General features: G+C 36.8%; 5 protein-coding genes across 6 annotated transcripts in view; 3 read left to right on the top strand and 2 right to left on the bottom strand.

The window, feature by feature from the left end:
* Positions 1-5063: 5063 nt before the first annotated feature.
* LOC137393159 (ras-related protein Ral-a-like) lies at positions 5064-15014 on the bottom strand. Its single transcript, XM_068079586.1, has 6 exons — positions 14954-15014; positions 14121-14202; positions 13168-13283; positions 11166-11374; positions 9730-9904; positions 5064-5744 (listed from the first exon to the last, which is right to left on the bottom strand). Exons 2-6 carry the CDS (start codon positions 14170-14172, stop codon positions 5628-5630), a joined length of 669 nt encoding a protein of 222 aa, XP_067935687.1. The 5' UTR covers positions 14173-14202; positions 14954-15014; the 3' UTR covers positions 5064-5627.
* Positions 15015-15391: 377 nt separating this feature from the next.
* Positions 15392-18689, top strand: LOC137395278 (ATP synthase subunit beta, mitochondrial-like). Its single transcript, XM_068082151.1, has 8 exons — positions 15392-15537; positions 15792-15968; positions 16065-16239; positions 16728-16849; positions 16952-17136; positions 17294-17575; positions 17827-18039; positions 18190-18689. Exons 1-8 carry the CDS (start codon positions 15420-15422, stop codon positions 18487-18489), a joined length of 1572 nt encoding a protein of 523 aa, XP_067938252.1. The 5' UTR covers positions 15392-15419; the 3' UTR covers positions 18490-18689.
* A 2715-nt stretch (positions 18690-21404) lies between these two features.
* Positions 21405-38871, top strand: LOC137393689 (peptidylprolyl isomerase domain and WD repeat-containing protein 1-like). Its single transcript, XM_068080332.1, has 17 exons — positions 21405-21523; positions 22800-22908; positions 23026-23128; positions 24235-24338; positions 24443-24538; positions 25494-25581; positions 25693-25798; positions 26409-26552; positions 26840-26914; positions 27021-27101; positions 27906-28053; positions 28425-28508; positions 32716-32869; positions 34166-34318; positions 34998-35110; positions 35202-35353; positions 38301-38871. The coding sequence occupies exons 2-17, from the start codon at positions 22803-22805 to the stop codon at positions 38442-38444; spliced, it is 1851 nt and encodes a 616-aa protein (XP_067936433.1). The 5' UTR covers positions 21405-21523; positions 22800-22802; the 3' UTR covers positions 38445-38871.
* An 8217-nt stretch (positions 38872-47088) lies between these two features.
* On the top strand, positions 47089-48282 carry LOC137393903 (FMRFamide receptor-like). Its single transcript, XM_068080617.1, has one exon. It carries the CDS (start codon positions 47089-47091, stop codon positions 48280-48282), a length of 1194 nt encoding a protein of 397 aa, XP_067936718.1.
* Positions 48283-48984: 702 nt separating this feature from the next.
* The window catches only part of LOC137392916 (protein unc-45 homolog B-like), a 22280-nt gene continuing 16893 nt past the window's right edge, over positions 48985-54371 (bottom strand). For both annotated transcript variants that reach the window (XM_068079280.1, XM_068079279.1), the window contains exons 14-18: positions 54037-54225; positions 51631-51860; positions 51060-51177; positions 50487-50639; positions 48985-49729 (exon numbers count right to left, since the gene is read on the bottom strand). In XM_068079280.1, the coding sequence (XP_067935381.1) occupies positions 49463-49729; positions 50487-50639; positions 51060-51177; positions 51631-51860; positions 54037-54225 (957 nt within the window). In that variant the 3' untranslated portion in view covers positions 48985-49462. The remainder of the gene's footprint in view (positions 49730-50486; positions 50640-51059; positions 51178-51630; positions 51861-54036; positions 54226-54371) is intronic.

Genomic DNA, 54371 nt, shown 5'->3' with positions numbered 1-54371 from the left:
TTGTTACTCAACATTATATAAAGTTGTCTGCTCTGGCCTACCATGTAAGCACATGCCACGGTGTACTGTATATTTTGGACGATGGTGTACCAAGTGTCATCTACCCAGTGTATTAGGCTTTGTGCACTGATCGGAAATAAAGTTCATATTCATTCATCTATTAACTTGCAGGGTATCACTCAGTTCACTTCAGGAGTTACGAATTCTAGGATTGGTTTCAAATTAATAGACTTTTTGCTCAACTCAAGAAAAGAGCTAGAATAAAACGAGGCATAGAGTGACTAGAATTTAATTGTGCTACAATATTGTTTCAAATGGTTTACAATAAAATTTAAAAGTACAGCTTTAAAACTTGTGAACTTTACATTCTTATTGTAAACCATATGAAACAATATTGTAGTGCAATTATGTTTTAATCACTCTACATTTTGTTTTGTTCTCGCTCTTTTCCTAAGTTGAGTGTGTTATATGTGAAGTCATCACAATAATACCGGTTTTATTGTTTTTTCTATTTACTATATAATTATAGTTTTGGTATAGAAGTATATCGGTAGTGTTTAAGGTCTTTAATGGTAAAACTTCCACAAAGTTAGAACCTCCTTAACTGGCAGTCAGAGCGCAAGTTTGAATGAAAACAAAAGAGCCATGAACGATCGCTGACGATCGCAGAATATGTTATGAATATAATTGAGTAAGATATCTGTATAAATAAATCCCATGTTGCCCATGTGCCTATGTGTGCATCTGTTATTATATGCAATTCTACATTGTTTGGCTGATTTGATTTAAGACCTCAGATGCACAGGCTCCGTACCTTCCACCTGGTCGGGTCATTAAAAATATTTAGTTTCAAACTTTGTCTGCCCCTTAAACATCCCCTACTTACTTACCTACCTACCTACCTACCTACCTACCTACCTACCTGATGGAGCAAAAAAGAAGCTAGTTAACCGAGAGCTAGGACATCAGCAAATATCAGACTATTCAAAACTTTTTCTTGGGGTCAGCAAAAAACAGTGAAGGTGTCAAGCAGTGAAACACCCCTAAAACTAGTTTATTTCAAAAAGAATTTTAACTAAATTCTTCCTGTTGTTGAAAAGTAGTTTGAGATCTTGCACAATGTCACAGCCTTTGACATTCATGACATTCGAGTTTCACAATGCTGCCTCCAGATAGTAAAAACATCGTCGGCTAATCATGCTCTATGATGAAAGAGACTGGAACACGAATGACATTTTGGGCGCAACTAAAAGAGCTGTTTTAGTTAGCCTTAGCACCCTAGTTTTGTAAAGACTTATTAGTGCAGATTATATGGCAACAAGCAGAAAGAAACAAACTCGCTCTCAATGTCATTTATCATCTTCAATCAAGTCAAACATGTCTCAATATTTATTTTGGGTGGGACACTGCTATAGTTAATTTATCTTCTGCTTGAGGAAGTTTAAGGGATGTTCACGGGAAATCACTTGAACCTTTAGGCAGTAAACAATATATTTTTGTACTGAGTGACATTGATTTACATATCCAGAGAAGCTTTAGCCTGAATTAAAGTGTTCCTCAGACTGAATGAGAGTGTTATTAAGGAAAGCGTGCTACTGTATGTGACAAGACATACCTGATTCCTGACAACGTCCAGTCTCCTCATATGGAGACCTCACTTAGCTATATTACGACTTCCGGTCTCCTCAGATGGAGACCTTACTTAGCTATATTACAACTTCCGGTTTACTCAGATGGAGACCTCACTTAGCTATATTACAAGTTCCAGTCTACTCAGATGGAGACCTCACTTAGCTATATTACAAGTTCCAGTCTACTCAGATGGAGACCTCACTTAGCTATATTACAGCTTCCAGTCTACTCAGATGGAGACCTCACTTAGCTATATTACAAGTTCCAGTCTACTCAAATGGAGACCTCACTTAGCTATATTACAAGTTCCAGTCTACTCAGATGGAGACCTCACTTAGCTATATTACAGCTTCCAGTCTACTCAGATGGAGACCTCACTTAGCTATATTGGCCATTATTGTTGTCTGATTTGCGCCTAAAACATTTTGAAAATTTCTTATAACTCAATTCTGTTTATTAGTGAACGTCCATCTTGCACTTAATCAAGCTTCATATTTGTTAGCCATTTTTAAATTATTTGTTTTGTTGTATAATAATTGGAATGTTATCAAGGTCGAGGGAATTTCTGGCTGTGACATTGAACAAGCTTGATCACTGTGACTGGTGGTGGCGCAAGTCTGAAGTATTCAATGAATAAAGCCCAGGATTCATAGCCAGAGCTAGTTATCAATGTTCCTCGTGTGTCAACTGCTCTGACTACGATTATTAGGGAGGAAACAAAGTCAATATACAGCTGGAGCCACTAAAAGGCTCTATTGGGTTCATGTACACATGTGGCATTGCAGTACAAGTGCGACGGGTGTCATTGAACATTGATATGGGTGTGAATAAGTTTATTATAAATGAATTATAGTCATGAAGTATGATATAATTATGATAGTTACAAATACAGAAGAAAGACCGATTTAAGAATAACACACACAGAATAAAAATCTGTAACAATATAATAAAACAAAAAACAATATAATAAAAATTGGTATGAACAAAAGTCATTAGGTGTTGCTCCAAGTAAGATCTAATGGCATTGAGTAAGTATGACACGGAACTCTCTCTCTTTAAGTACAGGCAGAGTAGAATATAATATATGTAAATGCATTTTAGTCTTTCAAGGCATGCAGTTATTAGAGTGCTCTGAATCGTGCTTGGAATGAGGAAATTGCAAAACATCTCTTTTGTCGCTGTTAAACACGATCACCAGCCAAGGTTTAAAATCACTAACTAATCTTACTATGCCTCGATGTAGGGTTAATCAACATAGTAGGCCAGATTTGGACTTCATCTTGACAAATCCATCATTTCTATATCTTTCTGTTTTGACCGAATATGGTCAAGCTAGCCATAGGAAGCATTTAGGTGAAGCATCCATTTCTCACAATCTTTCTGTCCAATCAGCAAGCTGCAAAGTTGAAATATAAACTGCAGGTTCCACTTTTGTAAACTTTCCCACAGTGTCGGCCAATAAAATTTCTCAGGTTTTAATCGCTTTTTTTGTATCAAGCTTGGTGTCTTTTTAATCTTGGTCAGTTCATTTCGTATACAATGTTCTTCTCTGTACATATGTCTATTCATTATTCACTATTCTCACTGACCAGGATGTTTTTCGCCTGTTTATAAATGTTTCTTCTTCACTACACGTATATGATAGGCTTGAGTGACCTACGACCCTCGCTGACTTAAGTGCGGCAGCATTCGCCCAGTCTTTTATTTATCCTGCTATGCTTGGGGGATCTGCACAGCAGTTGAGACATGTGAACTTTGTAGAGAATTGCTAGTCATATGTATCGGTTATTTTCTTTTTTTCAGCTCCAGATCATCAAACGAAAACGGGTTACTGCTCCACTTCATTTCCCAACAACTAAATAACAACTAACACGCAGTGTATTTGAGTTTCATTTAGGGACCGACAACTGACCAGGAAAACAGACAGCACTTAATAAGTGTTGCTTTGACATTTCATATAATATCCTTTACATCAAATATCTCATACCATGACCTAGTATAACTTTTGAGTTATTAAACATGCGACCACTCCAGATAATAACAACTCCATATAGGTAAATCTTTGTATTTACCTATATAGTAGACTTGGTATATGGTAAACTTATGTTGCACATTTGGTGACCCAATATGGTAAACTTTAGTCAATACAATACCCATTGTTGGCTCAGAGGGTTTTTACACGCGAATGCGATTACATGGTTATCCTTAACACAAACATTAACACATCTATCAGTAAGCAGAGAACTGTAACGTTTTCTTAACTTATAAAGCATCATGGTAGATGTGGGTTAATAGCAATTGATCTAGAATTTTAATGAGTAGACAATTCCCTCATGTCAATACACCCGCTGACATAATAACAAAAATTGTTGAGTAGAGAAGCAGACTGGTGACTTTCAAGGGGTGGTCTTTAAGACCACCCGCAATGACTAATTGGTTACACAAAAATTAATTGGTTACAGCAGAGGTGGCCAGACAGGCCATTTTAGGACACCGATGACTGGTAGAAGGCATAGTGCGAATGTATTCAGGCTTTGTAGAACATCACTATTTTTATACTAGCATTAGTTTATATTGATGAACAGCGTTGCTCCTTCAAACCTTTTTTCAATGCTCATTATTTTTTTTATCAGCTATACAAAGATTATCTCAATGGTGGGCTCAGCATTTCCAGCAACTTTCCAAAACAAAAAGGATGCTCGTCGCTACCAGAATTGACCAATCAAACGCAAGCATTACAAAAGCATTCGAACAAGCATCAACATGCCAGATTCGGTGTCGAGGCTACCTCAAACTTATGACAAATACATCAGTACAGAACATGCGCTTATGTATCCATTCCTTAAATTAGACATCTCACAGACAAGAATTTCAAATTTACCAGAACAAGCTCTCTGCTCTTGATGTCATTGAGACCAAAACAAAATATGAACCCTTTCGTAACTTGAACAAAGTATGCCAGAAATCTACAAAAGCGCTACACTGCAATCTAATATAATTGAGTTATGACTATTTGGTGAAAGTGGTAATGACAAACCATTTCAACATCGCCTCTGTAGAGAAACATAACAACACATTTCAGGACAGAAACATACTTTCGTGATGAAAAATCAATCACATGGGACAAGAGTTGAACACAGACCTGCAGTTAGTTTTACTGGTCGTACATAATAGTTAATGACACATGTATTATTATGACTTGCTTTGAACGCAGTTGCTGCATAGAGGCAAAATGAATTTACCAAAAATAGACTCATTCCCCATCAGCCACTGAAATGAATACTGGCATAACCTACGAGACAAACATGTGAACAGGAATAATTCATCAGAACTTTGCTGAAGAAGTCTTTGATTTTAGGATGGTAAATGTTGCAATCAGAAGAATCAACTATGTGTACTTTTGTCAAGCGGAATAAGATTGAATATTTTGTTGATATTACATGTATTGTAATGTTACAGCCATGTGAGAGAGAGGTTTCGGAGTACGGTATAAAAAGAGAAGTACAAGTCTATGGCCACGATATAATTGATGAAACCGAGGCTGGTAAAATAAATAAACAGTAGTCTTATAGCAAATAACTTTCAGAAAACATGCAAAATATTTGCCACACAATTACAAAACGAGAAAGTCCCAGTTCGCACCATTTATTTAAAACGCGTTATGATGTAAAACAATATATAAATGGTTAATGAATCATGCACGTAAATCTCTCACTTGCTCAACTATGTCAGCCAGTAAGCTAAATGGTTGTGCGCTGCCTCTGCAGTCAGCTTCCTTTCCCTCTCAGATAACTGAATATATAAAGAAACACGGTATTCTTCCAGTTAACAATCATTTCTGTTCAAAGTATCAGAGCACCGTGTTGTGACTCACAGACAAAGTGTGCTGTATATGGAAGAGGGCCGCAGGCAAAGGCCTCCAAAAGGCATCAAGAAGGCAGGAGTCCAGATTTTTGGTAAGAATATATAAAGAAAAGTGAGCAAATGTATCTCATCTACAAGATCACACATTTCTTCTTTTTTGTCCTCTTAATTGGCTTGCTCGTTTTGTCGTCCTTCTTGCCATTGGACGATTTCCTATTGCGAATCTCTCTAAGTAAGTCAAAGTACACCTACAACATGAGCAAACGTCATCCGCCTGTAGGTAGAAATCAACAAGCGAAGTGAAACAAGCAAATTCAATTATTGATGAATATGCAAAATTCAAGTGATTGGAAGAATGTTTTTATGACAGAGCGATACATAAACTTTTCCTAAGAAGCAATATTGCGGCTGAACACGATGCCCAAATGCATAATCTTGTTCCAGACTCATGTCTTGCCAACGTTAGCCGAGTAAAAAAAGGACAATTGATGCAAAAGACTATCTGAAACTATAAATACATGTAGTTTGTTTACTCTACACTTGAGCTTATAAAAATTTTAAAAACTGTCTATAAATGCTGGTATACGCTGTATAGCAGTATATCAGCAGCAAACCCACAATGCATCAGTGTTCATATCTGATAACATTGTTCACACTATCATAAACCCATCTGTGTTTACATCAGCGAATAGTCTGTGAGAGTGTTTCCATTACATAATGCAGTGACGAATATCATGAAGGAAAACATGAAGGAAAACCTAAATCAAGCAATCTGCGGCAGGCAATCACCATCATTAAAATGGTGCACATTCCAGACTGTAGCGGATTTATGCTACCATATCGAGAAAGTTTGACAGTTGCAATGTTTCCCAAGCTGTCTGTGTTGTCTCGGTGATGCCATCCATCTACGGTGCAGAGAGGACAACCCCTACATACTGCGATAGTACGTACCGGCCTTTAAATCTGATGTTCACCATCTTTCAAATGACCGGTTACGCTATAGCAATTCATAGCACACTGTGAAAAAAGCACTTTCTAAAACTGGAAAATGTCCGGTGTACGTGACAAAGCGCCAGAAATTCAGACAACCATGAATCGGTAAGGACTTGGCACTAACTAAATGGAGTGACAAAATCTTGACAACCAATCAATGAGCGACGCAAATACAGCCAACCTTTGACATAGTAAGTTAGTCCATTTTGATATTTGCCTGTAGGAACAAATATCAAATATTGTTCCAACACAGTATCATGTGTTGGAACAAATATTCTTATAAGAATGCATTGCGTTCTGTTTAATTCAAACCACAGATAAAAACCTAGATTAATAATTGAGCTGATTATATATAGCATTCAAACAATACATTATATAAAACAATGCAAAATGGCCGTTGTAATAACTAAATTTATAAGAAACTAAATTAATAAAATACCGGTAAATACCAATAACAAAAGGTTTTCCTTGTCCCTTTACCTTAACATTAAAGGCAGGCAAATTCAGACATAGCCTCAGTGATGCGGAAGATGGACAGGTGTGTAGGTAGTCTTAGAACACTTGAATTTTAAACTAACATAACTTATTTATGTACATCCATTTTTTGTTTTCACACTTAACATTCTTTAAATATTTGACTACGTTTGCTCATGTTTTATATTATTGGCAAAAAAACCACTAAATTCTTCCTTTTCCACACCAACTACCACTCGCACTGGTCTTCGTGGGATCCATGATTTAAAAACTGAAAAAGGCAATTGTGGCATGAAGCAATGTTTAATATTGGAACTAAACTAAGTGAAGTAAAACTGCATATGAATGTGCTGATTTACATAACTGCAATTTTCCGAGAGGCTCTAAACATTGTTTGTTGGAAACCATCTCCCATGTCGAGACAAGAGTTTGTTCAAATTGTATGTTACATATAAAAACCTACTACATTAAAGTGATCAAAAGTCAGAGTTTGACTAATAGGGAGCGTACTTGCATTCAGGGAATATAAATGCTTGAAAATCCTAAGGAAACATGCATAATTATTTACCAGCAAATCTGTTTATTGAAAGTTAGAGCCAAAAGTTCAATAGCTGTGAGAGATCATACTCAATTTATCAACCGTGAACAACCTAACCTACACACTTTTTATGTCATCAAACAAGTCATTCAGAATTAGAGAGTTCCTAGCTTAAGGCCAGTAACTCGGTATTTAGTCAGAGGTCAAATAAGTAACTTACTAAGTGCTCCAGTTAGCATATAATGTCTAAAGACACAGCATGCGACGTGTGATGTTGTACAAGTGCTCCAGTTAGCATATAATGTCTAAAGACACAGCATGCGGAGTGTGATGTTGTACAAGTGCTACTGTTAGCATATAATGTCTAAAGACACAGCATGCGGAGTGTGATGTTGTACAAGTGCTCCAGTTAGCATATAATGTCTAAAGACACAGCATGCGGAGTGTGATGTTGTACAAGTGCTCCAGTTAGCATATAATGTCTAAAGACACAGCATGCGACGTGATGTTGTACAAGTGCTCCAGTTAGCATATAATGTCTAAAGACACAGCATGCGACGTGTGATGTTGTACAAGTGCTCCAGTTAGCATATAATGTCTAAAGACACAGCATGCGACGTGTGATGTTGTACAAGTGCTCCAGTTAGCATATAATGTCTAAAGACACAGCATGCGACGTGTGATGTTGTACAAGTGCTCCAGTTAGCATATAATGTCTAAAGACACAGCATGCGACGTGTGATGTTGTACAAGTGCTCCAGTTAGCATATAATGTCTAAAGACACAGCATGCGACGTGTGATGTTGTACAAGTGCTCCAGTTAGCATATAATGTCTAAAGACACAGCATGCGACGTGTGATGTTGATGTTGTACAAGAAAAATTAGAACTTTAAAACTGGAGCGCAATTCTGCTATTTGCTTCGGAAGAGCTACCTCGTGCATACAACTGCTGAGATTTACAAAATTGAATTAGTCTCATAAGATAACTACACCAAAGCACCTGTTAGCCTCGTGATGGCTGAAAATATGTCTAGAAATCAAGCGATACACCAGTTGATTCTGGGTAATTGGTGTGACACAAGTCAGCGTAACAAACACATATAGTCTTAAATATGACACTGTCAGATGTACTAACATTTACTCTGATAATGCATAATCATATTGTAACTGCAGACATTCATTTAGATTCATTTTATTACAATATTTTATCACTAAAAGTTTCTGATTTTACTAATTATAGACGAGAAGATTTCATTCCATAATCTAGGAGAAGGTTGGGGAGCAGCAGTATTTCCAGCTTTGGCTCAAGGGGGCCATACATCATAATTAGCGAATCATTTAGTGTGGACAGCCTTTCTAAAGGCCAAACTATAAACTATTCAGCCCATGGTTAAGACTGCTACATTCATACAAGAGCAAGAAATACTATTATTAGAATGTAATAAAGGGGATGGGAGTTGTTAACTCTACCCGTGGACTGTATCTTATTCCTCCGAGTAAAACGTTCCACAGACCAGTCCCAAGTACTAACTACGATATTAAGCTGCATTCGATCCAGCTAATTAACAAAGTTTTGTGGCCAATCTCTGATCGATTTTATGGGAGTTATCAGCCCGATTTTCCTCATTCACACCAAAACGAGCTTGGACCGAGACTACACGATTTTGCCAATTTTTATTTGCAAGGTCAGATAATTTAAGCTGATATATCTTTTAGTGAGTTTTTAGCTTTACATTTTGTTGACTGTTTCCTACAAAGTTTTCCGCGAATGGTTTTAGCAAGTTCACCGATTATTTTATACTGCCCAGTTCATCACTAATAATGGATAATTATAAGGACTATCTTTTGCTAACAGCATCTGCTTCAATCAATATAAAAACGGCATAATAATTGAAGCAGATGTTTCAACTATAATACCATGTGCTTAGACATGCCATAACAATTGAAAACATGCCATGTTTCAATTGTAAAACCTAAAAAATATCTCTCATACATATGAGTCACTAAACAATCTAATTGAAACTATAACCATATAATTATCTTTTAATTAATAATAATTAATTAATTTAAAAGTTGATTATTAAAGATAATTAATAATTAAAAATGAATTATTAATTAATAATAGTTAAATGCAAGCATTAATTCCGTTCGTTCTCACGCACTCAATTCAATTATCAATAATTCTTATACAACAAAAGTAATACAACTCCATTTGTAAACCACCCACCCTGTCTACATTCTCTCTAGTCTTGGCAGACGTTTCAACATATGGCACACCCCAAGAACTGGCCAGCATCTGAGCATCCTCCTGCGACACCTGTCGCTTCTCCGTCAGGTCACACTTGTTACCAATTAATATGAATGGGATGTCTTCATCATTTTTTACCCGCAAGATCTGCTCCCTGCAGCAAAACATCATCTCAAATAAAAAGAGAATTTTAATGCCAAAAGAATACTCTCCTGGACATCTAACAAAAAACCTAAATAGAAACAACATACTTCGCTTGAAGGAGCTAAACTAACAGTATATAGCCTCTGTATACGAAGTCAGTAAACTCCTCATGACAAACACTCCTCATGACAAACACTCCTCATGACAAACACTCCTCATGACAAACACTCCTCATGACAAACACTCCTCATGACAAACATGCCTCATGACAAACACTCCTCATGACAAACACTCCTCATGACAACTACACAGAACTATACCATTGAGACGAACCTAATGCAGACACCAATATTAATCATACACACCTAATGATTAAAGCAATACACACATTACGAATGTTACTATATACAAATCATATGTAATATTATACACACCCCATGAGTACTATTATACACACCACATGTGTACTATTATACATACCTCATGAATAATATTATTCACACTTCATGAGTACTATTACACACACCTAATGATTAATAGTATACACACCTCATGGGTATTATTGTACACACCCTACGAGTACTATTGAACATACATTATGAGCACTATTATACACACTTATTGTGTAATATTATATACACCTCATGAGTTTTATTGTACACATCTAATGTGTAGTATATTACACACCTAAAGAGTAATATTACACATAGCTCATGAGTAGTATTAAACACACCTCATCAATTGTCTCTCCTCCCTTACTCATTTCACCAAATATAGATTATAAGAAAGCCCTCGTCTTTTACATCTAAGGACACAAGCAGACAGTCCAAACCATACAGTATAACCAGTCCACTCAAAACATTCTTCAAGCTAGATAATACCTGCAACTAAACCTAAAACATTTTATCTATGATTTCCATAATCTAGCGAAGGAATGGCTTAGTCCCAGCAATGGTTACGCTGTATAATGTGTTGGTGTTTGTTTCTAACGCTTTTGTATCATTCGTGCCACAGTGACTAATTCTTTTAGCAACAAAATTTTTTTGTGTGTTGGAAAATCATCAGAAATGATAAGTTGTGATAAGATTGTCTCGACTAATATAGATAGATGAGGAACTGGAAAACAGACCATTGCTCAATACACAACTAGCACTGACATTAAAACATGCAATTTGATGTAAAACATTGCAGATGACACGCTTGTTCTATGTTATTACTAACATATGAACACAATGCCATTGCTAAACATCAGGCTCCTGAAACTTTATTACCTGAATTCGGTTGTCGACTGCAGACTCTCTGATTCAGTAATAGAAAAAACACAAAGGAATCCCTCGCCGCTCCGGAAATAATTGTCCCGAATGGCAACGTAGTCCTCCTGACCGGCCGTGTCGAGGATGTCTATCTGTTCCTCGGCTCCATCTAGCACCACCTTCTTTCGATAGGAGTCAGCCTTTGTCGGCTCATAGTCCTCCACAAACTGTCAACGATTTGTTGTACATGTATGTTATACTAGTTATATGTGTATACACACTCACGCAGTGATGAGGAAGTCTGGACAGGCTGCCTGGTCACGTGACAGCTGCTGCACTTGACTAAGGAAGTAAAGGGTGACTAGCTGCAACCATAGCAATGAGCTTCAGTTTCCTTATAACGCCCAGTCAATTGATTGCCCATGACTAAGGAAACACTAGTATTCTAAAATGCAATCTATAAGATGCTTTGTGAAGTTAGACCAAAACGAGAATTGTATTGGTTTAGTAGCCAACACTAAGAAAACTAGAATTGTATGCTGATTGGCTGCTGCGGGAGAATGAGCGGATAGGCGGAAAGCATGACTCATACCAGCATATCGGAGGCAGGGTTAGTCAAGCCTTTGCAATCTCTTATGTGATATGATCAATGATTTTGTGTAACCGTAGGTCGGATTGGTTCAGTTCCTTGATGGACTTCATCAACTTTTGACTTTATAGTAATCTTTCCAATTAAGTAATTGTCATGCCTCATCAGACCACAAGCTTATCTTTTCTACCCACAGAGCTGTATAGTCATCATACTACTTAGTACAGCGTTCAAGTCAGCTTATGGCCATATGTTGGGAAGCTTGCAGCCTAATAAATGGAAAGCTAAAGATCGTGTTAACGATAATATGGAGCTATATAAAAGGAACCACCTAAAAGTGTATATCTAGTTAAGGCTTTCTTTAAAATCTTCCACTGAGATATGAATATTGCGTGCTAGACTTGCACAAAATATGGATGGTCTGACAAAAAAGTGTTGAAAAAATACTCCACAAATACTCGGCACATCACTAATCCATTCCAAAAAAAATCAACACATTTTTCATGGAAAACAATGGAACACAGAAACATAACCTTGCCAACAAAAGATTTGTTGAGATTATCTGACTTTGGAAACTTTCAGATATCAGCGTGCAAACGCATAACACACCAATTATCTTCAGTTTATTGCAGCTTTGTAAGCTTTCTCTTCTATAATTTTCCCAAATATGATAATTGGATGCACAAGCTGCCATTAGCACTTGTTAGTTTAGCACAAAGTTCTTTTAAAGTGATAAGCTTTCTTTTAAAATGAAAATGTATGAATTAATTATATAACTATTCTTAACAAATGTCCCATTTAAAGCAAATATACACAGTATATTGTATAATGTATACCAATGTATACATTATAAATTTTACGAAATTATGGTAAAAATCATTTGTTTTTTTACACCATTAATGACCTTGTTGAAAGACCACACAACTTATGATGTTCAAATTTTAATCCTTCCTGGTTTTAGAGCCGTAGCTTACTTACCAAAAAACCATTTTACCAAAAAACCCAAAAAACAACTTTATGTAAAACTGCCACAACTTTTGGCAAACCCATTCAAGAACCATGTGTTTTAAAATATATTTCGGAAACCGTTGTAGAATTCACGAAACCGTAGAATCGTTCAGAAAGTGTCAGTAATTGACCAGCTCTCACTTCACTGTAGTGCCAACAAACACTATGGTTCAAAGTAAACAGATAAGAGTAATGCTAAATTGCATAATCAGACCTCTCAACTTGACTTAGTCTTGCTTAATTCTAAAGCTATTCGCTCTTCTACAGACAAAGCTGACTATAATATATGGAGTTGTTGCATAATTAATAGCGACTCTAGTTGTACCAAAAATAAGACAACAAGAGATAATGAATTCGACAGAATGGCAACAGGCATTGAATATGCAACTCCAACCCATGAAGAATGAAAAAAAGAGAACATACCTCATCATACATAAACTGGAGAGTGAGAGCTGACTTCCCAACCCCGCCAGAACCAACCATTATCACCTTATGCACCTGTGCCTTGCCGGCTGCTTTTGCTGACGACATCTCGCCTGCTAATAAAGCCACATATAGCAATAATAAAAAGCACATAATAACAATGTAACACAAGACTAGGTTGAATTTTAAATTTATACTGAGGCAAACAAAACAAAAATTACTGTTTATAGCTTCTACTGGACAAGTTTTTGATTTATTTACATACTAATCTAATAATCTGGAAACTTTTGTTGAACAAGCTCAGTCTTTAAAAGAACTCGAACTCGAGTGTCTATTATAGTGCTATAACCAAATATTCCAAACAAGAACAAACATACTTAACTACTGACAAATACTACTTACTATGATTACCGGAGAATTATTATTACTATTGGATAAGCAATAATACTCGGGTTTTTCTTTAATAATTAAAGATTCACAACACGTTTATATACTGTAGTTGTTTTCATTAAGGCAGGCGCAGTTTTTCTATATCAAACCAACATGAAAGGTTTTATAGGCTATTCCATCATATTTGTTTAATTTTTGCAGTACGTGTACAAGCTTCTCGTGTTAAAAAATTGAATAAACACCAACATTTTAGCTGAACCAGTACACAAATTACAAGGTCCGATGTGAATAAGTGTAAATGAAACATGCGAACATTCCTTCACAGTCTTAGCACAAAGAAACCAACTTAATTTTCATTTGAAATCTAAAAAATCTTTCTTGAAAACTTAACAAAAAACATCTTTCATATAAACAAGTCCCTACACAGACTAGTTGAAACTATAACTATGAGACCTGGGACACATTACGACGCTTTTTAATTATAACGTCAAAAAACAAAAATTAACGCTTATCAATGAATTACGAGATTCTGAGTCTTACTAACAATAAAATCATTCGCTTACCTCCTTTTTGAAACTTTTTCATAATGCGTTTAAGTATTTTAGGTCTGTGCATAATGGCAAAAAACTTGAGCCAAAAACGTCTACATCTGTGGAACCAGTTAGATTTTCACATATATACAACTATTGCGGTACATCTCTTATATCCTCGCAATCCTTTTTATACTTGGGTATACTTGTTTCTAGCACCCTCAATTTTAATGAACACATAAATCGCATCATACGTAAGGCTAACGGCACTCTTTTTATGCTTATGCGGACCCTTAAGAAAACATCTCCTAATGTCAAAAGGACAGCATACTATAGTGTGTGTCGTCCACTGCTAGAGTACGCTTCGGAAATCTGGAGTCCACATTTTGATTATAGTATACAAGATTTAGAATCCATTAACCGAAAAGCTTTTAGGTGGGCCAACAATTTAAGAAAATTTGATAGTATATCATCAGAAATGGTGAAAATGGGATGGCAAACACTTGCAGAGAGAAGACGCATCAAGGACGAAAGCACACTGCAAAAAATTTTAAGCCAAGACCTAATGGTCGATTTTAATAGATTTGTAATTAAGAACTCATCCTATTTTACTCGAGGCTCCAATATCAGACACACAATCAATACAAGTGCAATGAAACACTCTTTTTTTAACCGTGCGATGAAATTTTAACATCTGATTCTCTTATAACTAGACCAAGCGATCTTATACTTTTATCCTTCAGACTTAGATAAATAAGTCTATGCTTATTTGTGATCTTATTTTTATGCCTAATGCACCATTTTATTTCTACAGGCCTAGCGGCCACTTGAGATATTTTACAGAGATAGATAGATAGATAGAGTCTCCTATTTCACACTTAGATTGAATTGGTTCAGAGCTTTATCAACAAACAACGCTTGTTCCCTATATGACACAGCACAGCAAAAAAACTCCCTATATAAACAAACACTATCTGTAGCAAACCAATACCAAGATAACGTAGAAATAACCATTTATTGATACTAAGACTCTATATATAGAATAATATGGTAGAGGAAACGATTGAGGTCATGGAATTGCGCTCGCTGAATGACGAACTTTGAAAGTTTACGATAAATGGTTTCGGGGCGTACAGCATGTTTGGCATACTAATTCAAGGTTACAAAACGGCACTAAACACATTTGCGAACGTAATCCTAGATCTAAATGAAGGCGTGGCCTAGTTTAACGGACCAATAGAATTTTGGCACTAACTTTGGCAATGAAATATTTTAGCGACAGAACTTATTTACGTTGTACGCGATCACGTGATCACTTCTCGCCGGCTCGCCATGATGAATAGCTTGAAAAGTTTTGCTTCTGTTGCTCTGCGATCGGTGAAACCGGTTTGCAATGCTACTAATACAGTTACACAGGGATGCCGAGCTTTGCCAATTGCGCAACAGAAAGGTACAGAATTGTTTGTTTCATCAATTTTTCTTGTAATTAAAAACGAATAATATTTACTTGATTTTGTGACAACCGCAATCGTTGATCGCCGGTTACAAATTACTTGGTGTTGAAAATTTTAAAGACTTGCTGCTGGTTGCAAAAAAATGTTATTGTAAGAGTTTTAATAATTATGATATTCAAGTGTGCTAAATATTATCACAGGTTCTTGCAACCGCAGATCAACCCATGTTCTGCTACTTTGGTTCTTTTAGCTGGTTATGCTGCTGACGCAAAGGCAGCTGCTTCGTCTGCAAACAAAGGGCAAGTGGTCGCTGTAATTGGTGCTGTTGTCGATGTACAGTTTGATGAAGGTTTGCCTTTGATTCTCAATGCCCTTGAAGTGGAAGGTAGAGACACAAAACTAATATTGGAAGTTGCACAGCATTTAGGTAAGCTTGGGGTTACGAATTAATTTGAATTTTTTTGATATTTTTATATTGAGACCTAATATTACTGAGCTCATGTTTTATTTTTGCTGTTGACAGGAGAAAACACAGTAAGGACAATTGCTATGGATGGTACAGAAGGTCTGGTAAGAGGCCAGCCTGTTGTGGACACAGGTTATCCCATCAGGATCCCTGTAGGACAGGAAACTCTTGGTAGAATCATCAACGTCATTGGTGAACCCATTGATGAGAGAGGTCCAATCAAGACCGACAAGTATGCACTTTTTACACCTAAAGCATAGTTGGAACATTATTTTTCAAGATTTTCCATCAACTAAACTTACATACATACTAAAACATACATTCTTATGAAATAGGATCTTTACAAAAAAACTCGCAAAATACGGATACTACAACTGCAAGTTGTATATGTATTAGCAGTTGTTCTTATTTAAATGTTGCTCTGCAAGAAAGTTTCCAGGTGATAACTAAAGGATTTTGGCAATATGAATAATCGTGTGCAAATTTTAACTTACAAGCAAGGTTTTAGGTTATGGTGATTCCCTCAAAAACTCCTTTAAACTTCTAAAAATTATTATTGACATTATTTCTGTAGCCTACCATTATATTATTTAAATACTCGGTGTCATGTTATAAAATAAATTATTGTTTTGCAGCCCTCAGTTACTTAACTTGTCGTCTTCTGTAACTCGTTAACATGTTTGTTTACCTTTCTTTTTACATGCAATGGCTTATTTATAGGTTTCTTCCTATTCACCAAGAAGCTCCAGAGTTTGTTGATATGAGTGTAGAGGCAGAGATTCTGGTGACAGGTATCAAGGTGGTGGACTTGCTGGCGCCATATGCTAAAGGAGGAAAGATTGGTTAGTTGTTCTCATTTGTCACTAATCTCACCAAAACGTAACCAGATAATCCCACTTTTTTTTTCACATTTGTACGCCAAAGTTGGATGTCCTATTTTGTAGGTCTATTTGGTGGTGCCGGAGTGGGTAAAACTGTACTTATCATGGAGCTTATCAACAATGTAGCCAAAGCCCATGGAGGTTTCTCCGTGTTTGCTGGTGTTGGTGAGCGAACTCGAGAGGGTAATGATTTGTACGAAGAGATGAAGGAGTCGAAGGTCATCGATATTGATGGTTCTGGCTCCAAGGTTTGTCATTTCTAAAAATTATCTTGTTTTAGAGTTGCATAAACAGTTTGGATGTTTATTCAACTCGCTAACTGACTGGCATGTGCCGAATGTTTTAGTAGCTGGTAAGATGAGTTAGATGACATATATTTAATAACAACCAGCTCTGCTCTTGCAGGTAGCGCTTGTATATGGACAGATGAATGAGCCTCCAGGCGCCCGTGCTAGAGTTGCCCTCACTGGTCTCACAGTTGCAGAATATTTCCGAGATGGCGAGGGACAGGATGTGCTCCTCTTTATTGACAACATTTTTAGATTCACACAAGCTGGTTCTGAGGTATCAGCTCTGCTCGGTCGTATTCCATCAGCTGTAGGTTACCAGCCAACCCTCGCAACTGACATGGGTACCATGCAGGAGAGGATTACTACCACAAAAACTGGCTCAATCACATCCGTGCAGGTAGGTTGTGCTTCAAAATCTGCATGACGAATATCTAAGGACAGGAGTGGCAATATGAGTTTCCTGTCTCGTTTCAAATGTTTGCCGCAGTAAAAGAGCTTGAAGAGTCAGTTGTTTCTTTGAGAGTTGTAGTTGGCACTTAGGGATTTCTTTTTGTTTGTAGTTTTCTATACATTATTGTTGGTTACAACCTGCATACGGTTGCAGGCCTAAGCTTTGAGGTATATTCTTGTCTTATTGTGTTCTGTTAGGCTATCTATGTGCCAGCCGATGATTTGACAGATCCTGCCCCAGCCACCACATTTGCCCATTTGGACGCCACCACTGTCTTGTCTAGAGGTATTTCAGAACTCGGTATCTACCCAGCTGTGGATCCTCTTGACTCCACCTCTCGTATTCTGGACCCCAGTGTGGTCGGTCAAGAGCACTATGACACTGCCAGATCTGTTCAGAAAATTCTGCAGGTGTGTACAAGGAACCCTTTCTGCAAGATGTGTTAAATTGTATAGCATTGATGGCGTGTAACATAGACAATTGATTAGCCTTATGAATTGATGTTTGAGCATTTTCTTTACTTTTTTTAACAAACTCGATCATTTCGGTTTGTTTCTTAGGATTACAAATCACTCCAAGACATCATCGCCATTTTGGGTATGGATGAATTGAGTGAGGATGACAAGCTAACAGTCGCAAGAGCCCGTAAGATTAGCAGGTTCTTGTCTCAGCCATTCCAAGTAGCTGAGGTGTTCACTGGTCATGAAGGAAAGTTCGTTCCTCTTGAAGAGACCATCCGTGGCTTCAAGGCTGTGCTCAGTGGCGAATTGGACCACCTGCCAGAGGTTGCATTTTACATGACTGGCAATCTAGATGATGTAATTAAGGCTGCTGAAAAGTTGGCCGCTGCCGAGAAGTAAAGCTTTGACACATTTATGCAGTGTTTATTACGGTATTGTGAAGAGGTTTGTGTCATCAGCTAGGATATATCATTATGTCCTCTCGTTCGGATTGTGTCTTGTTGCTTCCGTGGGAGTTTTTTTAATTTATGTGATTCATGAGCTTAACATTACATAGTTTATATACATAGCTCTGAATAAAACACACGGTTTGCTGTTAAGTATTAATTCTTTGTTACCAACGGACTAAACTGCAGTGCTCTAATTTTTAATAAGCAACAAAAAGCATTTGTGTAAGTCTCACTCAAATGATTAATTTGGTATTAAATCTTCACTACAGTAAAATCCATATCTGGCAGAAGCCAGTGTGAGAGGTTATGATATAAGATTGTAATGTACATGTTCATGATATTGAGCTTCTTAGTAGCCTGACATTCTGACACCTGTGCTGATGATTGATCCCCTCATTTCAGGATAATTGTGGGGAATGACAGAAGTGAGTGTAAATAATATCAAAAAATGAACATTCATTGATAACTTCTCACGGCACACCAGATGATCTCTCACAGCACACTAGACTGAGTGGGGGTTAGGATAAGATTATTTAATACAAATTATATTAGCAATTTGGATAAAATTTTGAATTAGTGATTGAATGAGCACATTTTTGAAACAAAAATCGTTTAGTTGCTTAGCTTTTATGATTTGATATAACAGCATAACTTCCTAAGAGTAGGCCTATATCATCTAGGCAGTGCATCCAAGGATTAGCATTCACTTGGCTAAACCTAGATAAAACTAGTGGAATGGATGTTCCATATGTTAGTAATAATCTATTATGAATATTCTGTTGAGTAACTTTTGTTCTCTAAGATGTGCAGATAAATGATGGCGATCTCACCACATGTTCAATCAAAGTTTGAAGGTATATGGGTAAAAGTTTTTATTGAGTCAATACTACAACAGTAACACTACAGTATTTGTACAAGTCGTGAGAGTTGTCTGGACTCATCTGTGGACCGATGCATCATTACATAATGCCTTTTATACAGATCCCATCAACCATTATCTTTCTAGCTACCAATGCTTCTTTGAATGGAAAGAGATTTCTCTACAAATTGAAGTTTGAAATTACTTGAAATAATTCACCCTTCTATTATAACAGATACTGAATTGTAATCAAGTATGGAAAGTCAATAATTACAACACCTCAAAGTAGATGGTAATATGTAGGACATCATTGGTTGTCATTATACCTCTTCTGATTAGCTCACCCGCCATCTGCTCACAGGTGATTTCTCCATTCTACAGAAGATGGTACGACAAGTCATCGTCACGTAGTTGCAAGTCATGCAGTAGCGTTGGATTGAAAAAGTTTGTTTTAAAATTTGATAGCGCATATACAAGTTTCTTTAAACTTAATTCGGTTTACAAAACATCATTTTTACTTGAAAAGCCAAAAGTAGATGGCCTAGTGATCAATTTAAATAAACCCTGCTCCCAAAAGCTGACTACTACAATAAATTGTCAGATAAGAAACATTTTTAGACTTTTCCTTACCAACAATGACTGAAGTCTGTTTGTCCAGTTAACTTCATGCGACTCCCGCACATTGACAATGATATCTATTAAATTTGCGAATTGCCGCAGTTCTTCTGCACATTTCTGGTCATACTTGCTGAGCTTGTCAACCGGCATTACAGCTCCTTCAACAGTTGAAACTAATAAGTCATAAACCCTCAGTAGTCAGTTACCCATATAAAATGAATGCAAGAGACAGAATACAACTATCTTACCTGATGAGATTCTCACGACGAATAAAATCTCTTCTCTAACTAAAATTTGTAAGTTAAAATTAGAAATTTCGATAGACCATTTATAGCTATGATTGCAATTACCTGCTCCCATAATATGTGTATTACATCTAAAGCTGTCAGCTTATCATGGCTTGCATGAATGAGATAAACATTGAAAATGTCCCATATAGCTGGCTATGTCGGTTTTTACTAGCAAGCCAAATGGTTTTTCAAGCAGTCGCTAAACGCCTAAAGTTTATTCTATAAATTTTAATATCCATCTACTTACATACCCCATAACATCTAGCGTAGTTCTATCAAGAAACAGAGGTCTACAATAGCTTCATGTATAAAGTTTTACCTACTGCAATTTTATTTTGAAGCAAATCTGCACAGGCCAATAGCAGTATATCACATTTTAACAATTGCAGCTACGCTTGAAAAGCATGGTGACTACTATTGAAAGTTGCCTGGGCAATCTGGCAGCAAGCATTAGAACAGATTTACCTTAAGCTATTGTTTTCCATGTCTGTTAGCTGTTGGTGTCATGGGAATTAGCTCTTATTGCTTGTATAATGTATTGTGTAAAGACTTATGATAAAGTATTTTCTCATGTAAGCTAGCAACTTATGGTGGACTAATGCTCTAAAAGCATGCATCAATCCCAGTTATGTTGCCAGAGAAAGCATTGAAAGTTACAAAAAAGGTTTGGCTGCTTAAAATAAACTTGTGACAAACGGCAAAGCTTTTCTGTCCATTTATTACAGCTAGTGTACCAGTCTAATGCCTGCCATGAATAATTGTAAGAGAAGTAAATGTTGTGTCTTACAATTTTTCATTGTAATTTGTTTAACAATTCCCATTAGCTATTTGTGCAGTGTGCTTGTACAACCTATGCAACCTAAGTTCTTTTTGATACATAATATTAAGTTTTAAAGTACTACAAGTATGTTGCTTTAACCAACCATAGCTCTCATGTCCAATTTATTTGTGGACTTGTTGACATCAGGACAAACAGGCCGAATTGATAACTATGGCCAAGTCAATTTTCCGACGCATCTGAATACTTATCAATTGTAGCGATTAAACTTACATTGATACAGCGAACACAGTTAACACCTTTTCCTGGCCTACGCATTGGCTAGTCAGCAGCGAACCACTGTATATGTATATGCCTAAATAGGCATATTAGGAGTGTATGCAGGGATATATATACTGTACATGGAAATACAGGGATATAGGCTTATTACCCAAATAGAGTAATATTACCCTTTGCTTGCTGTTAAACGCGAACAGAAACAAAATAATTTTTTATTTGATAAAATGAAGATATACATAGTTATTGTAAATTTAAATCAATTTAGCTGCTGATTACAGTAACGCGTTTTTGTTGGCAACATTGGAACAGTGTCCCTAAACCGTCGTCCGTGGGTTGGTATCGTAGAAAAAGCTTGCTTTTGGTAATTTACATTTGGTTAACTTGAAAAATAATTATTTCTAGCACTAATTATTTTGTATTTAATTAAAACATAACATGTATTCATCTTTTAATGGATTTTCGTGTACAATAGAAATCGTGACCTTTATGCTATCTACATGGAGCAGAAGTAAAATAGATTTAATTTAAATTCAATCGTTTGTTTCTGCTAAAATAGAAACAGAAATACAGTAGAGGCTAGTTGTTGTGGTATCGTATTTATTGCTTTTGTATGGGACAAAATGGGCTCAGCTGTATACTCATTGTCTTTTAGACCGCTAGCTGCAGCCTGAAAGCATTCACTGAAACCAGCTTTCTGTATTGCTACTCTCAGTCACGATATTGACTAAATGCAGCTACATTCAATGCTTTGCATGAAACCAATTGCAGCATATTATTGTGGTTTCTTTGTGGCCGACTAATGATCCAATTTTGTTGTGTTTTATCTTTTGGATAGTAAAGGAAACTGCAAGTACATATATGCATGATCATGCTTACTTGCTTTGACGTCCGCTCATGATCAAATGCCTCTCACTCATGCAAACTTTCTTAAGTTTTGGTGACATACAAATTTTTTCAACTTGGATTCACCAGTCATCGCTGTAATGATATTAGCTAGATATAAAAGTCTGTGATGTAGGCTATCACCAAATATCAACATCATTTTAGCTACTTATCACGCTTTCTTATTTTCCTTAAACATTGCAATTCAGTTTTATCAATTAAAAGAACGATTCAGTATATATTTCTTTATTGTATACTTAAATTTATAAACCAAAATAACTGTTCCTTTAAAACTGGGTGAAAAACATCTTGAAATTTTTTGTAATTGTCTGCATAAAACACAAGATTCTGCTTATAGACTGCTAATTAAACAATGTAATTCTACACATACACAAGTAACCAGAATTTTATAGGTAGGTGGCCATGCGACAATGTAGTTGCAGCTTGATCAAATGATCGCCTTCAACTTTTTATTTAGCGCATTTAAATAACTAGCTGTTTTTGATAGGTTAATATCCTGTTTTTCTCAAACATTGAACCTTTTTGTGTATCAGATAATGGAGGAATCGCGGAAACGAAAGGATGCACCTGAAGACGATTCTGAAGAGGTTCAAGTTGGACCTATGCCTCCAAAACCAGAAGCTCCGGCTAAGGCAAATAAAGGTGAATAATTTTGCGTTTGGAAGAAAACTACTGAAACCTGTCTGGTATATACACTCCCTTGGTCAAAAGTGCTTGTTTCTATTGCAGACACTAAAAATAGTTTGTTATACTTTGCAGTACTGGCCTATGAACATGTCTACTTGAACAAGCTGCCTTCGTCTAGCACTTATGAGAAGAGTTTCATGCACCGAGATGTCATCACTCATTGTATCGGAACAAGGTACTTTCAGTTCGTGTTACTTAGTCATACGTAAGCTGGTATGGTCACAAAAAAATCATCTTGTCTGTAAGACCTTTACTATGTATATACATTTACTTCCAGTTGAGACCTTGCTACAGTATGTGTGTAAATTGTAGTAAAACTGGAGATTTATCAGCTCTTGATATATTGTTATACCTTGGCTTTATTGTCACCTCAACATATCGAAGTTTTGAAAACCGAATGTACATTTTGAGCAGACTCTCGTGTCGACTCTCGTGTGAAACAATATTCAATATACGAAGTGCAAAGTTTCACAAAACATTGCAGTTTTGTAAATCAGTTCATACGTACTGTACACACTTTATCTGTCGAATATTTAGGTTCTACATTGTTCGAATAATGTTAAACAGTGCTTCACATCTTCATTTTTTTATAGTTCAAAACTCCTGAGTAAGTTTTTAACCGCTGTGAGTTCTAATAGGGATGAAAAAGGAATGAGGTGATGCTTTTTTTAGCATTAAAAAGCAAACAATAAAAAAGCATGAACAAATATCTTTGGATAAATTCTTTAAAAACTCTTTGAAGTTGCAAATATTGTGTAAAATAAAGAAAAATAGAAAATGCCATGATTGAGTGAGCAGCTGGTATGGTAAAGTTTAAATTTTAAAAAATGTACAAACAATTGATATATTGCATGGACTCATGATTGACAGCAGTCACCAAAGTGGGGTTCTTATAGTTTATTAATTCTGTCAGCAAGTCAAATAACCTCTGTTTGACCCTGACTCACATCAGGGTCTAGATGCTGCGCTTCTAAGATCGTCGCTCTATTTGTTAGTGTCTACTAGGGCTTGGTTCACTCTCTTTAACTGAGACAAATTTTGTAAATAAAAAATCTAAAAACAAGACAATATATATATACCTGATTGCCTTTAACAGAAGGTGCTCTTTGTTACAAAATATCTACAGCTATAAAATTGTGATTTCACTCACGGCTTGCATATCAATATTAAGTACCATTTACTTGATTGCTGGGTATAGAATCACCTTTATCAAGTCTATAGCGGAAAGTCTTGACATTTGTTTTGTACAGTTTAGCCCAACTGTTGTTGCATTTGTTGCAGGTCAAATTTTTTAATCACAGCCAGTGCTGAGGGCTGCGTCAAGTTCTGGAAAAAGACAAGTGATGAGGGACTTGTATTTGTGAAACTTTTTAGAGCACATCTCGGTTGGTTTTCGCCTCACTTCATTTCATTTCTTTTCATCGTTCATTTGCTAAAATGTCTATGCTGGGCTTGAATCTTGCTACTTGATTGGTCGAATCTGTTGCAGAAAGAATCGTGGACATGATAGGTAGTGCTGGCGGTGAGCTGTGCTGTACTGTCTCCGAAGATAAAACACTCAAAGTTTTTGATGTTACTAACTTTGGTGAGAATAGCGTCTATTCTAGTTGGCACCCTAGTTAAAGCTAGGTTGTTTCCATCTTTTGCAGTTGATGTAAGAAGGTCTTCCTTCTTACTCTTTGACCTTGTCAGTCTTCTCACTACTCTCATTAACTCTTTACAGTTCATTACTCAAGATACATCAGCTTGGGGGGTCTTAGTTCTTTCTGTATATTTTATATTACGTCAGCATATGTTGCCATCTGGTGTTGTGTTCATATCTCTTATGCCAATTTCAGCTGCTTAATTTTCTTAATTTTAATCTTAATTTTCTAGTCATTTTTGCCAAATTAATTTTTTGTTTGTTTTTTTTTGCAAATTCGACTGATTTAGGGAATGCTATTGGTTGACCTTGTGCATGGCCATTCAGAGCTTTTTGATTTTTTGTATTGTTTTATTTGTTTAGATTAGCTAATGCTCATGGTATGGTGGCAGCATTTTTCCAGAAGAGCAGATCATCTAACCTGGCATGTGTGATATATTTGGGCCAGCTTTTTATATATTGAAGGATCCTCAAGGACTTTGCTTGTTAACTATCAGTGCCTGTCAGCACTCTTTATGACAGTTGCAAAAAATAATGGAAATTACTTGACTTATCCTCTCCTGTCATTTCATTACAACTAAAAGAACATCCACCATAATTTGCTTACATAATTGCTCGTATTAAGATTTGTCTGCTCTTACATACCTGTTTTACTATCACTTGTAGTTACATCGCAGCACCATAAATATGTGAATTAACTGCACTAACTATAGCTAGCACATTTTTATAACAAACTAGTGAAAGTTATTGATTTTTAATAGAGGTAATCAGCATTTGCTCCCTAAACCAAGCATAGGCATACATCTATGTTTGTGTGTGTGTCTAAGTGTGTAATATCTGGGCTCAACCTGGCATCTGATTGTATCGCTATTAATTATGCTAACTGTTTCATTTGTAGACATGATCAATATGCTGCGGTTAGGTTTTACTCCACATTCTGCTTGCTGGCTGTTCAGTCCTGGAGATGCTATAGAGGCTGTTGCAGTGTGAGTATTCTTCATATTCATGACATTGAACTTGTCATAAAGCCACTCGGGTGTATTTTACTCCGGAGAAAAGACATTATTTTCTTTTTATGGCTTGTTACTCTCATTTAGGTCAGAGCAGTCGAGTCCTAAAATCTACGTCTATGACTGTCGCAGCTTATCTGACCCCACACATGTCCTAGATAGGATGCATTTCTCTCCCGTGTCGCTGATTAGGGTGAGTAGCTGGTTATGATTTTATACTGTGGCTCTCTGTTGTTATTGAGATTGAATGCGGATAATGAACTAAGGGAATCACTAACCCGCACCTCAAGACAATTGTTTTATATTTTACAAAGATCTATTATCCGTAACAAAACTCTCTAAATTCTTTTTATTTTAGTCAGATTTTTTATATTGAATTTTAGTAACCCTTTTAAATATGCCTTCAGGTTGTAACCTTGTGTTGCTGTCTATCTAACATTTTATACCCTTGTACCTGAAGCTATTGCATTTTACGATATCATCAACTTAATCTAAGGTGGACAATACTTTTGACTATATGTGGCTAAGTTGGATTTGTCTGCTCGTGGCAATAATGGCAACCTAACAACTTTAGCCATCTTCTTACCAAGATTCTAGCAAGCTTCTAACTAGTTATTCTGGCTGCATTTTTAATACACAATACTTTTAAACAGTATGTGTAAAAATCAAAATTTGTCAACAACCCTTTTTAAAAGTCTGTTAGCTTTACAGTAGTAATAAATATAAGATATAAGATACTCCTGTCTTTTTGTGTCAAAATTACTACTGCGCGTCTCTCAGCCACGAATGTGTTTATGTTGCAGTACAATGGACGGTATGACGCTGCAGTGTCAGTTGATGTGGGTGGACAAGTCATGCTCTGGGCAGGTCCTAAGCAAGATTATAAGATGCCAAAGTCTCTCTCTTTTGACTCCATAATGGACACTGATCTTCTTACTTATATGACAGTAAGTAGACACTAACACTTTAAGAGTGCAAAACTTTTCAAAATATGTTAGTATCGGTTCTCACGTCAGGTTCGACCAGAAATGATGACTGACATGATAAAACATGCTTTTACTATCTAGTCTTATGGACAGGATGAGTCGTTGTATCTGATATCTGGAAGCTCAATTAACCTAGACTATTTGTGTGCATTACTAACTTGCAGTTTTCTGCTCTCACAAAAGCATAACTAAGGTGTTATGGAGTAGTAGCGCTTGTCTAGTTCACCGCTTTGTTGTCTCTGTTACAGAACAAGGACGAAGTCTTGGACATGTCTTTCTCCCCTAATGGGAAAAAAATGGCTGTACTTTCGTCTGATCGGAAGGTGATGACGCATTTAGACTAAAGTTTGTAAGCTTCAAGTAGCATAGTTTTCTATGTTTTGGAAGGGTGATCAAGACTGAGTCTCATAACTTCTATATCTATTTCAGGTTCGGCTGTTTAACTTCTTAAGTGGGAAAATTGTAAAGGTTATAGATGAGTCATTGCAGCAGTACACAGAACTCCAACAGGTGGGCCCCAGGCTATGTGCTTCATTTACACATTGGCCTCCAGCTACTATGACCGTGAATCTTTTCAACTCATTTGTTCACTTAACTATATGTAGCCGAATCCACTCGTAATATGACATAGCATACAGTGTACTTACACGTAATATAGCCTAGCATACAGCATACTTACATTTGATATAATATAGCATACAGTGTACTTACATGTAATATAATATAGCATACAGTGTACTTACTTTATAATATAACCTAGCATACAGTGTACTTACACATAATATAGCTTAGCATACAGCATACTTACATTTAATATAGCCTAGCATACAGCATACTTACATTCAATATAATATAGCATACAGTGTACTTACATGTAATATAATATAATATAGTATACAGTGTACTTACTTTATAATATAACCTAGCATACAGTGTACGCACACATAATATAACCTAGCATACAGTGTACTTACACATAATATAACCTAGCATACAAGGTACTTATACGGAATGCAATCTAGCATACAATGTTTAATGCAATGTTTAATACAATATTTAATACAGTATTTAATACAGTATTTAATTTGCTCTTGCCTACACTATCTCCATGAGTGTGGAATACATGGTTACTTATCACCCACTTGTACAGCGGTATTCAGTCTAGTTGTACACATCTGTAGGCCTACTGACAATATAGCTGACCTTGCTCATGCTGTGTTCTAGTTCACTTGCTATATAATCAACAAAAGTTTATGTACGTATATGCAACACTAGCCAGGTAAAATTGATAGGCACTATTTTGGTGTTGTGTAGACGACTCCACAAGTACCAGTCATGGAGTTTGGAAGGCGACTTGCTCTTGAGAGAGAACTGGCCAAATCGGACAAGATGAGTTACTGTAATTTGGTTTGGGATGATAGCGGCTACTTCCTTCTATACGCCACCTTGCTCGGCATCAAAGGTCAGATCCTGGTTGTGAGCTGGTCAGTAGATGCAATGATAAGGGTAGTCCTAAGGCTTACTGGTTTTACTTTTCTATTTCTAGCAGTCACTACTACATAGGGTAGTGGCAGCATATGCCTTGGTGCCAATTTTCACAACCAAAAAGTAAAAAATGAGATGTGGCAAAACAAAGCAGCAATTGGTTTGTTTTATAAAATATTTATATCTAGTTCGTTTTATATTAATTATAGCTTAGTTGTCTTCATAATCAGCTGTCTTGAGGATGATTCTTCACTTATCTTCAGTAAGTCTAGTATAAATTGTAGCCATTTGATAGACTTAGAGAAGGCAGTGTGACTGCATTGGTGCTTTCTATTCCATTTGTTCTAGTGGTTAACCTTCACACCAATAAAGTCTCTCTTGTCCTCGGAAAAACGGAAAATATTCGATTTCTACATCTAGTCTTACTACAAGGTAAGTAGCTTTACTCATCGTAATTATACGGACAAGTCAAGCGTTAAGTACATTTATTACAAGTTAGTGTGTTACATATAGCTGGTGCACAGGCTAAGCATGTTGCATCTAATCACTAATATTATTTGATCAATATAAAACCAACGCATGATTTCCGTATGGGCTCATCATTGAGAACATAGAGCACACTGTAGTTCTTATAAATTATTAATCCTGTGAGCAAGTCAAATAACCTCTGTTTGACCCTGAGCTATTCATCCTTACTACGCTACACTTTTGAGATCATTTCTCTATGCATTAGTGTCTTGGTTCACTCATTTTAATCAAGAAAAACATTGTGAATAGAAAATATAAAAACAACACAAAATATACCTGATTTCCTCTAACAAAAGGTGCTCTTTGTTATAAATGTCCACAGATATAAAATTGTGAATAACTTTAATAAAACATAAAGAAGCTCTACAAGTTTTCTTTTTTGCTGATGATGGCATAGCAGAACATAGTAAAAACCTAAGTGAATAGTTTGAAATTATTACCATACTAGCTGAATGCCCGGCATTGCCTGACTAATAAAAATGTCTTTGGACAGAAAATTTATTTGTATTTAACATATATGACATTTACCATTCGAACTTTTAAACTTCATATCATGGAAAAAGTGTTTTTGTGCAGTTCCAATGAATTGAAAGACAAAATAAAACAACTGTAAAGGTTTTCAAAATTTTTCACACAACTGTAACTTTTAAATTTCATATCATGAAAGAAGTGTTTCGTTGAAATAAATTAAGAGGAAAAATAAAACTAAAGGTGTTTAAATGTAAATGTGAAATAATTAGCAAAAAATTGCTAAATATAGTCTGTTTTTCTATGATTACAATGAAAAATTATTTTGTATACGATTATATTATTTTAGTTCGTTTCAGTGTTGGCATCATAAAGCGAAATTATCGTATAGAGTGGTATAGAAACCCATAGTAATTATCCAATGCAAACACCTCCTAGTAAAATCATCAAAATCGTCATCATTAATATTGAGTAACAAAACAATATGTTAATCTTAGTAACTGTGGTTACCTACGATAACTTTAGTGTATTTAGTGGTTATGATCTGCCAGAGAATGTAACATTACAATTTACTACGTGCAGAGTTCTTACTTTTAAGACAATGTGAAACATAAACGCTGAATCTAACTCACCGTAAACCGGGGTTACTTTGATCCATTTCGGACCTATTTTTGGTATTCCATCAAAAGTATGAAGCTGCACGTTGCGCTTTTTGGTTGCTAAATGAAGCCTAGCAATGTATGAACGTAGTACACTCATTAAAAGTCTCAAGAAGTTACTAGATGTCCTTATTTTTTATTTGGGAACAGGTGGCCAAAGTAACCCGGCTTGCGGGGTTACTTTGGCCGAATTATTAATTTTCATTAGTGGCTAAAGTAAGTGGTACCGAGGGGTTACATTGACCATCTACAAAGTTTTAAAAAAACAATATAGTTCACAAATATGGAAAAAGATTACAATGAGACATATTATGCACATATAGGAAAAAAATTCAAGCTAGTCTATATCAAATGTCAAGAAGGTACTTTGATGCCCAAGTAGGCCTACCATCACTGAATAAACATTCCACTAAATGTCAAGCTTCAGCAAAATCTGCTCGTTTGTGATGGTGTCCACATCAGCTGTGGGTGGGAAAGTAAATCTCCTAGCAGACGATGGACATTTTCGCAAGTACATCATGCTATAACAGTCATCTTTTACTTCTTCAACTTTTCCCACATAATTCTTAGTTGACTTTTTTAACTTATAGGTGATAAGAAGAAAATCTCCTTCCTTCGGGTCGCTCAGGTCGACCTCTTCATCCGAAACATTTACATCATCGCACTCGTCAGAATCTGTTAAGTCCGTGGCCGACTGGGGCTCCGAGTCGCTCTCACTGGAAGAGGGTTCTCTCTGTCGTTTCTTGCGCTTTTGCAACGTTGATTTATTTGAAGGCTCTGCATTGCTGCAGCCCGGGTCGTCTGTTAGATTCGTTTCGTTGTAATTAACAATATTTCCTAGAGGAATATCCTTGAGCGTTTCTTCAAGATTTTTGAAATATTCCTTCACACTATCAGGATTAACCCCTGCACGCTTTGGTGAGATGTTCTGGCATAATCTGTGAGACAATCGATTTTTGTGTCGGGACATAAAACTGAGACACCATTCATCCCCGGGATAGTTATTGGTGAACCTATTAACAATCCTGCCACACTTATCCAGATAAGTTTTTACTAGCATCTGGAGGTCTGTAACAGAATGCAATATAATATTTAAAGGTATAGAATAGTGAGGGATTAGGATATAATTTCTGCTAGGTCTACAATGTGTGTAAAGCAAACAAGTTTGATAAGTAGTGATATGGAGAGGGCCTGCAAAGCCAACCTGTTTTATCCAATGGAAATCCCCATTGAGCAATCTTCTCAACATGGTCCACAATTGTCGTCTCTTCTACTGGTGTCAATACAACTTGGCGCCCTGGCTTCAACTTATGTTTCCCTGCTGCTTTGTTTTGCAGCGTTCCTCTACAAATATTATATTTCTTGGCAACATCGCGTTGGGATTTTCCAGCTGCAAAATCTCTTAACCCCGCTTCAATGTTCTCCTCTGAGTTCCCGTATTTTCTGGACGATGGGTTTCTCTGATATCTTCTTGGCATGTTTGTTTCTGTAATATATATTGCCCAAATATTACTTGTTTGATCAAACATACACTAGTCGTATGTTAGTTAAATATATCATGTAATGGCAATGATATGTTGGGCAAGTACCGATGGGGTTACTTTGGCCGTGGCCAAAGTAACCCCATTTGACACACAAACTGGATATAATAAATACCAATTTTTTTTTTTAACAAAAATATATATGTTTAAAGCTATTGTTTGCAATAATATCTCTGAAAACATACCAAAGTATCCTTATGTACTAAAAGAAATGGTCTGAACCTCTCTAAAGTCTGAAAGTAGATAAAAGTTTCCAGAGCATGAAACCCATGTGCTCAAACAGGAAGTTCCAATATGGCTGATTTCAGGAATGCAGTGAATGAGTAACCAAGTTTTATTTTATGAATAATGTACACAAATATACACTTAACACATACATATAATTAAAATATGCTTAAAAATTATAATAAATTCCTCAGAAAAATCTGTTATATTTTTTTGCAAATGGCCAAAGTAACCCCGGCTGGCTAAAGTAACCCCGGTTTACGGCATATGAATTTAGCTTACTAAAAACATACTTGAAAGAAGTTTTAGTGAACTTTTAACCAAAACTTTTATAACTTATCTGTTTGCGAACCTGTCTTTACCATAAGAGATGACGCTGAACTGAGATACAATCGTCAAATTTTAATTTCGAAAGGAATTATTGCTGACATTGTTTTGCGAGAAAACAAATGATCCTTAGTACGGCAAGGGCGCAAAAAACTCTATGAAACTCTATCATGTTTCATAGAGTTTTTAAAATCGGAACAATGGTGTATAAAGTATATAGTAAGGGCTGTGAATTGTAAGAGCTTTCATAGTCTTGTGGTTAGACCATTGGATTGAAAACCTGCAGTTGCAATAATCGTGAGTCCAATCCAGCAGGATGGAGATTTTAATTCCAAAATTTTAATAGCTATAGCCGGACAGACAAATATCCAAACAAAAAACGGCAGACAGACGACAAACTTTGAGATATATATATATATAGGTTTGATTAACTAGGTTTTTCATACATACTAAATACTAGACTTTGCTAGCAATGTACTTGCAAGCATTTTATTGTTATTACTCCTGACATATAAATGAGAGGGACTCTAGCATTGTGACTGCAAATCTATTTCTGCTATATTTTAAACTAAACGTTCCCATGAGATTGCTTGTCAACTGGCATAGGCACCAACATGCAAAACATATAAATAGATTATAGCATATGCTTTATTTATTCTCATGTTTGGGGCAGCGTGGCACTTCGTTAAGTTTTTCATCGTGCCAGTTGAGAGAGACTTCAAACTGCCTCGTGTCACCTCACTTAACTAGCATGCAATTTCCTTCACATCAATCTTGTTTACAAAATGATTCATTTTAAGACATTTGGTTGTTATATCGCTGCACATTGTTTATTGGCTAGTAAATTGCACATTTAGCTTTAGTTAGTATGTATCTCTTCGCTTCATACAGGAACGGTCACTAAGCAACCTGGCTCCTCGGTGGAAATGCAAGCATCGGACAACCCAATACTCAACTCTGACCAAAATGACCCGATGCTCTTTTGCACTGGCTATAAAAAGAATCGTTTTTATATATTTAGTCGTCGGGATGCTCTGGATACTGGGTATGTAGATGGAAGTGTTTTGCTTCAAGTCATATTCTCTGACTTCTCCAAAAACAAACTGCTGCTGAAGAGTCTGCCATAAAAATCTTTATTCAAGTCCTGTTTGTAGTTTGTCACGTAATTGTCTAATTGGTCACGTAATTGTACTCGAAGGAAGAGAGTGATATTGGAGAAACACTGCTTGCATAGGCAGCAGTCAGCCTCCATCTTCGCTCATTGCATACACCGAGGCCTTGGAGAGTGTAATTAAATTTCCATTAACTAGTTTACAAGGAAATTTACTTACTAACAGAATGCGTCTGCTAATAATGTCAGTCAATACAAATATTTGTCTTAAATCTAAGTGCTTGTTTGTCATATGTTCAATTATAGCGATGAAAATACGAGCAGAAAAAAACACATCGCACTGGAATTGAACTCAGAAACACTGGTTTTACAGAGAGGCGCACTAACCACTATGCCACCTGGCCACTTTGCCAAACTATGGAATAGTGCTAGCATGCTTGAAGATCATGATTGCGTGAGAAATCAGGAGCGTAATGATTACATGTACAATTATTCCAAGCTATGGCAAGCTGGCTGTGTGGCTTAGTGGTAGCACGCTTGGCTTCACAACGGTGCATCTGCTGAATGTATGAGTTCATAGCCACCCGGTGCGCTACCACCCGGTGCGCTACCACTCGGTGCGCTACCACCAGGTGCGCTACCACCCGGTGCGCTACCACCCGGTGCGCTACCACCCGGTGCGCTACCACCTGCACCAATCATGTGTAATTATTGTGCATACAGTATAGCTATTCTCCGTGCTTTACTGACACCCATGATTACCTCTCATGTCCCTCGAGACTTCCAGAGTCCTAGTTAGTATTATGATAGCAATATATGTTTACAAGTATGTTCAAAGTTATTAGCTAATAGCATGCTCCTACTTCTAGAAACAATGCGTCTAGCTTCGGGTCACACCTTTCACTAGCTGTTTGCTCAGTTTGCCAGAAGCTAGTATAGGTAGGAGCTAGGAATGTACTATCAGCTGCACCTTTTAATATATAACCATATTGCTATGTTAATAATTATTTATATTTACCATATTGTTATGTATTTATATATATACATGTATATATTTGTTTTATTTGTCATACTTATTTTATTTATTATATTTATTTATATATTTGTATGTTATTTTTATATATTTATTTAGAGCTATCACATTTATCAGATAAATATGATTAGAATACTATCATCATATCGGCTGTCCGCTTGGGTTGTTCTTTTATTGAACTATGGGTTCTTCTCCAGGAGTGTTGATATGGACCGAGATATATGCAATGAAAAGCCAACAAAGGAAGAGCTTGTGTCACAGACACAGGAGACTACTGCTACTCATCTTGCAAACACAGCGGTTATCTATACATCTATGGGAGACATTCATTTGAAGCTCTTTCCTAAAGAGTATGTACTGCGCACTTGTGTACATATTTGTGTATGGTTGGTCTTTAATGTTCCTGGCATTCTTACAGCTATGCTCACTACCGATGTGTTTTTATTAGGATCCTCCATCTGCTTTAGTCTGTTCATAGATGTATCAACCATCTTTCTTTAGTCTGTTCATAGATGTACCAACCATCTGTTTTGGTCTGTTCATAGATATACCTACCTTTTACTCTAATCTACTCATCAACATACCCACCATTTATTCCATTTTGCTCATAGCGTCAAACCACTATTTATTTGACTTTGTTCATAGATGTACCGTACCCACCACCATCTACTCCGCTCATAAACGTACTCACCATCTACTCGACCTTGTTTGTAGATGCGCTGACCCGATACTCTCCCCTTCTTATAGCTATAAAAATGGTCATCTAGCAATATATTGATTTTCAGTTTAAACTGCAGTGGTTATGGTCACATGATAAATTGTTTAGTATTTAAACAAAGAGCTATTAGCCCTGGTTATTCACGTACCTATATTTTGCTAATAGCCACACTTGAATCACCAAATTGTTATTGTTTGCTATGCAAAAGTTATTTGTTGTTGTGATATGCCTTGAGAGCCTACGGTAATCAAGTGGATCAGGTTTGATGCTAAAAGTAGATTCATTTTTATCCATGTTGAAACGTATTGCAGGTGCCCAAAGACAGTTGAAAACTTCACAGTTCACTGCAGAAACAGTTACTATAACCAGCACGTCTTTCATAGAATTATTAAAGGGTTTATGATTCAAACCGGTGATCCTGAAGGTTTGTTGATTGATACTTATTCGCTGCTTTGTTTTTTCTAGCTGTCTGTTGCTTAACGCATTAACTATATTGTACGCATTTTGTGAAACAGGAAATGGAACAGGCGGAGATTCCATCTGGGGGCGAGAATTTGAAGACGAGTTCCACCCGACTTTGAGGCATGACAGGCCCTACACCTTGAGTATGGCAAATGCTGGGCCCAACACTAATGGCTCCCAGTTTTTTATCACGCTCGCACCTACGGTAAGACTTGCTGCATTGGTTGGCCGGCAGGAGTATGTTGAGCTCGTTACCTTTGCTATTAGCGGAGAGTTTCTTGGAACGGCAAAATTAACAGGATAAATTACATGGTTGCACTTACCTGGAGTTTAAACTTGTGGCATTCCACACTATTACAATATTGTTGCACGCCACAATGTTAACGTTCAACATTCTTTACATGTAATATTCACATGTGCAATATCAGCAACGCATGCCATAGTTGTATCTTTACAGCATCTGAACCATTCTCTCTCATACATTTGAAACACATCTGTAAAAAATTTAATAAAAACTTTGGAACAAACTAGGCGTCTATGGAGTTATAGCATTGAGATTGCTATGGCCAGTTTTTCCTCCGAGTCTGCAATCATTTTTTGTTGTGCTCTAATAGCTATTTTTTCACTGTGTACCTATGTCTCTCTGTACTCATGCTTGTCACACTAGCAAGAATGGCTCCCGAATGGCTATCATGTTCTATGACAAAGCCTTACCTTATACGGACTTTCACTAATTCCTTGTGTATACTTTTAAATGGTAAATACTCGGGAAGAGTTACAGTGCAGTGGGCTAGAGCGAACAGATTGTGGTCCAATTTGCCAATTTCTATGAGAGTTCTTAAGCGGTGAATTGATCATACCCTTCCTTATAGTGGAGTTAAATTAGAGGGTGGCACTCAATTTTTAAACTAACTGGTCAGAATTTTAGGAAGATAAATTTAATCGATGATAACATCTAATATGATACAAGAAATACATTACAAAAGGTGATTACTGGTAAGTAATCAAAAATTCGCTGGTGCAGATTAAGTCACGCGCTATTGCAGCCGTCCTCGTCATTTTCAAGATCTTCCGTGTCAGTGTCGAGTATATGTAGTTCAATAATTTGATGTCTATCGGCAATGCCGGCATTTACTCGCGCTTGTTGGAGAAGTTCTGGTCCAGCCGTTATCGGGCCGTCGGACCTGAAACAATGGATCTTGTGATCCTCCGTGCCGTCAAGAGCGGTGGTCAGCCCACACCCCTTGAACGACTTGATGATTAGATCATTCGGCAATTGGTCCCAAGCATCGACTATCCACTTCAAATAAACTTCCATCGATGGCGCTCGCATGTTTCCGGTCTGTGTATATGTCGTGTCGCCGTGCGCCATCCAATTATCGTAGAAATGTCGGACTTTACTTTTAAATAGAGCGTTCCAGTAGACGTCGGGGGCCTGTATGAACTTGGCGCAGCCTCCTGGAATAATGGCCGTATCTATCTGGAGCCTGTTCAAATGTTTCTTTGTGGCATCGCTAGTATGACATAGACATGAGTCCCAGACAAGGAGACGCTTTCCAAACATAGAAGAACCTAAGATGTTCTGTAAAAAATCAACAGTCAGGTCGTCGTTGAAGAAGGAATTGCCGGCCCAGCACAGATGGAGAGTATTCTCGAACTTTGTGGCGATATCCTCAATTGGTTGCTTTTCGTTAAGCAGAATATATGGTCGGCATTTAAATCCGTCAGATCGAGCTGTCAACATGACAGTAACGTTTAACTCGTCGTGACCAATAGTGTTCTCGGGAACATCTCGGTCTCCTTTATTTTTTACAGTTATACTGCTCGAGTAATCTAAATAGACTGTCGTTTCGGCTGCAGCATAGATATATGGATAGTTGGAAGCTCGACGCTTCTGCTCGACAAGCAATAAGTAATCAATTATCTTCTCGACATATTCCGCTGGCTCCTTTTTGCAAGCCGTCGTTGAGCGACGTGAGATCAGGTCGTGGCGAATTAAAAATCTTTCCAACCAACCATTGCTTGCCTTGAAATTTTGGTCTGTCGACAAATTGAGCGCCTGTCTCTGGATAATCGTACGGCTGACACGGTGTTTATTATGCCGTTGCTGGCGAATCCAGTTTATGAGCTTCTCGTCGAAATCCTTGTCATGTAGAGGACGTCCACCACCTTGGAGACGCTTGCTCGATGAGAATGTATGTGAAGAAGACGCATTCAGCTGAGTCTCGAGTTGTAATTTTTGTTTTGACCAATCATGAACACACGATCGAGGCACGTTCATGTCTTTTGCAGCTTTTGATTTGTTGTATATCTCAGCGTACGCAACAACATCCAGCTTAAAGTGCAAGTCATATTTCATTCGTTTCAAAGGGGGTGAATCTTCGGATTGGAAACTGCTTGACATACCTTCCAAAGCTTATACGTTCTCGAAGTTGAACGCAAATCTTTGTATATTTTACCAAGTGCTCATTCTCGTAGAGTTAGATACGCATAATCAATTAACCTTTACTACGCGTATGGTGCGTGATTAATGCATGACATGTTTGGTTAAAAAAACCTAAGTATCTGAGGCTACTTGGATCGCGATAGCGACTGTCTTCTATTACAATATATACGATATATCTCTCCTTTTTATGTTGGAATTGCTACACCGGTAAATTATGATAATTTTGTTATGTGGGGAAATCTGTCATTACATATAAGCAAAATCAATGCCATAGTTACGGTTTATTGGAGGTTATGTTCAATTAGAAAATGTAACTCAATTTTTCAACTCCTCTGGCGTTCTATAGAAGGTGGCGTTCAAATGAAGTAGGCGTTCAAATAGAGGTTTTATGGTATTAAAATTAATTGTTCTTGAGTTGGGCTTAAATTGCTCCTGCTAAATCAACTCTAATTTTTTAAATTAGTCTATATAGTCTTTCAGAATAAGGACTTAGGTCATCGAGGCATTGAAAATATGTTTGCCATTTTTGATCTGAAATCTTAACATTAAGTTTTACTGTGATGAACTTTTAACTCGAATTATTGGTTTACCTTCAATAAAGTGATATCATTAGTTTAGTGGCTGTCAATGAATACATGTCTGGCGGCGTAGCGCTTTTCTGTTTGGTAAGGTAGTGTGTTCTTTTCACACCTAATATTTTTGACAGCCCTGGCTGGATAACAAGCACACAGTCTTTGGCAGAGTTGTCAAAGGAATGGAGATAGTTAACAAGATCGGAGCTGTTAAGACCCACCCTAAAACTGATAAGCCAACTGAGGATGTCACAGTTATAAACATTAAGGCTAAGTAATTGCAACTAACATTAACTCATTGAAAAATTAATCTATAAAACCTTAGCTGTTATTATATATATATATATATATATTCCCTGTACATTTTAGTGGTTACAAAGTTTTTTCTATACTGTATATAATGCCTTGTATAAATATTATTGCAAAAACTATTTGCCCTACCTAATAGTTATAACGAGTAATTTTTTTGTAAACAAGAATTAGTGGAAGACTCTATGAGATAATGAATGCAGGCAAAAAGACATTGCTGCTAAACATGGCAGTTTTCAGCTTGGAATAAACAACTTCTAACCATTTCATACAATTCTGTTGAATCTGTTACATCTCTCATGATGACTAGTTCAAAGGCTGGTCAGCATAAATATTGAATGAAAAGTATGCTGATTTGTTAGTTACTGCAGCATCGGCCGTTTGAACTTATGTCTTTTCTAGATCTCTCTGTTTTTGTTTGTATAAATTGCTAAAGTTAAACCATTCATAAGAATAGCTTTTCTATCTTCTGAAAATGCAATATTCTTTATGCAAGTAGCATCTTAGTAGCAAATTTAAGAATTGCTGATGACAAACATATACTTCTGACTATATGTGTTATGCATGCATAGTAGTATATGTCTACAAAACAACAAATTTAATTTGACTCTGTTTTTTTTATATTTTAGATCGATGAAAATGAATTTTCTTTTGCTGAATATCTTTTATTGAAAGTAGTAAAACCAGCTAGAGTTCAAACGTTTCGAAAACAGTTTTAATTGTAATAATAACCATATAGGTAAAGGCATAACAAACCCTAATACTTTAGAAATACTATTAAACATTCAACCAGTATTCATTTTATAAATAGTTTTGTTCAAGTAACACAGAAATACAGATACAGTTTTTAAATGTGAACGAATAGGAACTAAAAAATTTAATTTGATATATTTAAACAGAAAGAATTTTCCTTTTGAGCTAGGTTAAATTAATAGCTGACATCTTAAAGTGTATCCATCTCAATTGGCTTGATTTTCAGATTAAAAGTTATCTTGTAATCTCAGACAAGGCTCTCGGAGAAAATTAAATACAACAATAGCCTAGCTGTTTGTGTGAATACCAGTAAATAGAATTTTTCTAATTTGTCTTGGTGTCAATATCACCTCCAGAAATCTTTTTTCATACTGTACCATTAAAAATGTGATTTAAATTAAAGAAATGTGACAACAAGTTTGAATTAGGGATGGGAAGTTTGTCAGAGTAAAGATATTCTTATTAAATTAAGTTGTTTGCCATCAATAGATTAGGCAAATGCACGTGGTGTCATGCCTTCAGATGAACATAGCAGTCAAATGTTGAGTAGACATTCTCTATTATATATGATTAGGGAGTCACCATCAACATGACATCAAGCTCTCTTCAATGAGACTTCAGGATGTTGGTCATTTAAATTATCAAGATTTACTACGCATTGAACTTTTCTTATAACAGCTGTGAACAGTTGGTGGTCTTACATATCAATAACCAAAGGTATTTGTGTGAATCAGTTGATAAATACTATATTTTTAATTCATATCACTTGACCTTTTGCTCAAAGCTGTTTTGACGTCAATCGAGCAAAAGATGCCAAGTCAAATGCCTTCACGGTGGCAACCTTATTCTGCGGAAAAGGCCACCCATAATCATGTAACATTTGGTATATTCCTTATTTATTGTTCACAAAGGGTAAAGCATAAACTAGATTCCTACCATGTATCTCATTGGAAAGGGCTTACCAGATTTGTAAGCTGGTCCTAGTTGTCTTGATGTTCGCATTCATGCTGCTGCTCAATGCATAAAATTTCCAAAACAACATTGTTACAAAATATTTATTATATCGGATAGTTATGCTGTATTACTAATAATGTGTAGTATTATATATTATGTATATCCATATATGTTATTTAGTAATTAGCTTGTAAATATGTCCGTGCATGTATTGGTTTTGACGTTAAAAATATTTGAACTATCGCTATCTGAAGCAATCAAGGCAACACATGGAGAGCCTGAACTCTAATTATTAGGATGTCAAAAACTTTCAAAAAATTGAATACAAGTGTGCTGGACACAGATTATATCACAATCTTTGTTGGTGAAAAAATTTTGTTTTATGAAATCTGCGTCGCTTCTAGACCAAGTTGGTTTTGGTTATTTTTACAGGTGTAGATAGGATTAACTGCCACAAGTTCATCTATACAGATCTCTCAAGTATTTCATAGTTTCAATAATAACAGAGCCACTCGCTTTATAATTTTTACTATAATAAGAGCTGTGTTCGTTTGTCCGAAGCCGTTGTCAGAGTTTGAGAAAAAATACTCCATCGTACAGGATTCAAATTCACTACTTTCGACGTTACAGGCCAACACTAATGACTGCCGATCGACCACCCATTGGCATTCCAAAATTAATTGTACATATAGTTGTTGCACATGATGATGTATCACAGCACACTAGTCTGCTAGGGTTCTGGTAATAATAATAATAACATTTTTGCAAAGTTAAAATCCTAAATCATTACTTATGCAAGATTCAAGTACAGTCAAACATGGATAACTCGAACTTCACGGGACCGAGCAAAAGTGTTCGAATTATCAGAGCATTCAAGTTATCAGAGCACTGTCATAAGTCCATGTATTTACTTATTTATTAGTAGATACATGTACATATGCAAACTATAATATAAATCAAAAGCACAAATGGCTTGTTTCAAATTAAATGCTTCTAATGTAAAGTTTAAAACGTTTTTATCAAAAAGTATAGAGATTTTTCTATCACTTGAGATTGGTTTGTTGTTTGAGGTGATGTTATTGCCAGGACGTTTTTTTAGATTGACATTGGCAAAACTTGATCGTTGTTGAAATGCTCAAAAGAAAAGACATCTTTTTCTTTTGAGCGTTTTACCCACGATCAATTTTGCCGATTTTTCTTGAAGTTTATGCAACTTCAAGAAAAAGTCACCAAAGAAAAATCTCTTACTTTACCTGGGATTCGTTAAGAGCAACACTCCGAGGCAGTTCAATTAAAAGTTTTACGAGGTTTAACGGTACATTGTATATCACTCACGCTTTTTGAATGGATACTTATTGAATGTACACACACGTATTCTGTGTTTAGGTCAAACGATGAATAGTTTTTTTTAGCTAAGACGACGTATACGTTTAATAAAAACAATTTTAAGACGTTTTAAACATTCAACATTCCGACGTTGATTCAACACGGAATCAACGTCGGAAAACTATTCGTCACGGACTAGCCGGGTCACGCACTCAAGGATTTTCGCCACGCACATACAAAACAACATGATGTTTTTGTTTTGTATGTGCGTGGCGAAAATCCTTGCGCCCGTGACCCGGCAAGCCCGTGCTATTAATCGTATAGCAGTACACAATTGTAAATCAAATTGGACCAAACCTTTAGAAAAGTCGTTGACAAAATTATTTTGCCGATGGTGGTAATAACAACGCTTATGAATTACGAAAAGATGAGGTTTACCTTTATGGCTTTGAATAAAGTGATTTTCTAAAGCGATAACAACCGTTTCGGTAGCCGTTGGGCAAAAAAACAGTTCGAATTAACAGTGTTGAATTCGAGTTATCTATAGCAATTTATCATTACCTGGGAACGGACCAAAGAAACTGTTCGAATTAACCATGTTTTCGAGCTATCCGTGGCCGAGTTATCCATGTTTGACTGTATATTTCTTGACTAACTCAAACAATGAGAACTAACAGTGTTTCCATAACAGTTATGTGAGTCTCATGGATTTGTTATGTCCAAGCAAACTGTAAATACTCTCTCAGTAAAAGAAATAAGGTTCATAATACTCTCTCTGCCTATTCTCATTTGAAAATTCAACATTTTCTCATTTCTTAAACCTTTGCCATCTTTCTTGATCAGGTGATTTAAGATTTTTATTGTGGGCACATGTAAACCAATATGGTTTTTAGTGACACCAAGAACTGCTCTTGTAACTTTACCATAAATTACTTTCTAGAAACATAAAATCTAAAGGTTTGAAAAAATGATAACCAAATGTATAATTCATCAATTTTTTAGAATTTGCTACCAAAAGTGAAAAAGCTGAATGTATTTCTGAAGGTGCAGCTGCAAGTTACCAACCTATGTATTCATCATGAAACTTCCCCAAAATTAAGCTACTCAAGCTTTAAGAGACCATTACACAACTATTTTACAGTTCATTGCAAAAGAGCAACATGTATATATACATGTATATATATATATATATATATATATATTATATAGAGAAATATCTCCCTCTTGGAGAAGAAATTGAAAAATGCTGGAATGTAAGAACAACTGTAATCCCAGTAGTCATTGGGGCACTGGGCGCAATAACACCGGCGCATAAAATGTGGCTTGCCCAAATACCAACAACAATCAACTCAGGTGAGTTGCAGGAAAGTGCGCTATTGAGAACAGCTAAGATCTTGAGGATAGTGCTCAAACTCCCAGGTCTCTAGTAGGAGACCCGAGTTAGAGCAGAATTTACCACCCATACTGGGTATCCGGGGTGAGGAAACAATTTTTATTTTATTTTTATATATATATATACATCTATATATATATATACACTATATATATATATATAGCGGTCTGCTATATATCTATATATATATATAGTGGTCTGCTATATATATATATGTATAGTGGTCTGCTATGTATATATGTATAGTGGTCTGCTATATATGTATAGCAGACCACTCGAGTCAAAAACCAGACCAAAGGCTATAAATGAGTGTTTGTCAAAGTCTCCAATTACTTTATGGTAAGGAGAGCAAGCTGAAGGAGGTTTTGCCATCATTGTAGTCGAGTGAGTAGTTTATATGTTATACTAGTGTTTTAAGTTCACAAGAGCTTTAGATGAGATAATATGCTACATCGTACCGTGTTGAAGTAATATCTGCCTTTTGGCTGCTCATGGAATCCGGTTTTGAAAATAGAGAGAAATTTTCATTGATACTATAGAGATGATGGATTAAGTACTGCAGTTAGAAATCCTAATCATCTCATCAGGAGAAGACAATTTACAAAAGACTACGGTAGACTCATACACAAAACCACTGGATTCAAACAGTCTTATATTTAGCAGAAGTTTCATGCATGATAAGGAAATCAGTTCAAAGCAGTTCAGTTTGCCAGTTCAAAACATTTTATTAATTGTGTGAAGACAGCTAGTGTATAGTATTAGTCGCTTTTCGAAAGTTTAGAACCGGATAATTGCAGCAGTTTTTATTCATGTTCTAATAATATTTGTGTAAGTATACTGTCCAAGTCACCATTTCAGCGCTTTGTTGTACATAGAAATAGTGTGGCAAGATTTTGATGTCATATGTTGTCAGCTATGGAGGAGAAAAACGATCGAAAGTTATCTAGCGAACTAAATTATTTGATATACCAAGTTTTGTTTCTTAAAGACCAGCGTTGGCAAACTATCTATAGAGATGTAATAAGGTTCACCACAGGAAATGCGGAGAGTCATTAGACAGTTATTTATAAATCCGAACTACTGCTACTAGCTGCGCATCGCTACTGGATCGAGGAAGAGTCACCTGGTGTCAGCATCTGTATCCTCCGCTTAGATAATTTTTAGCTAGAATTCTGTTTCCAATAATTGATCATTTTTTTCTCTGAAAGCTGTTTAGCTTGGTTTTGTAGTCATATGATTGTAGGCTGAATTACTTACCTACGGTGTAAATGTCCAGCTGCCCATTGCAGGTACTTTAAAACAGTAAATCAAAGTTTCCACGGAGCACTTTTCTAACCTATGCTGATTAAAGGCTCGCGAAGGAAGATGTTAAAAAATATAATGGGTTGACTGACTCTGTTCAACAGAGGTCACTACAGGTATCTTATTGAGTCAAGTAGACATGTAAGATGTGCGATATTATTGTCAATAAAATGATTTGTAATGTCACAAGTAAAGATTACTAGTGCCATGGCAATCTAGTGAACCCTGAGAGATCGTCAAGTGTACATAATAACCATAAGTATTAGGAACAACTCTGGGTGATCAATTGGCGCAGATGGTAGAGTGTTATGTTACCAAACTAAATGCGGTGAGTTCGATGTTCGTGGAAAGCAATATTTTTCTCAACCTTATAGTAAAGACTGCTTGCCTTCTTGTTCACTTGACCAGTTTCCTTACGCTGGCATCATTCAAGTATTGCGTTACATTGAGTAATGTATGTCTGATTATATTTACAGATGATAGAGCGGTAGAGCCAAGAAAAGGCTGTGTTTATCCGACCTGTTTTATTGGTGTCCATTAAAACTTTGCAGAAATACTGAGGCATGCACTTGGCTTTCTTGAATAGCTACAATAGAATCTTGGTTTCGAGACAGCTCACAAGTTATTGAGCTGTAATAATTATCAAATCCTAAGAGAATTTGATGAGGTTTCACTCAGTTTCACTTATTGACTGACAGGTGCGCAGAGTGTAACCTACCCGCTGCCAGCCTAGTTAAGTGTGATGCTGCTGCCACTTTCTCATGTCTTCCATACCGCTATGTAACTATTATAAGCTAGGGGCGAGGAAAAGATGATGTCATTGGATGTAGTGAAATTTTCAAACTTCCCGTGTCGCTGAGTGAAGACATTTTTTTTACTTGTTGTTAATTAGCAGTAGAGTTTAGTATAGTATACTGTATCACAAACCTGCCTGAAGGTTACGGTAAAAAGCTACAAGCTTTAACTGCTGTCGAGTGCTATTGATTATTTGTTTAACTTTTGACACTTGTAGCAGACTTTTGTTTCTGTTTCATTAGCGGGAGTAGCTGTTATAAACTATCTCATATGCTTTAAATGAAAACCAGTTTCTCATTGGAGGTTCAGACTGAGCTAGAAGTTTTTACAAACTCAACTGGGATTCCACGTTTCAAGGTATGTATAATTGATGAAAATTTTGAATTTTTGATGTGATCATCTCATTAGCAAACATTTTTGCTTGATGAAGAGAGTAGATAACTTCTAATGTTTATTTCACTTCTCACTCATACACGGTGTACCTTGTTAAAGTTATATTAAACCACAAAGGTTACTTGTCAAGAATTTTTGAAAGTTGTTTATAAATTGTTAATAGCGCAAGATTCAGTTTTCAACATCAAGCTTGTTTGTCCCTTCATATCAATACTAATAATATGATAACGATGCTCATTATTCCAATCACCCAGGCATGTGCCAATCAGCTACAGCGATACATATCTTAATTCTTAGGCCTACGCTTCCAAGAAAGGTTGTAGCAAAACCAGTATTGACTTTTATAGCAGTCAGACTGCTGGGCCTTCACCAAGTGTTATGCTTATTTCTCTTACAGAACAAACCTTCTAGAAGGTAAGCTTTATTTTATAATATATGATAAAATTATAAGCTTGCAACAGGTTTATAAACTTTGATTAGACACCATACAGTGATTTAGCCACAGTAACTCTCTTGTGCAGCTGTTGTCAGCAGCAGCTACATAGTACCTTCTGACCCTAAAGATATCAGAACTGAACATTGTCAACAACATTCCATAAAAATACTATTTTCTTACTTCCTTGCTATTGCTTCAGACTTAATCATTCTTAGTAGCAAATGTAGACAAATGGTTAGATAAGAGTGGAATGCTATAGCGCTTGAATTATATTTTTTTAAATACTTCTACATTTATTTAAAATATAAATTAAATATTTTATTTTTTTATGCGCTCGTGTGTGGGTTAGTCCACATTTTCTACGCTTCCACATTTTTTGACTGATATAATTGAAACCTCAGATACATAAGGTCTATGCCGTCCTCAGCTAGCTAAAATATTTGGGTTTAAAACTATGTTTGGTTTCTGAGAACCAGTCTCTTGAACACCCACCTCCGGGCTATCTGATTAAATATGAAGGACATCACGGGGATAGCCTGGCTTACTGGTAGTCGATCATATGGGGTGTCAGATGTGAAGTTTGGTGAACTTCAGTAAAGACTAACAATAGATATATTACCAATTCGGTACAATAGCTAGGATCACATGACCAGCTAGGTACTTGAACATAGCTATTAATGTTGAAGGGTGGTAGACAGCAATGCGTCAGGAAATATTGGGTGTTGACTTTGCATTATTTATTTTATTTCAATGGACTATGTATGTAATTCATGCATTCGTCTAAATTAATAATTCAATAACTGGAAAAGAAGAATGCCAATACTGTCACTGTTGTTAACCCAAGAAGCGCCGGAGCATTGAAGATCTTTTTAGTGAGTTTGTCATTTAATTTGCTTTCTTCTTTTGCGTATTGATTATTCACGTAGACATTCAGTTTAGCAAAAGGATAGCTGGTGTCAGTGTAACAACCCATTCAGCTTGCTACTGGCAGTAGCAAGTATGTGCAGCGAGACAGAACCGTCTGATAAAACATGTCTGACTATGGTGAAGTCAGTCAGTCATGGCTAATAGTAAATGCTGTTATGTTGCTAGCAAAGTAAAGCAAAAATATGTCACCGCTTCTCATATTTTAATTAAATAATTTGTAAATAATTGCTTGGTGCTGCTGAAAAAAGCTCTTGCAATATTTAAGGTTTGGTTCACAAGCACTTGTGTTTTTTTTGGGTCTGTTGGCACTGTTGATATTTTGTAGTCGTGGAAGATGAGTGGACAGATGGAAGCCTCCAATAGCACCACGGATCAGGTGCTGTTAGGAAACATATCGATGCAACCCTATGCCGTACAGCTAACTGCATTCGTTTGCTATCAGGTTCTTGGAATACCGATATCTCTCTTTGGCATCATAGGAAACATCGTCTGCATCTTTGTATGGACAAGAAAGCGAATGCAGTGGGGAGTGTGTTCAACTTCTGATTATCTCGTTGCTCTGTCATGCTCAGACCTCGTCTATCTGCTAGTCATTAATATTGGAGTCCTTATGCCAAATTGGCTCGTGCCGATCCAAAACCATTTCCACTATATTTTTCCGAGACTTGACTCGTTACACAAGATGCATGACATTGCCAAACTCATCACAGACGTGTCAGCAAATATCGGTGTGTTTGCTATGATGGCCTTCACCATAGAGAGATATATCGCGATCACCTATCCAATGAAGAGATTAGCTTTTTGTACGCCAAAAAAGGCTCGTTATATACTTTTAACTGGAACTTTGGTAGTTGTCTTACTTCACATACCCAACACATTGGCGGAAATACCAAGCATGACAAACAAGCATTATAGTGAGAGCATCGTCTTTCATGTAGTCTATAATTGGGGAGTTATGGTTCTTCTCTTTGTGGTAGCCCCATTATTTGTTCTCTCCATTTTCAATTCATTGCTTATTCGATCAGTTTTCATCGCGGTGAAGGAAAGAAGAGCCATGGCGCCATTTCGTCGTTTCAGAACACACCAGCAAGAACGTCGAAGCTGCGCGATACTTACTATGACCATAATCGTTGTAGTAATGGTCTTCTTCTTGTGTCACAGCCCAGCAGCCGTAGCTTTAATAATATTTACATATAATGGAAATAGCCTCAATTCCAATAATTCCAAGCATGACAGTAGTTGGGATATTATTTTCACTATTGTAAATCTACTGATAATTTTAAGCGCTTCTCTCAACTTCCTGATATACTCAGTGTTATGTGGAACCTTTAGAAAAACGGTGAGGAGTTTGATGTGGGGCAGCTGTTCACAAATATCAATCATTTCAAGAGGTAACATGAGCAGCAATCCATGGAAGATGACGACAACATCAGCTGACGAGAGTTTGTATAAAAAGACACAACGATTACATGTTGTTAAAAGGAGCATGCTCGTTTTACCAAAGCTTCCTGCAGAGGCGAATGTCTAACGTAGGAAATGGCTACCATGCCATTATAATCATTTTGTGTAGAAACTCACAGCGCTATCTCAAAATAAATCGTAGTGTTATCAGGTTATTTGTGTAAGAACTTCATGTCTAGTGCCAGCTAGTCCTATGCTTACATAATTAGCTGCAATGTGACAGTTTTACTAGACAATTTATTGTTATAACAACCTACCTCATGTCAATAATTAGCAGACACTTTCCGCCACTGCAGAGAATAAAACTGCTAATAGTTAAGTTCGAAGAAAAGAAATCTGGAAATATTTGTCACCTAGACGATTATATAACAACATTTGACAAATACTTTAATGTTAACTAAAGCTGTATTAATATGTATTAGCAGCTATGCTTCTATTCTGTTCTAATTTTATATATTGTCTACATACCATGCATTAAAAATACACCATGATGAACATGTTTACATTGAACCAGCAAAGATTCTGTTGGTAGTGTGGTAAAGGGTCCCAACACAAAGAAAAAGTTTGCCCCAAAACCTACACAAACCAGTTCACAAAGTCTATTTCAACCATGAAATATTTTATTAATACTTTTCCAAAAGGTGAGATGGCTGTAACAATGTGAAATATAAAACCATTTATCTAAATCTAAGAGCATTCAGTTTCAACCATTGATCGTCATACACATGTATAATATGCATAGCAATACAAAACAAACTATTACAATTGGAATTAAATATAAATAACCAGAACAATCGCAGCTAAGTTTCTATGGACTTACGAGAACAAAACGACTGTTATCACTGTTATCTTGAACATCACTTGTTATGTTATTTAGTTTTTATTAAACTTACTTAAATGCTGGTCTTCAAATGGGTATCTTTCCATCAAATGTTTTGCAACAATTGTATTTGTTGTCAAAAACTATAAAACGCAATGAGATGGAGTTTGTAGTTTATGAAAAATGACGCTTATCCTACATATCCGTTGCAAGTAATTCTACTATCTAGTGTAGCTGGTTTCAGGCTCAAAAAGTTAAAGTGTATATTCTTGTCTAACACGTAGATTATTCAAAGTAGTAGCTTGTTAAAGCTAGTCGATGAAGCACTCAAAATATGCTGTACAATTTACAGGAAGACAATAAATAAGACGAAAGAGATGAGCAAGTCGCTAGCACCTGTGCTTCTCGCCATGATTTATTAACCCTATCAGCTAGAGTTATCAATAGGCTTGACAAGTTCGTGCGATGCTGCTGCCTCGAGAGCTGCTTGCGCGCATTCCCTGGCTCCAGCCATCTCTGCGCCTTCGACCTTGCTGATGGCCATGAGCACCTCAAATAGCTGACAGGAAACAACCTGTTCGCAAAAATCTTTGTTTGTCAGCATAAGATTTGAGAGAAGATGAGCGGCTCTATGACGAACTCCTGGTTCTTCTGACACCAACACTTGCAGCAAGCAGTCTTTCCATGAAGATACCTGCAAGAGGGAGACAGCTTTAAGGCCAGTGGTAAGCAAAGCTATTGCAAAAGAAACTTAGAAAAAAGGAACATTCTAGAACATAAAGGCTAATTGCATACGTTATCACTAAGAGCCTATTAGATGACGAGTGACAGCCAGTTGAGCCCGGGCAGAGATGTTACATGAGCGAAGATACTAAAGTGAACATTTCACTTTTCCGCAAAATCTATGAGTATTGAATAGTAGTTAACAAAAGCAGCGTGAGCCCATAACCTTATCAGGAAATTCATAACAAAACAAGCAACCTCTCGAGAGCATGTTACACTGCCATAGACATAGGCCCTGCATCACCACCTAATGAAACACTGGCTAGGGTATCGCACTACCCAATGGAACACTGGACTGAGCATCACTATCCAGCAAACGCTGATCGAGGTATAACTGTCTGATAAAACACAGGCCTTGAATGCCATGAAATGCTTGTCTTGGCGGATATTCCAATGAATAATGGTAATCCAATGAAACATGGCGTAGATATTACTACCCAATGAAACACTGGCCTGGGCATCACTATCCAATAAAAGACTGGCCTATTCAGCACTATCCAATGAAACACTGGCCTGGGCATCACTATCCAATAAAACACTGGCCTATTCAGCACTATCCAATAAAACACTGGCCTATTCAGCACTATCCAATGAAACACTAGCCTGGGCATCACTATCCAATGAAACACTGGCCTGGGCATCAATATCCAGTGAAAAATTGTATCTACCTTTGTGACTTTCTCCACAAGTTTCTCAGGATAGTCGGAGGAGAGGATAGCGAGGGCTCCGCATGCCGCCCTTTGAACAGCCTCATCTTCATCTCCGCAATACAAAGTTAGCAGTTTAACTTTGTCATTCTCACCAAAGTGGGCCTCTGCAACCTACAGACACAGGGGATGGTCTATAACTATTCACTCAAGCTATTTGCATAATTTTAAAAATCAAAAGAATATATTTCAATATCCCTTTCTTCTTCCCCCTTGCTTCCCAACTTTTACTGGAAGAAATGTAATCAAAACTGCAGCTGTTACAGTTCTGCACGTGTACTGCTGGCCCATCATCGATCTTAAGCAGCAACATGGCAAGAATTGAATAAATGAATTTTTTATGGTCTAAATTATTGGAAGCAGAAAATTATCAGATCTCAAACAAATTTGTTCAAAAAGGTTTTTGGGTTTAAGATGATCATGTGTGATTACTCCAGCCATCTAAACAACAATCTAAGAATATACTCATATTCTTATCTAACTTATTTGAGTATAGAAATCTCTATAACTAGGCCGTCAAACAGAGGCGCTCACCTGTTCATTAAGTACGAGGTTGCACAAACACTCCGTAGCAGCTCTCTTCAGCATCTCATGGTCATCTATCATGTACATCTCTATATCAGCCACACCTCGTTCTGATACGACCCTCTGCCTAAACGACACATTTTGGTGATGTGCTACTTTAACAAAATCTTTGCAAGTTTGTCGTTAGCTAATTCAAGTCCTCAAAATTATACGGTCCAAACCAGAAGCCCTACACCAACCATCTCCTTAAGCTTATATGCAAGAAAAACTCTATTCATAGCAAATTTGCCTAGCCAACAACTGTGTTGTGAACATCAAATTAAATCACGGAAACGTAAGTCCATCTGTCTGTTCGAAGCTACACTAAGAGCTTTAGCAACAAATATTACCTCACACAAAAATTAAACACAACTACTCAGCTTTGCAAACAGGAGCACTAACCACTGCGCCACTCCGCCACTTTTTCCTATGCTGGAATAATCATGGATATATTTATATTACATGATGATCTCAAACAGGACTGCCAGGGTACTAGCGGACATAAAAATTAATGGATACACATTGCTGTAAGGATGCCTACCTGGCAGAATCACTAGCAGATGTGATGTTGGTTAATGCAAGGAGGGCTTCAAAATTTTGCAAGGCTGTTCGATCTGGGTGGAGAAGCTTAAGCAAAGGTCGCACGACCTCGAGAATGCGCTGACCAGGAAAAGCGACTTCAGGGTTCATGGTAATCGCCATCTTAGCCAGAGCCTGAGCTGCGAGACCTTTTCCAGTAAGCGAGTTATCCAAGGCGAGCTTGATGAGCACCTAGAGAATACAAGCAGGACTGTGAACTGCTCTGGCCGCAGTAAGATACAATCAGTAAACTCTCAAGATTGACGCACACTAGGAGCAAGACAAGTGAGATGACTTTTCATGATGCAGAGGTTCCTTGCTCCACAAACGAGCAGGCTATGGAAACAGCTGAGAAGCTATGAATATTATCAACATCATTCAATGAGCAGAATTAACTAATAGTGCTTGGTAAATATGTCCTGCGATGCTTTCATTCAAAGCAGGAGGATCTTAGCACTTACGAGCCAACTTTGCTTCATTTTTATTTCTACTCGGATACACTGTGAAAGTGGCAGTCTGCGCAGTTTTATGGGACAGACAACATTATTCTAATCCCGGAGTTATGCACTCATGGAACAAATGTGCCCATGCAAAAGTAATATTCTCCATATCCTTTGTTTTCACAGAACCTTAGCTGCGATAAGTAAATATCATTAGTTGTTAACACTTATCAAGATGCGGATGCTCTGCTATGAAGCTGTCATGTGTTAGCTTTGTGAAATCGAATGGAATGTGAGAGCAATAGTTACTACAGCAATAGTTGTAGCTCTTTAGCAAACGCAGCGACAGTTAAATCACATAAACCGCACACCTCTATAAGCCGCATCTGTTTTATTTTCAAAAAACCGATAATAAAACAATACATAGGCTGCACCTTTTGTATAGGCCGCAGAATTCATAACGGTGCTTTTTAACACGGCAGCAACTTTGCTGGTTAAAACGGAACAGTGCCTAACGGCACTGTTCCGTATTAACCGACGCTTTGCAACCCAATGCCTAACGGAACAGTACCGTTAGGCATTGTTTCGTTTTTTCTTTCACCGCTAGAAGGGCACTAATCGGAGATTCCGATTAATGTGCCCTAGCGGTGAAAGAAAAAACACAGAATAGCCGCACCCTTATATAAGCCGCATGGCTCAAAACATCAGAAAAATGTTGCGGATCATAGTCTGAAAAGCACGGTACATATATTCCGCACTATCCCATAGGCAGCGCAACATTAATGTCGCGGGTGCAAGCAACTTTTTTTAAAGGTTGGCTTGCAACAAAATTCACATTATAGTTATTTGGTATCAAAATATTCACCTGTCCTACTCTGCTGCGTTGTAGGTGCAAAATACGTGGAAATGTGCTTACAAGCTCTTAACAGCTCAAAAACGAACAGTTAATGGCCGCCGTCATGAAACTGCCGTAGATTAGAATTTCTTTCCAAAACAGCTCAAATGGGACGTAACTGAACATGATGGCTTCTGTTTACACTTTCATGCAACCTTAATCGTCAAAATATTTCACAAACATACTTCACGCATTCAATAAAAATATGTCTATTGTTCTTACGCGTCTGTTTCATTATCATTGTCATGCTGTCACTTTTAGCACTGATATCTTATAGCCTAGGTAAAAATTCGTGTAATTTGTTAACCTTGGTTCGAAGAAGTACATATCATCCTCTGATAAACATGACAAGCCTGTTGGTCACCTGGAATAGTCGAAAAATGCTGCAGAAGTTATTCGCGCTGTTTGGCAGGAAGTGTGGGTCACATGATCAGATTACAACTAGACGATTAGACCAAGCCGAAACAAAACTGTAAAGTAGCGAGCATCTATATTTGATACGGGGTCTTCGGTAAAACCCGAAGTGTTTGTCATAAACTAGTGCTATGATAAGTTTTATATTGAGCCTTTTATTGTTTTTCATCGCGTGAGAACATCACGTGACAAAACAATAAGCAAATGTAATGACAACGTCAGAGAAATATACTGATTCCAATCTACAGCAGTTTCGTGATGGTTGCGATTAACTGTTCGTTTTTGAGCTTTTAAGAGCTTGTAATCACATTTCCACATATTTTACATTCCACACATTACGCTGTGAAAATCAGAAAAGTTTATACTTTATTGGTTCTTGACCATTCTTTAGCAAAAAAATTCTATTGTCAAGGAGTTTAAAATGCGCTGTCATATAGGTTAACTTTGGTTATAATTATAAGCACAGAGTAACTATTGCATAAACAACTGTACAAATATGAAGTCAGCGGCATTTGCCTGTAGCTGTCACACTTAGCTCTCGCATATTACACAAAACAAGATCATCTGCAGCCAATGAGCGTATAGAATTATATCAAACTGTTAGCTCGGCCTCCCTTACCTTCCCACCTCCCTGCTGCACGAGCTTTCCTCTATCTTTAGCATTGGTAACCAATGCGAGGAAGACCCGAGACAGCAGTTCTTTGCATCCATTACTCTCTGTAACGATGCTGGCTAAAGCTACGGCAGCACTCCCTACTCCATAGCTGATCAAAGTATCGATCCTCTTGGATACATATTCTTCCTTGTCCTGAAGAGAGAAGTAATTGTACTTCATAAGGAACTACAAAATGTACTTGTAGACAAGTATATCATCGAGTGTGTGAATTAGCAATACTTGGTACTCGGAGTCGCTGATGACTAATAATAACAGGCTCCAAACCCCTGACTCACAGT

Source organism: Watersipora subatra, chromosome 4 (genome assembly GCF_963576615.1).
Source record: "Watersipora subatra chromosome 4, tzWatSuba1.1, whole genome shotgun sequence".
NCBI lineage: Eukaryota > Metazoa > Bryozoa > Gymnolaemata > Cheilostomatida > Watersiporidae > Watersipora > Watersipora subatra.
Note: the sequence above shows the minus strand (reverse complement) of the source record. Positions and strands in the feature narration are given on the sequence as shown.

Excerpts from the sequence above, each read along its gene's own strand:
- LOC137393159 (XM_068079586.1), bottom strand. The coding sequence starts at position 14,172 with ATGCACAGACCTAAAATACTTAAACGCATTATGAAAAAGTTTCAAAAA. Across the intron at positions 11,375-13,167 it reads TCCAGTTTATGTATGATGAG|TTTGTGGAGGACTATGAGCC; the intron begins GTATGTTCTCTT and ends AATCGTTGACAG. Across the intron at positions 9,905-11,165 it reads CAGTCGACAACCGAATTCAG|GGAGCAGATCTTGCGGGTAA; the intron begins GTAATAAAGTTT and ends GTTTTGCTGCAG.
- LOC137395278 (XM_068082151.1), top strand. The coding sequence starts at position 15,420 with ATGATGAATAGCTTGAAAAGTTTTGCTTCTGTTGCTCTGCGATCGGTG. Across the intron at positions 15,538-15,791 it reads GCCAATTGCGCAACAGAAAG|CTGGTTATGCTGCTGACGCA; the intron begins GTACAGAATTGT and ends TGGTTCTTTTAG. Across the intron at positions 17,576-17,826 it reads GCTCAATCACATCCGTGCAG|GCTATCTATGTGCCAGCCGA; the intron begins GTAGGTTGTGCT and ends GTGTTCTGTTAG.
- LOC137393689 (XM_068080332.1), top strand. The coding sequence starts at position 22,803 with ATGGAGGAATCGCGGAAACGAAAGGATGCACCTGAAGACGATTCTGAA. Across the intron at positions 23,129-24,234 it reads ACTCATTGTATCGGAACAAG|GTCAAATTTTTTAATCACAG; the intron begins GTACTTTCAGTT and ends CATTTGTTGCAG. Across the intron at positions 26,553-26,839 it reads ATCTTCTTACTTATATGACA|AACAAGGACGAAGTCTTGGA; the intron begins GTAAGTAGACAC and ends TCTCTGTTACAG.
- LOC137393903 (XM_068080617.1), top strand. The coding sequence starts at position 47,089 with ATGAGTGGACAGATGGAAGCCTCCAATAGCACCACGGATCAGGTGCTG.